This window comes from Bufo gargarizans, chromosome 7, assembly GCF_014858855.1.
Source record: "Bufo gargarizans isolate SCDJY-AF-19 chromosome 7, ASM1485885v1, whole genome shotgun sequence".
Taxonomy (NCBI): domain Eukaryota; kingdom Metazoa; phylum Chordata; class Amphibia; order Anura; family Bufonidae; genus Bufo; species Bufo gargarizans.
In genome coordinates this window covers 148,571,701-148,643,789 of record NC_058086.1, presented here as the reverse complement: position 1 = coordinate 148,643,789, position 72,089 = coordinate 148,571,701, and the positions used below count along the sequence as shown (strand labels likewise).

General features: G+C 44.0%; 1 protein-coding gene across 1 annotated transcript; it reads left to right on the top strand.

The window, feature by feature from the left end:
* The first annotated feature begins 31,561 nt into the window (after positions 1-31,561).
* RGS4 (regulator of G protein signaling 4) lies at positions 31,562-42,765 on the top strand. The gene is made up of 5 exons (XM_044301301.1): positions 31,562-31,734; positions 37,181-37,279; positions 38,783-38,844; positions 40,369-40,535; positions 40,846-42,765. The coding sequence occupies exons 1-5, from the start codon at positions 31,568-31,570 to the stop codon at positions 41,080-41,082; spliced, it is 732 nt and encodes a 243-aa protein (XP_044157236.1). The 5' UTR covers positions 31,562-31,567; the 3' UTR covers positions 41,083-42,765.
* The last annotated feature ends 29,324 nt before the right edge of the window (positions 42,766-72,089 follow it).

The following is a 72,089-nucleotide window of genomic DNA, read 5'->3' as shown; positions in this document are numbered from 1 at the left end:
TGCCTTTTCCTTATCTTTAGTGACTAACCCCCTTTACCATTATTTAGAGGACCTACCTGCTCAGACCTTGGTTTTTTAGCATTTATATATTTAAAGAATTTTTGGGGATTTGTTTTGCTCTCTTTTGCCACTAGCTGTTCGTTTTGTATTTTTGCTAATTTTATCTCCTTTTTACAGATTTTATTAAGCCCTTTGTAAACTTCAAATTCTACAGCTGACCCCTCAGATTTGTATTTTTGAAATGCCTTTTTTTGTCTTGTATTGCCATTTTTACAGTAGCTATAAGCCATGGGGGGCGGGGGGGGGGGGGTATTTTTAGCCATTTATATTTGTTACCTAAAGGAATTAAAAAAAATGGTGCAATTACTCAATGTGGATTTAAAGCTCTCCCATGTATCCTCAGTATTATTATGTGACAGTAGCTGCTCCCAGTCTATGCCATAAAATGCTGCCCTCAGCCAAGGGAAATTAGCCTTTTTAAAATTCAGTGTCTTTGCTCCGCCTGACAGAGTTTGCTTCTTATAGTTTAGGGGGAATATAATGTTGGCATCAATGTTGCCCTGGAAAGAAAAGAAATCTTCTAGACGATATACATATATTCACACATACTAGTTTGGAAATTGTATTCATTAATTTTACTCACTTATATAATGCTTTTCCCTACAATTTGTTCAAAATCAGGCAAAAAAAAAAAAAACACCATGGAGGTGGGAGCCTATTCCCTATGAAGTTGTGCAATAGTCAAATCCTCAAATACCAATGTTTAAGATGAAGCCTAAAGGCACTTAAGGACCAGTATGGACTGTGCACTGAAATATTCTGAGACCATGCACGATTGCAAGTAGGCCTCCAGATTCAACAACAGTCTGCCCTGCTACAGCTGAGGTGGCACCTTTGGCTAAAGAATGGTTGGAACAAACAGGGGCCAAAACCAGAGCTACTAGAAGTCCTTTATCTGGTATGTATCCCTCATCAGACATCTATTACTTAAGTGAGGCTGAGCTGCGTCCAGGCCATGTAATAGATGAACGTGTCATCACATGGCCCAGGCACAGCTGTCAGAAGGCCATGGCGCTCTTGCTAACGCTGATGCCTTCTCAAACCGCTGATTGGTGGGGGTCCTGTGTGTCAGACTCCCACTGATCAGATACTGATCACCTGTTCAGAGGATAGACCCCTTTAAAGGGCTTCTGTCACTCCACTAAACTCATTTTTTTTTTTTGGTCTCCCTACAATCCTTATGCCGCGATTTCTTAATATATATAGCTATTACACAGTTTGGTTCAGTAGTTCTATCAAAAAAATGACTTTTATATTATGCAAATTACCTCTCTAGCAGCAGGTAGGGCGGCTACCTGCTGCTAGCAGCCGCATCCTCCATTCATAATGACGCCCCCTCCTCATGTTGATTGACAGGGCCAGCGGACGCGCTCGTCCTCTGACTGGCCCTGTCTTCGTTTTAAATCTCGCGCCGATCTTCAGTTGGCGCAGGCGCACTCAGAGGAGGACGCTCGCTCAGCCGCTCCATCCTCAGCGCGCCTGTGCCGATGACGTCACATGTACACCCGGCGCAGGCGCACTGAGGATGGAGCGGCCGAGCGAGCGGCCCTTTAAGAGAAAAATCTAGCATATATGTTACATTTACATGAAGACGAATAAATCATTTCCTGTGCCGCTCTTAGCTCATCTCTCACCCTTGGGGATAGATGACTTTCTTTTTTACCTAATCATATGACCAAAGATCATTGGTATATAGTGGAACTTCCTAAGTGAAATTTTGCCAGAAAGAGATTAGACAGTGACGACTATGAGCAGGGACAAGTGTCACCAGCGTGTGTGTCCAAAATTTACAGTATGAAGAGAGTTGGGATTTTTTTTTCCATGCTCTGATCTTCAGGGTTATGGGATGAATCTTGTTTATTTCATGTCACGTAACTGGAATGGTCCCAAGAACGTGCGCAGCAAGAGCTTGTTTAAGTGAGCTCTAGGAGACAGAACTCTATTCTACATGATATTCAGCATGAAAAAATATGAACAATGGAAAGTTCATTAATCATGGTGACACTTAACATCATTGTGTGAATGAGATTAGGCAGAAAGAGGCCAAGCAAGTTATAAGAACTTCTAAAGCTCAGGCAGAAGAAAAACTAGCTCATTCTATGAAAAAAGGGGATAAGACATTCTTCAGATATATAAATGAAAAAAGGAAATTAAAACAAGGAATAACTAAATTAAAAATAAAGGACGGAAGGTATGTAGAAGAGAATAAAGGGCTAGCCGACTGCCTTAATGAATACTTCTGTTCAGTTTTTACAAAAGAAAAAGAAGGAGAAGGACCTCCACTAGAAAGGATGACTAATAAATTGTTTGATGCATGTGTCTTTACAGAGGAAGATGTTCTAAGTTTGCTGTCTAAAGTGAAGACAAATAAGTCACAGGGGCCTGATTAGATACACCCAAAATTATTAAAAGAGCTTAGTGGTGAGCTGGCAAAACCGTTAACAGATTTATTTAACCAATCATTAGTAACAGGAGTCGTCCCAGAAGATTGGAAATTGGCAAATGTCGTGCCCATTCACAAGAAAGGTAGTAGGGAGGAATCGAGCAACTATAGACCAGTGAGTCTGACATCAATAGTAGGCAAATTAATGGAAACCCTATTAAAGGATAGGATTGTGGAACATCTAAAATCCCATGGATTGCAAGATGAAAAACAGCATGGGTTTACTTCAGGGAGATCATGTCAAACAAATCTTATAGATTTTTTTGACTGGGTGACTAAAATAATAGACGGTGGAGGTGCAGTAGACATCGCATATCTAGATTTTAGTAAGGCTTTTGACACTGTCCCACATAGAAGACTTATCAATAAACTGCAGTCATTGAGCATGGACTCCCATATTGTTGAGTGGATTAGGCAGTGGCTGAGTGACAGACAACAGAGGGTTGTAGTCAATGGAGAACATTCAAAACAAGGTCATGTTACCAGTGGGATTCCACACGGATCTGTACTGGGACCAATTTTGTTTAATATCTTCATAAGTGATATTGCAAAAGGCCTCGATGGTAAGGTTTGTCTTTTTGCTGATGACACAAAGATATGTAACAGGGTTGATGTTCCTGGAGGGAAACGCCAAATGGAAAAGGATTTAGGAAAACTAGAAGAATGGTCAGAACTCTGGCAACTGAAATTTAATGTGGATAAGTGCAAGATAATGCACCTGGGGCGTAAAAACCCAAGGGCAGAATATAGAATATTTGACACAGTCCTGACCTCAGTATCTGAGGAAAGGGATTTAGGAGTAATTATTTCAGAAGACTTAAAGGTGGGAAGACAATGTAATAAAGCAGCACGAAATGCCAGCAGAATGCTTGGATGTATAGGGAGAGGTATAAGCAGTAGAAAGAGTGAAGTGCTTATGCCGCTGTACAGATCACTGGTGAGACCTCACTTGGAGTATTGTGCGCAGTACTGGAGGCCATATCTCCAGAAGGATATAGATACTCTAGAGAGAGTTCAGAGAAGAGCTACTAAACTAGTACATGGATTGCAGGATAAAACTTACCAGGAAAGGTTAAAAGACCTTAATATGTATAGCTTGGAAGAAAGAAGAGACCGAGGGGATATGATAGAAACTTTTAAATACATAAAGGGAATCAACTCGGTAAAGGAGGAGAGCATATTTAAAAGAAGAAAAACTACCACAAGAGGACACAGTTTTAAATTAGAGGGGCAAAGGTTTAAAAGTAATATAAGGAAGTATTACTTTACTGAGAGAGTAGTGGATGCATGGAATAGCCTTCCTGCAGAAGTGGTAGCTGCAAATACAGTGAAGGAGTTTAAGCATGCATGGGATAGGCATAAGGCTATCCTTCATGTAAGATAGGGCCAGGGACTATTCATAGGATTCAGATATATTGGGCAGACTAGATGGGCCAAATGGTTCTTATCTGCCGACACATTCTATGTTTCTAACAGTTTTTCTCCGTATTTTTTGTATGGCCCATTTATATATTTGTTTAGGTTAATCATGCGCCCCTTAGACGTCTCTTCTCAAGACTAAATAAATTCAATTATTTTAATCTTTCTTCATAACTAAGACCCTCATGCCCCTTATCAGTTTAGTCGCTCTCCTATGTACTTTTTCCAGCTGCAGTGCATCCTTTCTATGGACTGGTGCCCAGAACTAAAGTGCATATTCCAGATCAGGCCACATAAACACTTTGTAACAACTTGTAGTTTATGGACATCTTCTATAGACTGTATAGTACTACATTGTTTAGTGTCATCTGCAAAAATAGAAATGGTGCTATTAATCTCGTCCTCAATATCATTAATAAATAAATTAAATAATAGAGGACCCAGCACTGAACCTTGGGGTACACCACTTATAACCAGGGACCATTCAGAATAGGAATCATTGACCACAATTCTCTGGACACGGTCCTTCAGCCAGTTTGCAATCCAATTACAGACTATACTTTCCAAACCTATAGACCTTACTTTACCTATTAAACGTCTATGAGGGACAGTATCAAAAGCCTTTGCAAAATTCAGAAACACTACATCCACAGCAGCCCCTCTGTCCAGGCTACTACTCATCGCCTCATAAAAACAAATCAGGTTAGTCTGACAACTTCTGTCCTTGGTAAACCCATGCTGGTTATCACTTATAACAGTGTTTCCCAACCAGTGTGCCTCCAGCTGTTGCAAAACTACAACTCCCAGCATGCCTAGACAGCCAAAGGCTGTCCAGGCATGCTGGGAGTTGTAGTTTTGCAACAGCTGGAGGCACACTGGTTGGGAAACACTGACTTATAATATTATTTATAGTCACATACTCCTGTATATAGTCCCTTAAGAGTCCTTCAAACATTTTTCCCACAACAGAAGTTAAACTAACTGGTCTATAATTACCTGTGAAGGACCTAGATCCTTTTTTGAATATGGGCACCACATTTGCCTTGCGCCAATCACTTGGCACTGTACAAGTACCTAGAGAATCTTTAAAATTTATAAACAGGGGCACAGCAATGACTGAACTGAGCTCTTTAAGAACTCTTGGGTGTAATCCATCTGGACCCGGAGCCTTGTTCACATTTACCTTATTTAACTTATCTTGGTCCATAACTACAGATAGCCAATTGAGTATACTACTGTATGTACTAACAGCCCCAGCATCACAGATATCAGCACCTTTCTCTTCTTTTGTTTATGGAGAGCTAAAAAAAAAATAATAATAAAAAAAAAAAAAAACATTTAGTAACTCTGCCTTTTCCTTATCTTTAGTGACTAACCCTCTTTACCATTATTTAGAGGACCTACCTGCTCAGACCTTGGTTTTTTAGCATTTATATATTTAAAGAATTTTTGGGGATTTGTTTTGCTCTCTTTTGCCACTAGCTGTTCGTTTTGTATTTTTGCTAATTTTATCTCCTTTTTACAGATTTTATTAAGCCCTTTGTAAACTTCAAATTCTACAGCTGACCCCTCAGATTTGTATTTTTGAAATGCCTTTTTTTGTCTTGTATTGCCATTTTTACAGTAGCTATAAGCCATGGGGGGCAGGGGGGGGGGGTATTTTTAGCCATTTATATTTGTTACCTAAAGGAATTAAAAAAAATGGTGCAATTACTCAATGTGGATTTAAAGCTCTCCCATGTATCCTCAGTATTATTATGTGACAGTAGCTGCTCCCAGTCTATGCCATAAAATGCTGCCCTCAGCCAAGGGAAATTAGCCTTTTTAAAATTCAGTGTCTTTGCTCCGCCTGACAGAGTTTGCTTCTTATAGTTTAGGGGGAATATAATGTTGGCATCAATGTTGCCCTGGAAAGAAAAGAAATCTTCCAGACGATATACATATATTCACACATACTAGTTTGGAAATTGTATTCATTAATTTTACTCACTTATATAATGCTTTTCCCTACAATTTGTTCAAAATCAGGCAAAAAAAAAAAAAAACACCATGGAGGTGGGAGCCTATTCCCTATGAAGTTGTGCAATAGTCAAATCCTCAAATACCAATGTTTAAGATGAAGCCTAAAGGCACTTAAGGACCAGTATGGACTGTGCACTGAAATATTCTGAGACCATGCACGATTGCAAGTAGGCCTCCAGATTCAACAACAGTCTGCCCTGCTACAGCTGAGGTGGCACCTTTGGCTAAAGAATGGTTGGAACAAACAGGGGCCAAAACCAGAGCTACTAGAAGTCCTTTATCTGGTATGTATCCCTCATCAGACATCTATTACTTAAGTGAGGCTGAGCTGCGTCCAGGCCATGTAATAGATGAACGTGTCATCACATGGCCCAGGCACAGCTGTCAGAAGGCCATGGCGCTCTTGCTAACGCTGATGCCTTCTCAAACCGCTGATTGGTGGGGGTCCTGTGTGTCAGACTCCCACTGATCAGATACTGATCACCTGTTCAGAGGATAGACCCCTTTAAAGGGCTTCTGTCACTCCACTAAACTCATTTTTTTTTTTTGGTCTCCCTACAATCCTTATGCCGCGATTTCTTAATATATATAGCTATTACACTGTTTGGTTCAGTAGTTCTATCAAAAAACTGACTTTTATATTATGCAAATTACCTCTCTAGCAGCAGGTAGGGCGGCTACCTGCTGCTAGCAGCCGCATCCTCCATTCATAATGACGCCCCCTCCTCATGTTGATTGACAGGGCCAGCGGACGCGCTCGTCCTCTGACTGGCCCTGTCTTCGTTTTAAATCTCGCGCCGGTCTTCAGTTGGCGCAGGCGCACTCAGAGGAGGACGCTCGCTCAGCCGCTCCATCCTCAGCGCGCCTGTGCCGATGACGTCACATGTACACCCGGCGCAGGCGCACTGAGGATGGAGCGGCCGAGCGAGCGTCCTCCTCTGAGTGCGCCTGCGCCAACTGAAGACCGGCGCGAGATTTAAAACGAAGACAGGGCCAGTCAGAGGACGAGCGCGTCCGCTGGCCCTGTCAATCAACATGAGGAGGGGGCGTCATTTTGAATGGAGGATGCGGCTGCTAGCAGCAGGTAGCCACCCTACCTGCTGCTAGAGAGGTAATTTGCATAATATAAAAGTCCGTTTTTTTATAGAACTACTGAACCAAACAGTGTAATAGCTATATATATTAAGAAATCGCAGCATAAGGATTGTAGGGAGACCAAAAAAAAAAATATAGTTTAGTGGAGTGACAGAAGCCCTTTAAGAGAAAAATCTAGCATATATGTTACATTTACATGAAGACGAATAAATCATTTCCTGTGCCGCTCTTAGCTCATCTCTCACCCTTGGGGATAGATGACTTTCTTTTTTACCTAATCATATGACCAAAGATCATTGGTATATAGTGGAACTTCCTAAGTGAAATTTTGCCAGAAAGAGATTAGACAGTGACGACTATGAGCAGGGACAAGTGTCACCAGCGTGTGTGTCCAAAATTTACAGTATGAAGAGAGTTGGGATTTTTTTTTCCATGCTCTGATCTTCAGGGTTATGGGATGAATCTTGTTTATTTCATGTCACGTAACTGGAATGGTCCCAAGAACGTGCGCAGCAAGAGCTTGTTTAAGTGAGCTCTAGGAGACAGAACTCTATTCTACATGATATTCAGCATGAAAAAATATGAACAATGGAAAGTTCATTAATCATGGTGACACTTAACATCATTGTGTGATGTAGGAAAACGTAGGCTTTATCTTCTTCAAGATTAAAAAGCAGAACTGGATCCATCGCCAGTGCTTTAAAGCCATTGTTTATTAAAGAAACATTTATAGGAACTGTGCGTAGGAGTTGATCCAGGTCCAAAAGTTAGTAAAGTGGGTCTACAAAGAGTATATAGAACGCAAAGCATCCTTGTAGTACATATATATGAGTGGACACTGTCTAATATTAAATGTGCAATGGAATGGAACATTTGTTAGGGTGTGGTGGTCAAGTTTTTGCATGGAGTTTTGTAAGCTAAAATCAGAAGTGGATCATAAAAGGCGAGAATGCATAAAGGGCAGGTATAACTTCACTTTTTTGAATTCACTCCTGGTTTTGGCTTCAAAAACATCATGCAGAAACCTGACCGTGTGGCCGTACCTTTAGAGCTCATTAGGAAGACCCAGCAGCAGGACATTCTTTGATCAGCATATCATCAGTTTTTTTTAAATTTTTTTAAAGGGCCTTTCTCAATATGAATTTGCCTACCACAATATTTATTGCTAATAGGCTTTATCTAAATTTTTGAAAAAAGGCATTGTGAAATAAATGCTAAAGCAACATTTAATGGGAAAAAAATGAAATTTTTCATTTTCATAGTCTGGCGTTTCTAAATTCCATGAAACATCCGTGAGGTCAAAGAACTTACAACACCTCTCAATAAATTTCATGAGGAGTGTAATTTCCAAAATGTGGCCACTTTTTTTGGTTTCTACTGTAGAGGTCACTCAATGGAAACCCGAAAACCTTTCCAGCAAAATCTGCCCGGCAAAACCCATATGGCTTTCCTTCCCTTCTGAACCTGCAGTGTGCCCACACAGCAGTTTACGATCACATATGTGGTGTTTCTGAAAACTGAAGAACCAGGTTAAGGCCTCATGCACACGACCGTTGTGTGCATCCGTGGCCGTTGTGCCGTTTTCCTTTTTTTTTCGCGGACCCATTGACTTTCAATGGGTCCGTGGAAAAATCGGAAAATGCACAGTGTGCGCCCACCATCGCCCCCCCTCCCTCCCTCTATTGTAATAAATCGTTGGTGGCACAGTGTGCGCCCACCATCGTCCCCCCCTCCCTCCCTCTATTGTAATAAATCGTTGGTGGCACAGTGTGCGCCCACCATCGGCCCCCCTCCCTCTAGCGCAGTAACAACATTGGTGGCAGTGTGCGGCCTCCCATCTCCACCCCCCCATCATTGGTGGCAGCGTAGTTCCGATCGGAGTCCCAGTTTAATCGCTGGGGCTCCGATCGGTAACCATGGCAACCAGGAAGCTACTGCAGCCCTGGTTGACATGGTTACTTAGCAATAGTACAATAGTAGAAGATTCATACTTACCTGCTTGCTGCTGCGATGTCTGTGACCGGCCGGGAGCTCCTCCTACTGGTAAGTGACAGTTCTTTAGCAATGCGCCGCACAGACCTGTCACTTACCAGTAGGTGGAGCTCCCGGCCGGACACGAACATCGCAGCAGCAAGCAGGTAACTATGAATCTTCTACTATTGTACTATTGCTAAGTAACCATGGCAACCAGGACTGCAGTAGCGTCCTGGTTGCCATGGTTACCGATCGGAGCCCCAGCGATTAAACTGGGACTCCGATCGGAACTCCGCTGCCACCAATGATCGGGGGAGGGGGGGGAGATGGGAGGCCGCACACTGCCACCAATGTTGTTACTGCTATAGAGGGAGGGGGGCCGATGGTGGGCGCACACTGTGCCACCGACAATTTATAACAATAGAGGGAGGGAGGGGGGGCGATGGTGGGCGCACACTGTACCACCAACGATTTATTACAATAGAGGGAGGGGGGGGGGACGATGGTGGGCGCACACTGTGCCACCAACGATTTATTACAATAGAGGGAGGGAGGGGGGGCGATGACACACTGTGGCTCAATTTTCAAACGGATCCGTCCCCCATTGACTTTCAATGTAAAGTCTGGACGGATCCGTCTGAGGCTACTTTCACACTTAGAAATGTTTTAACAATATAATGCAGACGGATCCGCTCTGAACGGAGCCACCGTCTGCATTATATGAACGCAAGTGTGAAAGTAAAGGGACTCCTGACTTTACATTGAAAGTCAATGGGGACGGATCCGTTTGCAATTGCACCATATTGTGTCAATGTCAAACGGATCCGTCCCCATTGACTTGCATTATAATTCAGGACGGATCCGTTTGGCTCCGCACGGCTAGGCGGACACCAAAACGACTTTTTTTTCATGTCCGTGGATTCTCCAAAAATCAAGGAAGACCCACGGACGAAAAAACGGTCACGGATCACGGACCTACAGACCCCGTTTTTGCGGACCGTGAAAATAAACTGTCGTGTGCATGAGGCCTAATATTAAAGGGAGTCTGTCACCTCCATGTGGCCATATACAGTGCTTCCATGGTTCTGTAGCACACCTACACAGGATTGTAACGGTACCTTTGTTATTTTCTTTAGACTTGCACCAGCAGGAAAAACTTTACTCCTCCCCAGCCTCTGCCTTTGCCCGCCCTCTAAGTCCGGACCTATCGATGAGGCAAGAGACTTGGAGGGCGGGCAAAGGCAGAGACTGGGGAGGAGTAAAGTGAAAAGAAGGCAGAGCAGCCTGGGCACCTACACACTGAACGCCGCCCCTGGGCACTTGCGAGTGATCATTTGCATATGAATTAAACTTCGTTTTTCCTGCTGGTGCAAGTCTAAAGACAAAGGTACCGTTGCAATCCTGTATAGGTGTGCTACAGGACAATGTAAGCACTGTATATGGCCATATGGAGGTGACAGACTCCCTTTAAGGTTTGTTTGGCTGTTAACTCTTGCTCTGTTACTGGAAAATGTATTAAAATTGAAAATCTGCCAAAAAATTTGAACTGTCACCTCCATTTTCCTTTTATTTCTTGTGGAACATCTAAAAGGTAACAAGGTTCATAAAATATTTTTTTAGGAGTTTCGTTTCTAAAATGAGGTCATTTATGGGTGATTTCTATTAAGTAAGCACCTTGAAGAAACTGAATTGGCTCTTAAAAAAGTGGGTTTTGGAAATTTTCTAGAACATAAAATTCTAAGCCTTCCAACATCCTAAAAAATTAAAATATAAGCAAAATGATGCCAACATAAAGTAGACATGTCATGAATATTAATTAAAGGGGTTATCTGACCCCTGAAAAATGCTCCCCCCCCCCATATGCACAATGTACTTACCTCGCTCCCAGGCACCTGCAGCTGCATCGCCAGATGTTTTCATCCTCGCTATGGAGAGATGCCACAGCGGCCATGCAGGCTTCAGAAGTGACACAGGTGCAGGGGAGTAAGAAAATTACAATGTGTGTGAGGGGCCCAAGCATATGGGGGGGGGGGGGCTTTTCAGGGGTCGGATAACCACTTTAATAACTATTTTATGAGGTATCACTATCCATATTAACAGCAGAGAATTTAAAATTTAGAAAATTAAAAATAAATCAAAGTTAAAATATTGACTCAATTTCAGTAATAACATAAAGTGCAAAGTGTCAATGGAAAAAATTCTCAGAATGGCTAATTCCACAGTTATTACTGCATAAAGTGACACACGTCAGATTTGCAAGCTCGGCTTTAAAGGTGAAAACTGTCTGAGTCCTGAAGGAGTTAACCCTGTGCTGTAATGCATAATTCAGTAAATTGATAAGCAGATAAGCGGATTATGATGACGTTTAAACAGCGAAGTAAGTTCTAATGAATGAAGTCAATGTGAGGAAGTGAAGGGACCTTTAGACCAAGGTGGAGCAGTGGAAAGGGGGAACTAACTGCACAGGGCAGAATCTTGTAATCTGTGAAGATACAGGTTTACTCTTCGTTTTATGGCAATAGTCATTTTGCAGATAATAATAACAAAAATCAGAATCACTGACATCATAATTACACCGCAATATATTGTGACACAGTGAGAGGTTTGGTCTGGGGAAACAGGTATTTTCTTCCCAGCATGTGCTGCTGGGCTGATTTACAGCCAGATGAGGTCAAATAACGGACCGGATTTTCAGTGCTGGTCCAGGTTTTGGCAGTCCCTGGCTGTCCTTAAAGGGATTCTGTCAGCTCATTTTAGCCTATAGAGCTGCGGACATGAACAGTTAGATCGCCGCTAGCATGTCCGCAATATACGTGTTCCATATCGCTGTGTGCTTTTATTGTGTTTAAAAAATGATTGTATAGCTATGTAAATGAGCCTGGTAAGAAAGCCCAAGGGGTTGTACTAACCTTCTTGGAGCCCAGTTACGCCCCATGTGAAGGAGCCCAGCACCGCCTGAGTCTTCTGAATCTCCTCATTGCTCACAAAGTTAGATCGCCGTAATCTCGTGATGCGCGAGCTCGCGCATGTGCAGTTCCTTCCCTGAGGCGGATGACAGCACAGGGAAGGAACACTATGCCGGCACTGCGCATGTGCGAGCTTGCGCATCGCGAGATTACGGAGATCTAACTGTGAGCAAGGAGGACATTGGGAGGACTCAGGCGACGTTGGGCTTTTTCACAGGGGGCGTGGCTGGTTTCCAAGAAGATTAGTACAGCCCCTTGGGCTCCTTACAAGGCTCATTTACATATCCATAAAATAATTTTTTAAACACAATAAAAGCACACAGCGCTATGGGACAGGTATATTACGGACATGCTGGCGGCAGCTCTATAATCGAAAACGAGGTGACAGAATCCCTTTAACTAGGCAGCTGGGCTCAGAAGCCATGTCTGTGTGCTAGGATCTGAGGCCTGTGCTGGGCTGGAGAGCTGAGACCCGTGTGTCAGGGTAATAGGCCGCCTAAAGCCTGTATTTGGACTTTCTGAGGCAGAACTGCCACCAAGGTGACTTTTTGTTATATTAAATTGCCATTGTGTGTGAAGTAACACCAACACTGCAAAAGTGAGATTTAGCTTTTGGCACCATGTGTGATTAAACACTGATGTCACGATCAGTGTGTGTGTGTGGGGGGGGGGGGGGGGACTCCACACTGAACACAGGAGGGAAGGGGAACAGTAACTGGGCCTGGAAACTAGGGAAGAAAAAGGTCAAACTAATTTAATCAGTTTCTATGAGGAGGTAAGTTCTAGACTTGACAGCGGCGAATCAATCGCTATTGTATATCTGGATGCATAAAAAGGTTAGTATATAAAATGAGAATGCTCGGACTAGGAGAAAATGTCTGTATGTGGGTAGTAACTGGCTCAGTGATAGAAAACAGAGGGTGGTTATTAATGGTACACACTCAGATTGGGTCACTGTCACTAGTGGAGTACCTCAGGGGTCAGTATTGGGCCCGATCAACTACCACCAGGATCAAGTTTTTTCCCAAAGTATTCAGTAAATCCGTGATAAAGTCCATGGACAAAGGCGTCCAAGGTCTGGACGGGATGGGTAATGGAAGAAGAGATCCAGAAGGCTGAGTATGTGTCACCTTAGCACGAGCACAGGCTGACACATAGTCCTCAACACACTTACGCAGCCCCGGCCACCAAAATCTGCTCAAGATGAGATCGACAGTGGAACTACTCCCAGGGTGTCCAGCCAAGACAGTACAGTGATGTTCCTCAAAGGGATGTTTTTTGACTGCCATATTTGGGGAAAAGGAATTTTGCCCTATTATGAGTCAATTAGAATTCACCTCATAGGGTTCTTTGCCTTCTTCTTGATCAACACTGTAGGATTAAAGGTTGGACTTGATGAGGAAGACATAACAAAGCTACATCATATGATAATCAGTAGTACACACGTAGGTAATTAAATATCTAAATTTAACGTGCTAAATTAAAAATACCTTTAATTTCGTAAATGGGTAATAGGCCGAAACAGCCCTAGGGTGAATCACTTTTACAGACGAATACCATAGAAACATAAAAACATACCGTGCCAGATACTCCCACAGAAGAACAAAAAATAAGTTTTTTTCTAACCAAGGATCGAAATGCAAGGGGAGATGAACAAGCAATGCTGGTAGGGGTACATGGGCTATTGATGTAAAAGGGTTTAAGAATCTGTCCCTAGTTATGACCCTATGGCTTACTCAGCCCAGGGACTCCTCCTAATGGTGTCAGGGGCCTGGTAACTGCCAGGCCCCTGACACTGATCGAGTGAGCACAGCTTCTGTCGCTCAATCACTGCCCTCTAATAGTACGGTGCTGGTACTTAACTCCCTTCATGTACAGTGATGGCCAGTTCGCAGTGTTCGCCGACGAACACTTGCGATCTGCCATCTTTATTCCCAAGTCCAATGATGCAGAGGCAAGACACTGTAGATATATATATATATATATATATATATATATATCCATTGTTAGCCTATGTTTAGAATATTTTTTATATAAGGTTTATTTACATTGTCTATACCACTATGTTTACCATGTATCAATTGTGTTCACCGTATACACTTGTCCGAATTTTAAAAGGACTTGTGCCTGTGCTGTGAGCCGCTCTGAAACACATGCGGTCACCGGGAGCAGGCCGTTCCGAGAACAGCCCGATGAAGGCAGGACCTACCTCTGCATTGTTGGACTTGGGAATAAAAATGGCAGATCGCATGTGTTCGTCGGCGAACACTGCGAACTAACCATCACTGTTCATGTACAATGCAGGTCCTCTTAAAATTCGGACAAGTGTACGGTGAACACAATTGATACATGGTAAACATAGTGGTATAGAGAATGTAAATAAACTGTATATATAAAATATTCTAAACATAGGCTAACAATGGATATATATATCTACAGTGCCTTGCAAAAGTATTCACCCCCCTTGACTTTTTTCATGTTTTGGTGTCTCACAACCTGGAATTAACATGGATTGTTTGAGGATTTGCATCATTTAATTTACAGAACATGCCCACAACTTTGAATATGTTATTTTTTTTTATTATTGTGAAGCAAATAACAAATAGGACAAAATTGCAGAAAAAAAATCAATGTGTATAACTATTCACCCCCCTCAAGACATAGCATTTTCTTTGATGGCCGAAAAGTTACATTTTAGTCTCATCAGACCAGAGCACCTTCCTCCATACATTTTGGGAGTCTCCCACATGCATTTTCGCAAACTCACAAAGTGCCTTTTGTTTTTAGCTGTAAGTAATGGCTTTCTTCTGGCCACTCTGCCATAAAAACCCAACTCTATGGAGTGTATGGCTTATTGTCATCCAATGTACAGATACTCCAGTCTCTGCTGTTGAACTGTGCAGCTCCTCCAGGGTTACCTTAGGTCTCTGTGCTGCCTTTTATAATAATGCCATCCTTGCCCGATCCATGAGCATTTATTTGCAGATAAGGCAGGTACAAGTCCTTCCAGACTGGCGACAATGGGTCCAAGTATCAAAAAGTATAGAAACCTAGTTTTAAATGCTGCCTCCTTGAGATATATATATATATATATATATATATATATATATATGTATATATATATACACAATAAAACAAAAACCAGGAGGCAGCAACGCTCTGAGGGCTAAAGCTTACCCAATAATCATATGTAAAAAAGAGAGCAGCACTCCAGCATAGGATAAAACAAAATCCGAAAGATTTATTCACCCATAGTGTGGTGACGTTTCGGCTCTACAATTGAGCCTTTCTCAAGCTTGAGAAAGGCAGTGGCGTAGAGTGGTAACACTGCAAATAACACAGTGATAATGCTCTGAGTATAGATAATGAAGTAGATGTCACCTGAATTTTCCCTCTCTTCTTCAAGCAAGACACAACAGCAGCGCTGTAAAAGGAAGGAGGCAGAACCAGCTTTTAGACCCCCACACAGAACACCCTGATGCTGGCTAGACTCAGCATGTTAAGACAAGGGAATTGTGCACACCATGGCTTATACCTGTTATGAGTTCTGGGGCCACATTGTTGTGGTTAGAGGCCCTAGAATTCAGAACAGACATACTGTGACCTGGGGCCAGCTGTGGCGGTGTGGGCCTATAGAGGCCCTCAGTGGCTTAAAGGGAAGGGCTGATTCTAGCCTTTCTGCTGTCCCGGCTGAGTAACATTCTCAGTCCAGCAACTCTCCAAGCCCTAGTGCTATAGAGATATTTGGATTGACATTACACACAACTCTACAAAACATGCAAGATAATACAGCGCCTCATACCTCTTACCTCCAGTGACGTCTCCTCTGATGTAGATGTTCTCTTTCCTCATCTTCTCCTTTCGAAGATCAGACCTCCATGATTATTTCTTCCAGGCATATCTCATTTCTGCAGAGTTTAACACACAGACATCTTAGTTTCCTCACTTTTCTATAATCTTTTTTGTGCCCCAACATTGTCATGCTGCTACCCACAATGCCAAGAGTGTGCAAAGCAGTAATCAAAGCAAAAGGTGGCTACTTTGAAGAACCTAGAATATGACATATTTTCAGTTGTTTCACACTTTTTTGTTATGTATATAATTCCACATGGGTTAATTCATAGTTTGGATGCCTTCAGTGTGAATCTACAATTTTCATAGTCATGAAGATAAAGAAAACTCTTTGAATGAGAAGGTGTGTCCAAACTTTTGGTCTGTACTGTATATACCTGGAGATCTGACTTGTTTGTACAGGGGCGGACTGGGAACTAAAAATGGCCCTGGAAAGAAAAAACTAAAAGTAGCCCCATGTTGTAAGCGGGTCCATGTTGAAAGAAAGGGGGCAATAAAAGTAAGCAGAGACAGCAGAAGTAGGTGGGGCCAGAATTACTGTAGTGCAGCACAAAATACTGCCACAACAGAAAAAATTCACAGGGCAGCACAAAAAAATACCACGCCCATTGCAATATTCAACTGTATCATGATCCTGAGGATTTGAATTCAGGAGGACACCTGCGGCCACCGGCCAGGTGCATAAATACCTGATGCTCCTAGCATTAATTAATGCTGAGAGCATCAGGTTATTTACCTGCCGGCGGCTGTGAGGAGGGCTTGGGGGCCCCCTGGGCATTGGCCCACTGGGAAATTTCCCTGTAGGGTCTATGCCCAATACACCCCTGGACTTATAGAGTGCAAAAATATACACACTGTACACAATAATTTAGTGTTTCTAGTATTTGTAGATGATCCTTTTTGGGTGATGGAAGGTATAAATAATGCCTAGTTGCATATAATGGATACCATATGAATTCACTAGCTCTATCATGGCATGCATTGCATTAAAAGTAGTGTGATCATGACCTTGGTCTCCCTCATTAACATGCAACCGAAGCACCATAGGCCAGGTTCCCATCACCGTTTAGTTTACCGTTCTTCAGATCCATTAGATTAAATACAAAAAATGGATCCTTTAGTTGGAGGGCCCCTTGTGCTTTTTTTTTTGCATCTGTTTCCATCTGAAATCTGTTATTTTTGGGGAGAAGTCATACGAGCGGAAAAACTTTGATTTACTTTTTTTACTTTCAGTTATCCTATGGCTTCTTTAGTTCAGCTCTTGAGATACTACATGTTCCCTTATTGATCCGGCTTGTGTACAGACTAGAGAGTAATGGGAGTGAGAACAGTAAATGAACCCAGTAAAACCCCCTCACTGTCCAGTGGGAAAGTTTTTCAGCAACCTTGGAAGAATATGTCAAACAGGCTCAGACTTGTGTTTGCTACGAATTTCCAATGACATGTCCTTATATGAAAATCCTCCAGCTAAAAATATCCCTTGTCTCCGAGACAATACGAGCAATATCTCTGTGTTGTAAATCAGCGGCATGTGACAAGGCCTCCGCTCTGCTCATTTCCAGAAACAGCCATACTGTATATACATACTTTCATCACTATAAGATGTTTATTATGTGACGGGGGAGAAATTACGGCTAATATGTTTCTTAATTTCCAGTTTGAACTCTTTTGCAATGGTGTCTGTGGATAAGCAGTTCAATGTGTGACTTCCAGTTATAGGGGATACAAGTGCCAGATATCTGAATAATAAGACAACACAGATGTCTAAACTGTTAAAAAGGTTATCCCATCTTAGACAATGGGGGCATATGCCCCCATTGTCTGATAGGTGTGGGTACAACCTCTGGGACCTGCACTTACAAAGTGAATGGAGTGGAGAAAGTTGAGGAGGGCGCACTGCGCATGCGCAGCTGCCCTCCATTCATTTCTATGGAGCTGCCAAAAAGAGCCGAGCGCTGGCTTGGCTATTTCTGTCGGCCCCATAGAAATAAATGGGAGCGGTGGCCTCGCATGCGCGGTGCACCGCCATTCACTTCAATGGGAGAGACGGGTAGCTGCGCCTGGTGGTGGATGGACCCCAGGAAACCCAGGGTCCTCTAGCCACAACCCCGGCTCCGTTCTCCTTGTAGGTGCGGGTCCCAGAGGTGGGACCTGCACCTATCAGACAATGGGGGCATATCCTAGCCATATGCCCCCATTGTCTATCATTCATCCCCATTCAGTTCTTGTTTACACTGGGTGATGTGTTGCCACAAACAAGGATTTTTGGTGCCACATGAAGGATTACCCATGAAAAGGAATGCTTAATTGTCGGGATTGGAGGCAACTTTACACGTGGCAATTATTAGGAATGATATTTCGTATGATAATCACTCTGATCCTCCACTGATACAAACAGGGCCCAAAGTTAAAGCTCATGTTAGGTTTTGTGTATTTCACAGCGGGTTAGTAGGCGGGCCAGGTCAATTCCAAGCTAAGTATCAAATAATAGGTGTGTCCTCCCCCCAACTTAAATAAAAGGGTACTTCCTCTGACCTCTGCTTTTAACAATTTGATAATGCCACAGTCCAAACCAAGGAATGTTCAAAAAGGACTCTACTCTGCAATCGGGTCACCAGATTTCCTAGTCACCAGATGCAGGCTGGGTGAGCGATCCGCAGTCAGCCCTGAGGTCCTATTAAGGACCCCAAGGGCTATCATTGTAGCAGCTGGTGTTATACTGACACAGAGTATAATGTATTAGCAGACAGGACTGTACTAATATATTATAAGTGTGAACTAAAGTCATAAAATGGTAATCTCAAAATGGGAAAATAATTAAAAGATCAATAATGTAAAATAATGTAAAATAAAATAAATCCTTCTCCCCCCCCCAAAAAAAATAGTTACATTTACCGTACAATACATTTTATTGTGCACAAGGGCATAACTATCATAGCGGCAGACTGTGTGACTGCCATGGGACCCATGTCGTAGCTGGGATTATCTCCTCTTCTACTGGAGGTGAAAACTTGGTCAGGACGCTACCCTCTAAAGGAACAACGTTTAGCAAATAAAGCAGTGGAAAAAATGTCCAAGGGTCATTGAAAAGGGTTAAGGCAGAAACCGAAACCCTTCTGTCCTGTGTGGGGGGGCTGTTTTTGATAGATCAAGCACATACAAGGTCATGTATGCGGCTGCCGCCTGGTATGCAAGCGGGTGTGGACCCACTACGTCACTGACTGGGGCGTAACTAAGCATCTACCTGGTCTTCACTAGAACTTAAATTTTAATAAAAAGCGACTAGAAAGCCAAATCTACCCCAAAATGGTGCCAATAAAAACTACGGCTTGCCCCGCCAAAAGAAAGCCCTCACGCAGCTCAGTCAACAATTTTTTTTAAAGTTATTGCTCCTAAAATACATGACAGAAAATTCCATGTTAGAAAATCCAGATGCTGCTCCTTCCCTTCTGAGCCCTGGCGTATCCCCAAATAATAGTTTACAACCACAATTGTGGTGTTACTGTATTCAGGAGAAAATGGGTAGCAAATTGTGGGGGATATTCTCTGGTTATCTGTTGTGAAAAAGTACAATTTTCTTGTAAAAGAAATAATAATAATTTTTCATTTTCACAGCCAAGTATTATAAATTCTATGAAACGTCTGTTGTCTTAAAGTGCTCACTAAACCCCTTAAAAGTTCCTTGGGTGGTGTATTTTAGAAAATGTGCTCATTTTTTGGTTTTATTTTACTGTGGGGATACCTCAGGGTCTCTTCAAATCAACATAGTGCCCTAAGACCATTCAAGCAAAACCTGCTCACCAAAAACTATATGGTTCCTTGCCTTCTGGCCCTGCCGTGTGCCTATATAATATTGAGGTTTGTTTTGTTGTTAACCCTTGATGTGTTGCAATTTATTGAAATAGAAAATCTGCAAAAAAAAGTAACATTTTGAAATTTCACATCTATTTTGATTTAATTCATGTGGAATACTTAAAGGGTTAACAACATTTCTACAACCAGTTTTGAATAGTTTGAGGGGTGTAGTTTCTGAAATTGGGTCATTTATGGGTGGTTTCTATTATGTGAGCTCCTCAAAGTGACTTCAGAACTGAACTTGTTCTTTAAAAAGCTGATTTTGAAAAAAAAATTCAAAAATGAAAAAAATTGCTTCTAAAATTTTAAAACTTCTAACGCCCGAAAAAAAAAATTACATTACTAAAATGATGTCAACATAAAGTAGACATATGGGGAAATTAGTATTTTATGAGGTGTCACTATGTGTCTTAAAAGTGATTAAAATTTTCGTTAACTTCTGGATTTTTTTTATATAAATAAAGGTAAAACATATTGACTCAAATTTACCATTAACATGATGTATAATGTGTCTCGAGAAAAGAATCTCAGAATGGCTTGGATGAGTAAAAGACACGTCAGATTTTCAAAATTAGTCCTGGTCAAATGGCCCGGTCTGGAAGTGGTTAAGCATCGGGTAACTGCATAAGAATGTGTCTTCTGCATGTACAGGGAAAACTCAATTTTTCAACCCCAATGTGTATAAAATGTCACATTCGGTAGGTTTGTAAAACGAAGGCCTCTTGCACATGTCCGTATGCCCTCCGAGATATACGGTCCGTGAGCGGGCCATATTTCCCGGAGCGTCATTGATCGTGCACACTGGAGCACACAGCATCATTTATTACAATGATGCTGTTCACGTCGGGCTGCCCGTATTCATAAAATCATATGAGTGCGGAACGATAGTCCCCAGGGCAGCCCGACGTGCACTGCATCATTGTAACCTATGAGGCTGTGTGCTCCCGTGCGCACAATCATAGACCGTATGTCTCGGAGGACATACGGTTGTGTGCGAGAGGCCTAAGGCCTCGTTCACACTTCAGTGTTTGGTCAGTGATTTCCATCAGTGATTTGTGAGCCAAAACCAGAAGTGGAGCCTCCACAGACATGAGGTAGAAGGGAAAGATCTGCTCCTGTTCTGTGTTTAGAGTTGCACCTAGTTTTGGCTCACAAATCACTGATGGAAATCACTGACCAAACACTGAAGTGTGAACGAGGCCTAAGGGTCAGATGTAGATACAAAAGTGGAAAGGTAGCTATAAAAATGTAGCCGAAAATATTTATTTTTCATTAATAAGGTGACATGCTGTTTAATTTTTTTTTTACAGCCAAGCAAATAACAGAAACAGATTCATTGAAAGTCAGTGGGCTGGAGGTAGCAATAATAATAATTATGCTAAAAATAATGATAAAAATGATTAAAAAAAGTGTTTTTTTTTCTATTCAGAGAGACTGTGCCCAGCCTGCTGTACCTTATGAATGTTTGGCATTTGAAATGGATGGCAGCCCTCAAACTATTCTGCATTGATCATCACAGGTGACATTCCTGAGATGCAGGAGGCTTGCGAGCAGGATTGTACCAGCTAGTACAAGCATGGCTGGCTTTATGGGCAGAATAGGAACAAAACATCCTATGCAAGCTGCATTCTTTTTTTCTTTTTTATCTAATTAACCCTATCCTGAGTATTCCTGTTACCTCTCTTGACATTTGCTTGCCCCAAGAAATGCCAATTTTAGGGCATTCTTGTTTCCCTCCATTATTCCGCCTTGAAATCTATGAATAATGGCTGTTACCATTCCCTTTAGCAAAGGGTCTGTTTCTACACACAGGCAATGTCTAATCAGTGCGGATGGTGTCCAACTGTGTAGCACCCTATTGACAAGGGGAATAGTTAGGCCAAGTTTTCAGTAGAAATAATAGAGAAACAGCCCAACAGAGAGTTTTAAAAGGGAATGCTGCTTCAGAATTATTTAATGTGGAAATGAGCTGACAGGTTCTCTTTGAAAGAATACTGTACACAAAAGAAAATCCACCAGAAGAAATATGTGATAGGAAGCATAAAGAGTGTGAAAGCTTTACTGCTAGATTCCTCATGACAACACTTCTGATGTCTAGGTCAGTGTTACCACAAGGAGATTATTGGATCCAAATCATCATTACATCAAAGTGCATGTGCAGTACGCCTAACCTGGGGGTATTGCTATGTTTATTTATGTTATGGCACCTTATGTATTTTAATATTACAGTATGTTAGTAAACCAGGATGCAGAAGTATGGTTGGCAGGAACAGCATTAACCAGAAGTACAAGAAAGAGTTATCAGCAAGGTGCGACGTCCCACTAAAGGGCCACACCTGGGGTATCCCTCGCCCCTTAGGAGGTTTCTACGAAATATGTCCCTCTTATAGAGCAAGTAAATAACGTGACTCCAGCTGCGGTTAAGCAGCGGAAGCACAAGGCTCCCTTTGTAGATGGAAATGTTGGTACCCAGAGGTAGGATTGCCAGAGTGGTGCAAGGTGGCCTACAGTCTCTGTAGATGTTATGTACACGTGTCACATGCTCCTACCCAGATATCCGTGGATCCTAGACATGATGTGGTCCGAAGCAGTGCAAAAGGGGTAGTTGAACTTGGATGGTGGACGAGTAGAATAAATGGAGTCTAGACATTGTAGTAACATTAAACAGTTGCTTTTACTTAGCATAAATTGGTAATCTAAACAGCTTCCAAATGGTATCTTGGTCATCAGCAGGTATTGGCTTAACTTTGGCAGGCAAATACTCCTCTGCAACAATCTCAGCTCAGCTATGCGGTAGCTCTCTCAACTCTGCTATGCTTGGCTGGATAAATAGGAAACTCTTCCTCTTCGCCTCCAACTTTAGTTACCTGTAGTCTGTCTCTTACTTATAATCCTAGGAACTTCTTGTCCTGGCTTTAGAGTACCTCAAGCTTCGGCTCAGCTTGGAAGGAGGAAATGCGAGCTTAGGCGGGGACAAGCAACCATGTAGACTTTAGAGGCAGGGACTCTGGGCCTAGCAGAGCAGGGGGGGGGGGGTAGGCTAGACTGACCCTAACTAACTAAAACTCCTCCCTATATTTACAGAGGGCTGGGAGTAACCAGAAGTTTCCTCTCCAGGGAAGCTAATACTGCCAATGTTGTTGCCGTCCTCTGCTGGTGGACCAGGTTATTACACTTGAACATATCAGTTTTAGGAATAGATATGCACATTATAGGAAACACATTAGATGATATGAATTAGCACGTTGAAATGGTAGCAGGGCGCCAAAGTAAGTAGTAATGGCACTCCGGGTCATTACAAAGGTAGCATACCTGAGATTCATAAATTGCCACTTATCCTGCCACCATACCTCATCATCTAGGGCAGGCATCCTCTAACTGCGGCCCTCCATCTGTTGCAAAACTACAACTCCCAGCATGCCCGAACAGCCTACATGTATCAGCCTACAGCAGGGCATTGTGGGAGCTGTAGCTTACAACAGTTGGAGGTCCGCAGTTTGAGGATGCCTGATCTAGAGACAGAGACTACACAGATATGTGCCCCCTCACAGTCGTTATGAACTAATGTACACCACTTTTGTGGCTTATACCAGTAGCAGATTTTGTTGCACGCAATTTTGCTGCAAAATCTGCAACTTTTTCCCTCTTACGCCACTTTTCTGACAGATTGAGAAAAGTTTGCCGTGGTGTGGGCGGGGAGGAGGGCGCCCATCTCATTCATCATTTTCTACGCCAATTTTTGGCGTTCAAAATCGCTTAAATGTATATCAGCAAGGGAGCAGGTGTGGATTTAAGTTTGTTGCATGGCCTGCTGGAAGAAGCGCTAACCTTATGTAGAGGACGATGCCTCTACATAATGCCTCATGCACATGACCGTTGTGTGTTTTGCGGTCCGCAAATTGCGGATTCGCAAAACACGGATGGCGTCCGTGTGCGTTCCGCCATTTGCGGAACGGCACGGACAGCCATTGATATAACTGCCTATTCTTGTCCGCAAAACGGACAAGAATAGGACAGATTATATTTTTTTTGTGGACCACGGAATGGAGCAACGGATGCAGACAGCACACAGAGTCGCGTGCATGAGGTCTAACTTGCATGAGGTCTAACGTGCATGAGGTAACTGCTTACTCCAGCAGCGCAGACAGGCTTAAGATTGGCACGGAAAACGCTGGTCTTAATAAAAGAGCCCCTTCATGTTACTAGGAACACGTAGCTGGCTGCCTCTGACGTTTTTATCTTTCCCAGTGGTGACAGAAAATGATCAAAACTCTCTAAAAAAGCAATCTACCACCGTATGTCATAAAAACTTAAAAGACGTAGTTTATGTTCTAGAATTTCCTGCTATTGCTGTCATGAGCGAGATCTACAGGAGAAATAAAAGGGCAGATTATCAAAATTAGTGTAAAGTAGAACTAGTTTAGTTGCCCATAGCAACCAATCAGATTCTACCTTTCATTGTTCAGAGCTCCTTTGGAAAATGAAAGTGGAATCTGATTGGTTACTATGGGCAACTAAGCTAGTTCTACTTTGCAGCAGTTTGATAAATCACCCCCCAAACGCCTACACAATTAATCCTATTGTAAAGGGGGTTTCATGGACATAACTATTGATGACTTATCCTTAGGATATATCAGATTGGTGAGAGCCCGAGTCTAAGACCCCCATGATCATCTGATAGAAGGAGCCGCCAGAACTAGCATGGTGCTGTACACTGTTTAGCGGCTGCACGTTCAAGTGAATGGGACTGAATGGTCATTTGTACACATACCTTTTACCAAGGCTATATTCACATGGGGCAGATTTGTTTGCAGAAATTTCTGAATTACGGAAAATTAGTTCTATACTTCTGATGAGTGGTACAGTGGGTTCATGACGCATATGAATATACCCTGAATGTATTAGGCTTGGCGTTATCCTGGTATCGAAGAATCTTAGTGGAACTTGTCAAAAAACACACTTAGGGTACGACCGCATGGAGTGGTAGTGGCGGAACTGCGTTAAAGTACCGCGCAGACAAAAGGACCACAGCACGCTCTAATAAAACTAGTGAACAGCACATTGTTCAGTGGTTTCATATTGTTAACGGCCATGCGACACCCCTACAATATCGCGCGGCCATTAACAATACAGACCCACTGAACAGTGCGTTGCATTAAATTAGAGCCCACACCAGTCCTTTCAGTCACCCGGTACCCGAACTCAGCACAGCAAACATCACAACCATGACATGACCACATGGACGTACCCTAACGTTAACTACATTTTGAGTTTTTGCACCACTAGACAGAGCATATACTCCAGAGTGGCGCTGTTTCTCCTGCTATTTTAAATGATATTTACTAAAGTGTAGAGACACACACCAATTGCTAGAACAAAGGGTCCGAAGATGCTCAGCCATGTATGTACCTTGCACAGGTAATGCTAGTTTCACATTTGTGGCACAGCTCTCCGGCAACCTATTCCGTCAGAGAACAGCTTGTCGGACTCACCTGACTCCAGCATTACCGGATGTTATCAGAATCCCCGCCGGCCCCATTGACTATAATGGGGTCTGTTGGAGATTCGGCCGGTACCCAGCAAATATGCTGGGATTCTGTTGCATGTTGTGGTTTTTGTCTGGCCAATTCCCAGAATTCTATGCCAGAGAGCTGCACCACATAAACTAGCCTTATACATATGGATGTAGGTTTAGTGGTTAGCGCTGTGGTACTGGGATCCACTGTAACCAAGGGCAACCTTTGTCCATAACTTATATGTTCTCCCAATGTTTGTGTAAGCTTCTTTCTCAGTAGTTTTCATAAACCCATAGATGGGTCAATGGCGTGTTTGGTCCACAGTCCGAGGTTGTGTGAATAAACGTATAAAAATCTATGGATATGTGCGCTCTCCGTGATTCACTGACATGTGAGTGAGGTCTAATAGGTTATTTCAAAATTCTGAGTATGCGATTCACTGCTGTATTGATATTTGCAGCTTATGAAAAGTATGTCTAATATGTATATACATGTATATATATACTGTATATCTATATATCTATAGATATATATATATATATATATATATATATATATGCAGAAGGACCTAGCTTTGCATGGGTATATTTTATAAAAAGATATCGACAGTTTCCCCCATAATAGTGACCTCTACAGTACCCGCCCCTTTAACAATGACCTCTACAGTGCACGCCCCCTTAACATTGACTTCCACAGTGGCCACCCTTTTAACATTGACCTCCACAGTGCCTGCCCCTTTAACAATGACCTTCACAGTGCCTGCCCCTTTAACAGTGCCTGTCCCTTTAACAGTGACTTCCACAGTGCCCGCACCTTTAACAGAGACCTCCACAATGCCCGCCCCTTTAAAAATTACTTTCACAGTGACTGCCCCTTTAACAGTGACTTTCACAGTGATCGCCCCTTTAACAGTGACTTTTACAGTGCCTGCCCCTTTAACAGTGACCGCCCCTTTAACAGTGACTTTCACAGTGACCGCCCCTTTAAAAGTGACTTTCACAGTGATCGCCCCTTTAACAGTGCCTGCCCCTTTAACAGTGACATTCACAGTGCCTGTCCCTTTAACAGTGACTTCCACAGTGCCCACCCCTTTAACAGAGACCTCCACAGTGCCCGCCCCTTTAAAAATTACTTTCACAGTGACCGCCCCTTTAACAGTGACTTTCACAGTGATCGCCCCTTTAACAGTGACTTTTACAGTCCTGCCCCTTTAACAGTGACCGCCCCTTTAACAGTGACTTTCACAGTGACAGCCCCTTTAACAGTGACTTTTACAGTGACCGCCCCTTTAACAGTGACCGTCCCTTTAACAGTGACTTTCACAGAGACCTTCATAGAGCTCGCCCCTTTAATAACAGTGACCTCCACAGTGCCCACCCATTAAATAACAGTGACCTCCACTGTGCCTGCCCCTTTAAAAACGGTGACCTCCACTGTGCCCGGCCTTTAAAAACAGTGACATTCACTGTGCCCGCCCCTTTAAAAACAGTGACCTTCACAGTACCCGCCCCTTTAAGCAGTAAATAAATATGGCTGGGTTGTTATGGAAACCTGGAGTAAAACTGTGTTTATGGCAGTTGGGATTTGAAGAAAAAGACTTCCAGGCTTGTATTGGGTGGGGGGCTCATTTTTGGGGAATATCTCAGGAACAGTATGTCCTAGAGAGCTGAGACCCGGTCTAAAACCTTGCCGGAAACCTGATATACCTGTGTGCCAAATTTGGTGAAGATCAGTCCAGTCGTTTGGTCGCGCATAAAGAACGAGCAGACAGAATGATGTCTAGACAGACAGCAATTCACTTTTATATATATATAAGAGAATATAAGAGATAAGATATATATACAGTATATATATATATATATATATATATATATATCTTATATATATATATAAAAATGAGTTTCTGTCTGTCTAGACGTCTGTCTGTCTGGACGTTCTTTATGCGCGACCAAACGACTGGACTGATCTTCACCAAATTTGGCACACAGGTATATCAGGTGTCCGAGAAGGTTTTAAACCGGGTCTCAGCTCTCTAGGACTTGCCATTCCTGAGATATTCCCAAAAAATCACCAGCATTAGCCAATAGAAGCCTGCCAGCCTTTCACTTGAATCCGAACTGCCATTTACACGGTCACATATCCCTTATTAGCCAATAGAAGCTCGCAGGTCCTACTCCAGGTTGCCATAACAACTGATCACAGGTTTTAGCAGTTCGCAGGTCCTTAAATATTCAGACATAGATATGACGTATGATGGCACAATTACACTGCTACATGCATGGGGGGCAGGGGCCACTATTAAACGGAAAGGCGCTGTGAAGTTCACTGTTAAATGGGCGGGTACTGTGGAGGTCACTGTTAAAGGGGGAGTCACTAAGGAGGTCACTGTTAAAGGGGCGGGCACTGTGAAAGTCACTGTTAAAGGGGCGGGTACTGTGGAGTTTAATGTTAAAAGGGCGGCCACTATGAAGGTCACTGTTAAAGGGGTGGTCAATGTAACAGGGGCGGGCACTGTGGAGGTCAGTATTAAAGGGGCAGGCACTGTGGATGTCACTGTTAAAGGGGTGGTCACTGTTAAAAGGTAAGTCAATATGAAGGTCACTGTTAAAGAGGTGGTCAATGTTACAAGGACGGGTACTGTGGAAGTCACTGTTAAAGGAGCGAGCACTGTGAAAGTCACTGTTAAAGAGGCAGCCACTATGAAGGTGATTGTTAAAGGGGTGATTACTGTTAAAGGGGCAGGCACTGTGGAGGTCACTATTAAAGGGGCGGTCACTGTTGAAGGGGAGGGCACTATGGAGGTCTCTGTTATAGGGGCGGGCATTGTGGAAATCACTATTAAAGGGGCGTGCACTGCGAAGGTCACTGTTAAAGGGGCAGCCACTATGAAGGTCACTGTTAAAAGGGTGGTCACTGTTAAAGGGGCAGGCACTGTGAAAGTCATTGTTAAAGGGGTGGGAACTCTGGAGGTCACTCTTAAAAGAGTGGGCACTGTGGAGGTCACTGTTAAAGGGGCAGACACTGTGGAGGTCAATGTTAAAGGGGCAAGCACTGTGGAAGTCGCTGTTAAAAGGCAGGTCACTATTAAAGAGATGGGGAATGTGGATGTCACTGTTAAAGGGGCAGGCACTGTGGATGTCACTGTTAAAGGGGCAGGCAGTGCGGAGGTCACTGTTAAAGGGGCGAGCACTGTGGAAGTCACAATTAAAGCGGCAGGTACTGTGGAGGTCACTGTTAAAGGGTTAGTCAATGTTAAAGGGGCGGACACAATAGATGTCACTGTTAAAGCGGCGGGCACTGTGGAATTCACTGTTAAAGGGGCGGGCTCTGTGAAGATCACTGCTAAAGGTGTGGTCAATGTTAAAGAGGCGGGCACTGTGGATGTCATTGTTAAAGGGGTGGGCACTGTGGAGGTCCATTTTAAAGGGGCAGATACTGTGGAGGTCACTGTTAAAGGGGAGGGCACTGTGGAGATCACTGTTAAAGGGGCGGGCACTATGGAAGTCACTTTTAAAGGGGCAGGCACTTTAAAGGTCACTGTTAAAGGGGTGGTCAATGTTAAAGGGGTGAGCAATGTGGAGGTCACTGTTAAAGAGGTGGGCAGTGTGGAGGTCATTGTTAAAGGGGTGAGCACTGTGGAAGTCACTGTTAAAAGAGCAGGCACTGTGAAGGTCACTGTTAAAGGGGTGGTCAGTGTTAAAGGGGTGAGCAATGTGGAGGTCACGGTTAAAGAGGCGGGCAGTGTGGAGGTCACTGTTAAAGGGGCGAGCACTGTGGAAGTCACTGTTAAAAGGGCGGGCACTGTGAAGGTCACTGTTAAAGAGTTGGTCAATGTTAAAGGGGTGGGCACTGTGGAGGTCATTGTTAATTAGGCAGTCACTGTGGAAGTCACTGTTAAAGGGGCAGGCACTGTGGAAGTCACTGTTAAAGGGGCGGGCACTGTGAAGGTCACTGTTAAAGGGGCGGCCACTGTTAAAGGGGCGGGCAGTGTGAAGGTCTCTGTTAAAGGGACAGGCACTGTGGATGTTACTGTTAAAGGGGCGGACACTGTGGAGGTCAATGTTAAAGGGGCAAGCACTGTGGAAGTCACTGTTAAAAGGGTGGGAACTCTGGAGGCCACTGTTAAAAGGGTGGGCACTGTGGAGGTCACTGTTAAAGGGGCAGACACTGTGGAGGTCAATGTTAAAGGGGCAAGCACTGTGGAAGTCACTGTTAAAAGGCATGTCACTATTAAAGAGATGGGGAATGTGGATGTCACTGTTAAAGGGGCAGGCACTGTGGATGTCACTGTTAAAGGGGCAGGCAGTGCGGAGGTCACTGTTAAAGGGGTGAGCACTGTGTAAGTCACTATTAAAGCGGCGGGTACTGTGGAGGTCACTGTTAAAGAGGTGGTCAATGTTAAAGGGGCGGACACAATAGATGTCACTGTTAAAGGGGCGAGCACTGTGGAAGTCACTGTTAAAGGGGCTGGCACTGTGAAGGTCACTGTTAAAAAGTTCATCAATGTTAAAGGGGTGGGCACTGTGGAGGTCATTGTTAATTAGGCAGGCACTGTGGAAGTCACTGTTAAAGGGGCAGGCACTGTGGAAGTCACTGTTAAAGGGGCGGGCACTGTGAAGGTCACTGTTAAAAGGGCGGCCACTGTTAAAGGGGCGGGCAGTGTGGAGGTCTCTGTTAAAGGGACAGGCACTGTGGATGTTACTGTTAAAGGGGCGGACATTGTGGAGGTCACTGTTAAAGGGGCAGGCACTGTGCAGGTCACTGTTAAAGATGCGGTCACTGTTAAAGGGGCGGGCACTGTTGATATCTTTTTATGACACACAGAAACAAAAATGAAATAGATGAAATATACCCGTGCAAAGCCGGGTCCTTCTGCTAGTATATATATATATATAGTAGGAAAGCGCAAGGTGCCTTCATTGACTGAAGATATGTGTTTCCGAGGTTCCTGGCCTCGGTGAGGTAAGAGGCGGTAATTGTAAGTGTCAGCGGCAGCTAGGGCTGACTGACACTATTGATTATTTAGTGTGTCAGTAAAGCTGATCCGGGACGGCTCTTACTGGGAGCAGCCAAAGTGCAGGGTGGGTGACTGTCCCCCATGTTCCAGGCCGGGTTTTGGTTTGGGATAAAAACCCAGCCAGCAGTCTCAGTGGAGCCTTGTCAGTCTGGGTGTTGGAGCCTGAGAGTTTGGGCCAGGACTAAGGCCTGCTATATTGTTTGGGAAAAAGCACGTAGACAAATTATGTTCTGCAGCCTGGTATGAACAAACACCAGACTCAAGGTGACTTGTTTTTCCCTGAAACTGCCTTTTTTGTTGTCACTTTACGTATGTGTGAATAAAACACTGTACTGCTTAAGTTAAAGACGTTGTCATTGCCTCTGTACTGCGTCCGCAAGCCTGTCTCCTAAAGATATGGTGGAAAAACAAGTGTTCTTTATTTGCACATGTCACAGCGACGTTTCTGTCCCCTCTTGGAACAAGCCTTTTAGGAGAGTGCTGCCGGGATATGAATTTATATATATATACTGTATATAGATATATTAGATAATATGATATTCCCATGCACATATGGATGGAGTAGAGTTAACACTCCTGTTTTCTGAGATTTCTGAGTTGTATCTAATCTAAGCAAACACCTTCAATCGCTTTTCAATGGCTTTTGTCAAGATAACGCGATGAGTTAAGAAATTAGAGTTAAGAGCTGGAGTGCTAACCCTGCTCCTGCTGTATTCCCGGAGGTTGTGGTGATACGTGACACTAAGTAGTCATTAAAAGGGCTGACATGGCAGATAACAGAGAGCAATTGATTTTTTTTAACTACATGGAGTGAATAAACTTCCGGTTTATTAGGACCGCGCTGAGATGAGCGGACTATCCTCTTATTTTTCTGTCAGGATATCCCCCATTGTTCTGGACACAACTTCAGCATCCCACCTGGTTAGAAACTTCATGAAGTCTGAATCACAGGCAGGTAGGTACCCACCCGCAGGGCCATGAGTCAGGCATGAAGAAGTGGCAGCACTTTTTCGCCTTCTCCCTGTGTAAATATTCCTCTTATTACTCCCATAACTCTCTGCGTAGGAGAAACATTTCCAGACTTTGCTCCTCATCGGGCTCAGCGTTAGAAAGTCTTCCCTGATCACCTCAGTGGCGTCTGCTTCTCCTCCTCCTCCTCACCACACGTCATGTGTGAGGCTTACCAAATCAAGAGGAGGAGAGAGAGAGAATGGGGAATAAAAAAAAAAAAGAGAAAGGAAGGGATGCAGAAGGGAGGAGGGATGCAGGGAGCAGAGGAGGGCGAGCGTGTGATTGGATGCCGCCGCCATCTGAGTCCTGCTGTTTGAGGCTATAAAAAGATGAGAGGATGGGAATCAGCAGCAGCAAAGCAGTGACAAGCTGGACAGACAGATCCAGTGAGACAGGCAGCAAACAGAGAACCAGCACTACCCAGGTCTGGGAACCTGATCTATCAGCCAAGATGTGCAAAGGACTTGCTGGGGTGACCTCCTTCCCCGCCACCTGCCTGAAAAGGTGAGGATGCAATCCGCGATGCAACGCACTATGGCCATTTCATTGTAAAGGGGGGGCGTATACGGGACCTTCTGTATCATTGCACTCCTGTGGCGGGGTTTGCTAGGCTTCTATGCATCCCTGCAGAGCATTTCATCCCAGTTTAGGGAGCTTCAAGCAGCTGCTTCCAAGCTGCGAACATCATTGGCTCCTGATTTCCGAGGTGTTAACCCATTGTGCGAGGCTTGGTTATTGATTGCGCTGCATGGCGGTTCTTTAGGATCAGTTTTTAATTTGGTTTCGGGTTTGGATGCGCATTTTTCAGGCTCTGTTTGACAGGTATATATAAGGTGGCACCAAGTTTGGGCTGTGATTCCAGAATATTGGAATATTAGGAGATTCGCTTGTGCAAATTTTGCAACTATCAGAAGTATTCAACATTTTTATCTCAGGCAAAATTCCGATTGAATGCGGTTTGCTATATTGATGGGGGCGTGCAATCACTTTTCATGATTTCCATTGGTCGGATGAGATCATTTTATCACCTTTTCGGGTTGACCGATGTAGTAGAAAGTGGAAAGTTTGCTTGCACCCCCCTTAGGTAAGCAGCTAGTATACCGCAAGTGACTGGTGTGTGTCCTGCATTCATGGAAGGCTTTGGCAAGCAGCCTTTGGCCGTAACGTGTAACACTAATGCCAGTGTTTAGTGTCGTAACCCTAGCCTGAAGCGATTCAGTCCCAGACCCTGTTATATAATGGCGCAGTTATTACCTAACCAGTTCCACGGTAACTTACAGTACAATGTGTCTCATTGAAAGCTGTGTGAATCTATGGGAAGGAAGATATTAGTAGTGCATGCACTGGTGATACTAAATAACACTTAGAAATCTATCAATATTGAATAGGCTTCGAATATCCGGAGTAATATTGAGGAGAGCAATGATCGAATTGCTGTAGAAAGTGTCGACGGATGTGGCAATGCATGGACGACGAGCGGAAAAATGATAAATTAATCCAATTGTTTGCAGATCTGTGGCCGTTTGTGTATTTTTATTTTATTATTATTTTTTGCCTAGGAATTTAAAAAAATTGGTGTCTCCAGTTTTTTTCTCTGTCCCTTCCATAGTAAGATGTACGGTAATATCTCATTTGGATTTAAGGCTTTTGCATAAAACTAAGTTTTATCTCATTCCGTTTAGTTTTATTGCTATAATCACCATAATCGCTCAGAATCTAATTCCCTACGTCACGTACACGCACATTATCAGTAAGCCTTTAGGCTAGGTCTACACGACGACATGTGTCGCGGAACACATAGGGCACAACTACACTGCAACATGTGTCGCGCGACATTGATGTCGCACTAATGTCGCGCGACAATTTTTATAATGATAGTCTATGGTGTCGCACTTCGAATTTATTTTTTGCGACTGTCGCATCGCAGTCGCAGCATGTCGCAGATAGACTATCATTATAAAAATTGTCGCGCGACATTGGTGCGACAAATGTCGTCGTTTAGATCTAGCCTTAGAGCGCAGGAGGAAAGCAGAGGATGCCATACCCAGGAGAACTTTCAGACTTTTCTTGGTTCATTACAAAGCCCTGACCCTGTGCTGTAAAGCAACGTTGCTACTAGCTCTAAATGCAGATGTAGCAGTGCTGAACTTGCCATTGAACTGCTTCTTTTGTGCATATTCATAGCTCCGAGATAAGAAAATGCAATTGCTTTACCTGCAGCTCCATACAGCATAGTATTAAGGTCTGAGTCGAGTGACAATCTCAGCTCTGCTACATATGAATACACATTTCCACAATCTTTACTAAATACAAGTACGTGCATAATACAGGCAAATAACATACAATAGTAACAGTCCAGCTCAAGCTCAAGAACCATCTGGTTCGAAACGCGTAGACCGTATTGGGGCTTGCACCTTGAGGATTTTTCACCGCTGTATATTTGGTTTTGTGGAATAAAACATCGTTAAGCACGAAAAATCGAGGTGCTGGATTTTTTCCTTTCAAGTATATGAGACAAATAACATACTCTACATACATAAATACTCTGGCTGTCGTCATTGAATGTTTTCATGGTAATTTAGGAGGCCAGGCTAATACTGTATATTGTGGAAGAAATGCACTTTAGATAGAACATTCAGATAGAGCAGAGCTGAAAGTGCTCAGTGCTACATTATCTTCTCATTAACTTAAGCTACTGTCCAGTAAAAACACATTATGATTTTAACCATGTAGTGAATTGTAACAAAGGGCAAGCTCGGCTCTGCTACATCTGTACTGTAGTATAAAGAAAATGCTCCACAGTACTACAGAGATTGAATACAGTCTTGTCCTTGACAGACACTGGAAGCAATGGTTCATCGTTGCTGTTGTTACAGAATACCACCCTTTGAAGACAAATATGGCTCCCACCTCTGCTAGAGCACTGCGTATGAGCCCTAGCGTGGGAGTACAGGTTCAGAGATACGGCTTATAATGTATACAGATGGCAGGTGATAAAGATGATGGAGGAATTCAGCATCTAAAACCTGAGGACTTTGGTGGAGATCACTTGAATTACAAAGCAGGATACACGCAGAGTTGACGCATTTCGATCAACTACGTGGTCTTGGTCATAACATAAAACATGTAAGAAAAAAAAAAGGAGGCGAGACAATCAGGAGAATTCTTTTAACAACCCACCAAGTGTTTAAATATAAAGACAGGGGAATAGCCGGTTAATATTGCAGGACTAAATCCATTTTTCATATTGAACCCAAAGAGGGCGCAAGTTTTCATAAGAAATAACCAAAAAGTTTCCTTTGATAATCAATCTGTCTCAGGGAGCTTACAATTAGAGACAATTGTACACAGATCAGATGCAACCCAAATTTTATAATACTTCAAGCTGTATCAGATCCGCTTTTTTGTTGGTTTGATTCAGGCGAATTTGGGGAGAGGAGACAGAAATAATTAAGAAAAAGTAAAAGACAAGGGAGAAAAAAAAACGAGTCCTAGGAGATCTCAGAGTGTCATATAGGAATTTTCAGTCCAATTGCAGCACTTTTGGCAGAAGCAATTCAGACCCTGATCGAAATGATTGACCGATTCGGCCAAATTGAATTTTGAGTAATTCCTTCATCTCTACTTACAATCAATATGTCATCACGGCATTCTAATCTTGTTCATGTGCATGCAGGATAATGTTATTGGAGATGAGAAAATCAGTTCTGCATGAATCACATTAGTTACATAGCTCGCAAAAATAAAAATCCGAAACTCTTGTGATCTGTCCCACGCGAATCGCTCAAAATGGCGGCCACCATTTTACAAATCAGAAGGCAGAGAAGAAGGTGTCTGCTACCAAAAAGGGACAATTTTTTTGACCATTTTTATTTATTTAAAAGAAAAATCTGACAGCGCAGTGTGTTATCAAACAGGTTGTTTGTTACCACCGGTTGCCATTCACTTACCCATAGCCATTTCTATTCCCGTCACTTTGACTTTACTAATGCTGTCTTGATGTTAATGAGTTTGGAAAGGGTTTGATAAAGTCCTAGGAGACCTCTTAGCGTCATACACAAGTTGCATTGCAATTAGAGCATTTTCGATTTGGGTCGAATTTATCTGGACTGAATAAATTTTGATGGCTCACTCGACTGAATAGGACCCGAAACGGATTTAGGGGCATTTTCTCATCTCTAGCTGTTATAGATCTGGTGTCACAGGGAACTAAGACTGTATTGTGTAGGATGAGTTATACCGCTACTGGTCTATGTCACTATATGACAGGGCATTAACCATATTTTATGGCGGTGAGATATAAGAACACAGGCACAGTCTGATATACATGGATTTAGTGGTTTTATGCTGCCACCTCCCGTCACCATCCCTGATATCAGTGACTTCACATGACGCTGAATGAATTATTGTCGGGATAGTCCAGTCTTACATCACTCTATGTGCCATGGGAAATTTATATTTAATTTCACGGAGATTACCATTTATTGAGCAATTTCTTTTTGACACTGTAAAGAGTAATAGGTGTTACCTCGTGCTGCGATGTTAGATTACGGAAATTCCTGCTGTCTTCTAATATTAAATGATAGGGCATCAGCTCTTATTGAAGTGGGAATTCGAGCTTCCACTGGATTTTCCCCTGATTTTTCTTTAAAATTTCTTGGGCGGTTTACTGTAGCACAGAGTCCAAGGCCTGTTTCTATCTTGGATGAATCAGTAAGCTTTCTCCACTTGCAGAACAGATTCAGATGGACATTGCTGCCTCACTACAGTTTACAAGCAGCCACTACATTCTTGTGTGGTCACTAAAGAGTTAAATATTAAGGAAGTAATGCTATCCTGACTTAATTTAAGGTATAGTGCATTGCAGCCTGCAGGTGGAGTAGAGTTTTTTAAGCTTAAAGGGAATGCCACGCAGAGTTTGCTTTCCAATCAGTAGGTTATAGAGCAGGAGGATTGGATGAAAATGTGGGAAAATACCAAGTACAGCTTTATTTATTTAAAGGGGATTTTCAGGACTGTTATTAATAGGATAGGACCAATATAAGAAGGATGGGGGGGGGGGGGGGGTATGAAGCCAGAACACTGCAGTGCTGTGCATTGCATAGTGGCCATTCTTAGGTACTGCAGCTCAGCTCACATTCAAGTTAAAGCGGTATTCTAGTAGGTAAAATGTTACCCCCAATCTACAGGATATGGCATACCTATCAGATCGGTGAGGGTCTTACCGATGGGACCCCCACTGATCATGAGAACAGGGGCTCCATCCCCATTCTTTTAGACTGTATACCGTAAGTGACTGAACCAATGAAATTCATGGCTACAAATGTTGGTGGATTGTTAGGCTACTTTCACACTTACGTTGTTAATTCGGGTATTGAGATCCGGCAGAAGATCTCAATACCGGAACTAAACGGATCCGTTTTGATTCCTTTAAGTTGTGGTTGTGTGAAATCAAAAAGGAAAAAAAACGGATGCTTCACTAAATGCATTGAAAGTCAATGGGTGATGAATCATTTTTTTAGGCTCCTAAAAAACAGATCTGTCACCATTGACTTACATTGTTTGCAGTGCTGGATACGTTTTTTATGACCGGACACAAAACTGCAGCTTGCATCGGTTTTGTGTCTGGTCACAAAACGGAGCGCTGCCGGATCTAAAAAAAAACATTTTTTTTCCGGTATTGAGTTTCTCTGCCAGATCTCAATACCGGAAAACAACGCAAGTGTGAAAGTAGCCTTAGAGAGACATAAAGGGGAAGGTCTATTAGTGAGCAAAGGGCCCATATACCATTCTTACACGGGGGCCCTCGACTGCCTGTTTCTTTCTTTGACTATCCTATTGAAAAGGTCCTAAATCTTCTGTGTAATGTATAATGTCTGCCTGGGTTGCATCGTATATAATCTCAGTCAGCGATCACTAGCATTCACACAATCATCTTGTCCTTTTACAGCGCCAAAGATATGAAGCATCGACTTGGATTTCTTCTACAGAAAACTGACAGTTGTGACAACAGCGCATGCGTGAAGAAAGACAAACCTGGTTGTCAGAGGTGAGCCGTCCTGTCCCCTGTGTGCGTTCATGCTTCACACTAACTACATGATAATTGGCAATTACCCGTAGATTAGTTAATGGGTAGCTCTGTGTATTTCTAGGGAAGGGAAATCCATCTCAGGAAAGTATAATGAGCAGAGCTGTTCACTAATCACATCTGTGGTCTGCTGGTGAGATAGTCATCTGGTGCAGAGTATTATGTGAGACTGCATCAGTGCACGCTCAGCCAGGACCGCCATTACCTGGATCCTGAAGTGAAATCAGCACGTAAGATCGGGATTAGAATAATGGATCTGGGTTATGTAAGTTCATGTGCCTGACTGCGTACAACATATAATGAATACAAAGCGTGCACGAAACCTTGTATACATATACTTCCCATAGGTTAGCGTTAGATATGTAATATGCAATATTACACTGCGACGTGCAGCTGTTGTAAAGCACAATAAGCACTGCAAGTAAAATGAACATCCAGTCCTGCCCTAGAGGGGTTGTCTAGGATTAAGAATAACTTCCACAGCCCCTGAAAATGTTCAAAAATAACAAAAATAAATAAATCAGCGGTCACCCATTTTATGCCATGAGCTCTGGTCCTCCTGGCTGCAGCAGTGATGTCCCATGCACTGCTGAGGCCAGATAGTGTATGCAGCGTGACCTGTGTGCATGCAACATCTCGCTACAGCCTGGAAGATGACATCAGCGGAGGACCAGAGCATTGCGCAGGAAGGAAAGGTGTAGAAAAGAAGACAATATTGATTTGTTTGCAATTTTAGTGCATTTATAGTTTTTTAACTCTGAGATCTCTGTCCCAGAGTGACAGCTTATCATCTATTCAGAGGTCTGACTGGTGAGGGTTCGATCCCCACCGATCTCAAGAACATCAGTCCCATAAAGTTTAATAGTTGTCATTATGGGAAAACTCCTCGAGGTTATTTCTTACATATTGTTTTTGGTGTTTTTTGCTTGTAAAAAGGCAAGTTTTTTTTTTTTTTTTTGCATTTTAGCTTTTTTTTTGCGGAGCATTTAATGGTATTTTCTTGGAACAAGAAATATTCCACTTTTCTCCTGGCTTTTATCAAGCCTATAGAATTGTCTATGGGAAAACACCAGTAAAAATGCCATACCTAGAGCAACAGCCCTTGAAAAGCACTAAAACAGGCATAAATGCCCCAAAACTCTGTGAGAAATCCCCCTGAAAGAGATGAGGCTTTAACAGGTAGAACCTGTATTATAGTGTCAGACCACACAAAGTACCTCAACTAAAATGACGCGAAGCTCACTGATACAGTTATGGGACCACAAAGAATAGTATACCCTCCAAGAATCCAGCACAGTCATCTGAACACGTTCAAGAGATTAAAAATAGGACGTGTTGATTAGAATACACGACACTTATCGTAGGTCAATGGTAGAAGCTTTCGGTTGCTGCTGACTTGTACACTAGGCTAGTCTACATACCAATTGTAAAACTCATAGAATATATGTTTCTTGTTTTTTCCAGGCTAACTCAGGAAGAGATTAAAAAATGGGCAGAAAGCTTGGAAAACCTAATCAACAATGAATGTAAGTAATCAATACCATAAAATCAAGTTACCATAAATATATATGCTTCTCAAAGGGAATCTGTCACCAGCAACCTCTGTATCCAACTGTTTGCATAGACACATATCTGGGGTTTACCTGCTGTTTTTCTTTTCTTGATCCGAGGCTCTGTTCCCGAGTTATGATACTTTTTCTTAATACACAATCTAGGCCTTTGGTGCAGTGAAGGAGTGACCTTTGCTCTTGTTACACTAAATCTCCGCCCCTTTCTGTGGCCAGCCTCTTCCTAGCTGCTTTGCCATTGCCTGGCCCTGTCAACCAAAGCCAGCAGCCAGGATGGGGCTGGCTATATGATGGAGTGGAGATTGGATGCAACAATAGAAATGGTGATGCCCTCACTGCAATAAAGGCTTAATTTGCATATTCGGAAAACGTATAATGTAACTCGTGAGCAAAGGCTTAGCAAAACCTGCCACATTTTCAATAACCTACACCAAAAACAAGCGTAAGTTTTAGTTTGTCTACGCCAGCCCCTGGCTGGTGTAGAATCGAGTTTCTGGAGCACAGCAGGGCAGATATCTCTGCCACTAATAAACTAGGTGCCTCTTACTCCAGCGCACGGAGATCAAGAATGGCGCAATCACTGAGTTCATGTAGCTCCCCACAGTCTTTCTCCAATGCCCACTGGAAACCGAAAGAGTAGCTTAGTGCATTTCTTCTAGCACTAATTGGTTGTTTGACAAGGTGGATCTTAAAGGGGTTGGCCAGTTTCTGGTTACTATTGATCAATGTGTTTGTAAGGCTTATATTCTGTGCCATGTTCTACACATTGGTTTATCAGTGAATATAATTTTGAACTGGAAGGCTTTGTAGACAAGTTGGTATAGAGATCCTTCCATAGTCTGTAATTATGCATACGTGACTTGAGTCAGCTAAGGAAACCCAAAGAGCTGGGACGTGAGAAATGCAACTGTCCTAGAGGTCTTGCTCTCAGTGTATTTGGAATTTTAGGACTTCACGGCAGATTTCAATGACATCAGGATAAGGTCACCTCTTCTCTCAAATGGCCTTAGTTTGGCTGTGGTACAAGACACTGAGTGTTGCTGCTATTCCCCAGAGATCGGAAGAACTTAATAGCTTTTACTTGAACTGTGCCATGGTTTCAAGATTTAAGGATCGTTGTCTCTTCCTGACCACGTTATGTGAGTCAGATGTTGAGATGTTAGACATATGGTGAGAGCTGTTTGTTGGTCCCTTATTATTCATTCTAGCCTTCACTGTTAATTTTGTACTGTACGATGGAGGTCAAGAAACTGAATGATGCAATAAAATACTATCATCACATAAGACACATCTTCACTTGGGTAATTTGTTTAAGATTTCCTGTACTTCAGGATGTGTAAAGTAGCACTTGTACTTCTTCTACTACTCATAACACTATGTGAAGGACACTGCTATACAATTAAACTAAAGTATTTAAATTAAATTAAGAAAGTGTAAATTGTCTTATTCACCTTCTAATAAATGGAACCAATGTTTTTTTAGGTGGTATAGTGGCTTTTCGATCCTTTCTTCAATCGGAGTACAGTGAAGAAAACCTTGATTTTTGGCTTGCATGTGAAAATTACAAGAAGACAAAATCAACAACAAAGCTTTCAAGCAAAGGCCAAAAAATCTATGAGGACTTCATTTCTGTGGAGGCTCCTAGAGAAGTAAGTGGCCTATATTTTCCTTACCCATGAAACTTGATATTAAGGGAGCAACACCCCTAACTCAACAAGAGTTGCAATGGTAATCTTATACCAGAATGGAATCATGTAGTTACATTCATTTTGAAAACCAATTGTGTTGGTTGCTTCTTTTTTACTTTTTTTGAGGAGACCTAAATATAGTGCATCAGACCTCCCAGCTGGATGTTTTTGAACTGCAGTTCATCTATAAATATACATGTATGAAAACCAATGTCCTAGGCTTCCCAGGTAATAGCGTCTTATGTATTTTTCTTTCTTCAACTTTCCTTAGGTCAACCTAGATTCAATTACTCGAGAAGAGACAATCAAGAGTATTCTTCACCCTACCTATTCTACTTTTGAGCAGGCCCAGCACAAAATATTTATCTTAATGGAGAAGGATTCATACCGACGCTTTCTCAAGTCACATTTCTACCTGGACATTGTCCACTTGACCACCAATGGAGGTACTAAGAAGATTAAAGGTCTTAGCACTGACAGCAACCCCTTCATTCCTCAGTGCGCCTAAGACGCAGACTGTGCATGGCCGCAGCCAAGAACTGATTGTCTATGTGCTCTTATCTATACCCTATGATGGCTCAGATCCGGTCCTGAGCTAGCTCCTCTTATTTATTAGATGTGTGTGTCTTGCATGCATTTCTGTCCTATTGGGGCGAGCTGGAAGAGTAATTCAGACCCGTGCAATGTTGTACAGACTCCGGACTCAATGACAAATGGGACAGGCATGTCTAATACAATATTCTCAGGTGAAAGATTAAAGGTGCCTTCATTTTGAAGGACTTAGCAGCTAATCTATCTTGTAGAAGATATGATATGAAGCTATAGAGGTCCACATGATACTAGCTGGCAGAGAATGAAGCTTTTTTAATTGTACATGTTCAAGGGCATATAAGAAACAGCTTCCCTTTGATGAAGAGGTCATGGTCAGGAGATGTTTAACTTTCTACAGCCCAGGGAAGCCAGTAGAAGGCAATATTTTATTGCTGTATTGACAGTGTCATATATTTATAGACGGAAGCTAGAACTACTGACGGAAGCAGGCAACACTGCATTTATTTTATTACAGATATTTATTTTGACAATGCTGTTTTTAAGTTACAGTCGTTCGCCTTTTTCTAAGCATATTTGGAGTTTCTTTTGCATTGGTTTGCAAAGCTTTTATAATTTATATTGTCGAGATGAAAAGAGTCGTTCTAACGGGCCTCTCATTGATCAAACACCGTGTCAATGAACAAGTGAGAGGGATAAAAGCAGAACAAGTGTAGCGATGACTGCTGGCAACTATTGCTGGTAATGGCAGGGAACAATCCTTTAAGTCAATGGTGTTACGAGCATGTATCTGCCTGGGTAGTGTGTGCATGTTTGTGATTTCCAAAAAGATATGTGATGCCAAATAAACTGTGTCCTGTAAATAGTGTTATATTGTTGAGATGGCACCCTGGGATATGTTGTCCTAGTGCACACACCCTGGACTTGTGTGATGAGTATACTCTTAAACACTAACTAAATCTACGGAAAAGGAATGAAGAACCTTAAGGAAAAATCTTATGGAAATGTTTCTTTCAGTTAGACTAGCTATACAGTACTACCAGGAAGCCATTCTGGTGCTTGAAAATAAGTTTAAAATAAAAAAAACTCTACTGTAACATAGACATAGGGAGACAGTGCCCATATGTTTGCATCACTCCATTAAATGAGAAGGCCTTGGTTCCTTTCATCTAGTGTAAAATAAAGGGCACATGATGTTGGAGACGTTCCTACTTGGGAGAACGCTGGCAATAACCCTGCAATTTATTGGCACTCACAGGATGCCCACAGCCTTGTGTTACTGTGAAATAGACTCACCTGTGCCTAATTGTGCCAGGAAAGTGGATAGACTGTGGGTTATTGCCTATAAATGATACATCACAGAGACGCCTGGCACTAGCAGCATGCCATAAACTGAAGCCGTGGTTCACAGCAGGACCTTGCTTCGCTGGTTAACATGGTATTTCTCTGCTAATCCCCGACTGTACATATGTTCTCTATTACATTCGTGATTAGCTCTTCTGTAATGTCAGTGTGCAGTACATGAATGTTAACAGTGAATTTTCTATATTCTGTGCCCGGGTAATGCCATATGTCGCTGGATTTCAGACTGTGTATCGTATTACTTGAAATAAAGATGTTTCCTATGGACAAACCATGAACATTGACGCTGTGATGACTTTTTGTATAGTTGCTGTGGGATTCTCTTACGCCAATCACAAATGTCCAAATAGGAAATCACTTAAAGGAGTCGTTCACGTGTTTAATATTGATTCATTTCTCCTGTGGGGGCACTAATAGATTAGAGCTATTCACTAGGGATTACAATAGTGTTATACCGTATAAACTGTCTATTGTCAGGAACCCTTTTAGCATAATGGACAAACTATTTAGTGTTTAATGGGACTCTACTAACAAATGAATAACAAAAACTACACTAGTACCAATTACATACAATACTATTTCAATGTGTCTTATTTCTGCAATGGTATTATAAAACAATTAGGAAGCATGGGTGTGCCTTTGTACATCTATCTATCTAATTCTGTCTATCTACAGTAGATAGATAGAATATGTTCTCAGTGTTCCTTAGCTCTGCGGGTTTAACCACCTCCGGACCACCTAACGCAGATGTGCGGTCCGGAGGTGGCAGCGCTGCGCAGAGTGACAAATATACGCGTCATCTCGCGAGACGCGAGATGACGCGCGTTGCTGGCCCGCGCAAGCGCAGTTCGGGCCGGCATTTCGTACAGGAGTATTTCGTCAGCAACCTGCCAGCCAATGATCGCGGCTGGCAGGTTGCTGATTTTTAAAAAATCCAATCAGAGAGCCAGATAACAGATCATATTTGTAAATATGATCTGTTATATGGCTGCCTGCTCCTCTGCTGGTTCTTTTCGTCGGTTGGATCCAGCAGAGGAGCAGGCTTCACAGTGAGTACACCAAACAGCACACTTTAGCCCCAGATCACCCCCCTGAACCCCAATTAACCCTTTGATCACCCCTTTGATCGCCCCTGTCAATCACAAGTGAAAAGAAAAAAGTGATCAGTGCAAACTGTCACTTTTTTTTTCACTGTTATTGACTGTTAGGTTTCAGTATAGTTTAGGCCCCTTGGTTAGGTAGTTTAGGGATCGGTTAGCGCCCAGCCCACCGCACCGCAGTCCGTTATTCGCTGATTAGCGTATCGCTAATCAGCATTTGTACTTTTATAGTATCTGGAAGTGATCAAAACTGATCACGGTCAGATCTATAATTGTATTAGTGTCACTTTAGTTCTCCCCTCCACCCAAAACGCAGTGTTTGCCCGATCAGGCCTGATCGCTCGCCCACACGTGCGTTCGCCCACACCCGCCCCACCGCAGTGACAAAAATTTTATTTTTTTTTGATCGCTGCACATTCACTTTACACGCACTGCGGCGATAAAAAAATCAGTTTTGATATTTTTTATCAACCGCAGCGGCCTCCGGTACTTCGCTAGCCTCCCCTTTGTAAGACAGGCTTGCTTTTTTTTCTTGGGTAGTCTCAGGGAATACCCCTAAATTTAGTTGCCCACATGTCAAACAGGGGGTATTCCTCTGAAGAGGCCTACAGGCTTCTGACCCAGTCGGATGAGGAGTGGGAACCCTCATCTGATGAATCCAGCGGGTCAGAATACGAACCTGTAGAAAGCAGTGGCTCTCTGACCCAAAGTTCGGACGAGGAGGCTGAGGTCCCTGATACCACCAGGCGTACCCGGCCCCGTGTCGCTAGACCAGCAGGTTGCGCAGGATCCGCTTCAAGAGCAGCAGAGTGGGGCTGGTGCTGTCGGATTACGTGGTGAGGCATACACCAGCAGCCCAGCCCTTCCTGGACCTAGTACCAGCACTGCCGTACAACCTGGTGAAGTAGCGAGCACCAGAAGGGCAGTTGAAGCTGGTACGGTGGCACGTGCAGTAGTGACCCCGTCGCAGCCACCGCAAAGACGTGCCCGTAGAGCCCCTAGAGTCCCTGAGGTGCTGGCAAACCCTGATTGGCAGTCCCCAACTTCAGCCGCACCTGTAGTTTTCCCTTTCACCGCCCAGTCTGGAGTTCGGGTTGAGACAGCTCAGATCGGTTCGGCCCTGGGATTTTTTGAGCTGTTCTTGACTGCGGAGCTCTTAGACTTAGTTGTGGCAGAAACAAATCGGTATGCCACACAATTTATAACCGCTAACCCGGGAAGCTATTATGCCCAGCCTTTCCGGTGGAAACCAGTCCAAGTTTCCGAAATTAAAACTTTTCTGGGCCTCCTCCTCAACATGGGCCTGACAAAAAAGCATGAATTGCGGTCATATTGGTCCACGAACCCGATTCATCACATGCCCATGTTCTCTGCTGCTATGTCCAGGACACGATTTGAGACCATCCTGCGTTTCCTGCACTTTAGTGACAACACCGCCTCCCGTCCCAGAGGCCACCCTGCTTTTGACCGGCTCCACAAAATTCGGCCCCTCATAGACCATTTCAACCTGAAATTTGCAGATTTGTATACCCCAGAGCAAAACATCTGCATAGACGAGTCCCTGATACATTTTACCGGGCGCCTTGGCTTCAAACAATACATCCCAAGCAAGCGCGCCCGGTATGGGGTCAAATTGTATAAGCTCTGTGAAAGGGCCACAGGCTATACCCACAAATTTCGGATCTATGAGGGAAAAGATCAGACCCTGGAGCCGGTCGGTTGCCCTGACTACCTGGGGAGCAGTGGGAAGACAGTTTGGGACTTGGTGTCACCCTTATTCGGCAAGGGGTACCATCTTTATGTGGACAATTTTTACACAAGTGTGGCCCTCTTTAGGCATTTGTTTCTAGAACGGATTGGCGCCTGTGGTACCGCGCGAACTAGTCGCGCGGGCTTCCCCCAACGGCTCGTTACCACCCGTCTTGCAAGGGGGCAGAGGGCCGCACTGTGTAACGAAGAACTGCTCGCGGTGAAATGGAGAGACAAGCGTGACGTTTACATGCTCTCCTCCATTCACGCAGACACGACAATACAAATTGAGCGAGCAACCCGTGTCATTGAAAAGCCCCTCTCAGTCCACGACTATAACCTTCACATGGGAGGGGTGGACTTCAATGACCAGATGTTGTCTCCGTATTTAGTTTCCCGCAGAACCAGACGCTGGTATAAGAAGGTGTCTGTATATTTAATTCAATTGGCTCTGTATAATAGTTTTGTTCTCTACAGTAAGGCTGGGAGAACTGGATCCTTCCTCAAATTTCAGGAAGAGATCATCGAGAACCTCCTGTACCCAGGAGGTTCCGTGGCCCCATCCACCAGTGTAGTTAGCCGTCTACACGAGCGACATTTCCCCAATGTCGTTCCTGGTACCTCAACCCAACCGTCACCCCGAAAAAGATGTCGTGTCTGTAGCAGGAGTGGAATAAGGCGTGACACCCGCTATTTCTGTCCTGACTGTCCTGACCACCCTGCCCTATGCTTTGGAGAGTGTTTCCGGAAGTACCACTCACAGGTACACTATTAGCATAGGGATCATCTCACCAGGACAGGCACACAGGGCTATTAGGGCCCATTCACTCACACAGCTGCTGCAAACGTCTCCTTTCACCTGGGACAAAGTGCATAACGCACTTCGCCACATCTTTGGGCGATTTGCGCTTTGCACATTGACCCATGGGGAAGGAGAGGTTTGTTCTATAAAGGTAAAAAAAAACAAAAAAAAAACACCAGTAAGCAAAAAGTTAATGTTCAGTTAAAAAAGTTAAAGTTTATATGTTCTGTTGCAAAGTTAATAAAATTATTGCGTTGCGGCCTGGTTTTTTCTTTTTTTTTGTTTTTTTACCTTCCAGGTGGACCAACCGATCGATTAGCTGCAGCACTGATGTGCATTCTGACAGAAGCATTGCGCTGCTGTCAGATTACACGCAAGTCAGTGTATGCGGCGCTGCAAGACGAGATTTCTACTCTGCAGTGACAGATACGTTTGCCGATGCATACGAGCTGAGGAGGAGGCGGCGTTCCTATGCTTTGGCAAACACTTTGTATATATATATATAAAAAAAATACCGGCAATGATTTATTCATCCACATCGATTGATGTGAATGGAGAAATCTGGTTTGCCAGGGCATACGAGCTAAGTGGGTATGGATGTAGGGCGGAGCTCCTATGTCCTGGCAGACGCCTTTCCCCTCCTTTTTTTTTTTTTGGGCAGAGATTTTTTCATCCACATTGATCGATGCGAATGAAGAAATCTGTGCCGTTCATTTTTTTCTTTCAGCCCAGAGGCTGAACGGAAAAAAAAATCTCATTACCTGTATGCTCAATATAAGGAGAATAGCAGAAACTCCTAATGCTGGCCATACATGTAATGATTGCGGAGACCCTCAAATGCCAGGGCAGTACAAACACCCCACAACTGACCCCATTTTGGAAAGAAGACACCCCAAGGTATTTGCTGAGGGGCATATTGAGTCCATGAAAGATTTAAATTTTTGTCCTAAGATAGCGGAAAGTGAGACTTTGTGAGAAAAAAAAAAATATATATCAATTTCCGCTAACTTATGCGAAAAAAAAAAAATTCTATGAACTTGCCAGGCCCCTCATTGGATACCTTGGGGTGTCTTCTTTCCAAAGTGGGGTCACATGTGGGGTATTTATACTGCCCTGGCTTTTTAGGGGCCCTAAAGCGTGAGAAGAAGTCTGGGATCCAAATGTCTAAAAATGCCCTCCTTTAAGGAATTTGGGCACTTTTGCAGCCTAGATGCGCAAAAGTGTCACACATCTGGTATCGCCGTACTCAGGAGAAGTTGGGCAATGTGTTTTGGGGTGTCATTTTACATATACCCATGCTGGGTGAGAGAAATATCTTGGTCAAATGCCAACTTTGTATAACAAAATGGGCAAAGTTGTCTTTTGCCAAGATATTTCTCTCACCCAGCATGGGTATATGTAAAATGACACCCCAAAACACATTCCCCAACTGAGTACGGCGATACCAGATGTGTGACACTTTTTTGCTGCCAAGGTGGGCAAAGGGGCACATATTCCAAAGTGCACCTTTCGGATTTCACCAGTCATTTTTTACACATTTTGATTGCAAAGTTCTTCTCACACATTTGGGCCCCTAAATTGCCAGGGCAGTATAACTACGCCACAAGTGACCCCATTTTGCAAAGAAGACACCCCAAGGTATTCTGTGAGGGGCATGGTGAGTTCCTAGAATTTTTATTTTTTGTCGCAAGTTAGTGGAATATGAGACTTTGTAAGAAAAAGAAAAAAAATCATCATCATTTTCCGCTAACTTGTGACAAAAAATAAAAAGTTCTATGAACTCACTATGCCCATCAGCGAATACCTTAGGGTGTCTACTTTCCGAAATGGGGTCATTTGTGGGGTTTTTCTACTGTTTGGGCATTGTAGAACCTCAGGAATCATGACATGTGCTCAGAAAATCAGAGCCGTTTCAAAAAGCGGAAATTCACATTTTTGTACCATAGTGTGTAAACGCTCTAACTTTTACCCAAACCATTTTTTTTTGCCCAAACATTTTTTTTATCAAAGACATGTAGAACAATAAATTTGGCGAAAAATTGATATATGGATGTCATTTTTTTTGCAAAATTTTACAGCTGAAAGTGAAAAATGTCATTTTTTTGCAAAAAAATCGTTACATTTTGATTAATAACAAAAAAAGTAAAAAAATGTCAGCAGCAATAAAATACCACCAAATAAAAAGCTCTATTAGTGAGAAGAAAAGGAGGTAAAATTCATTTGGGTGGTAAGTTGCATGACCGAGCGATAAACGGTGAAAGTAGTGTAGTGCCGAAGTGTAAAAAGTGCTCTGGTCATGAAGGGGTTTCACCTAGCGGGGCTGAAGTGGTTAAATAAGTGTTTCAGAGACAGCACACCAATGTAGCTTTATATTCAACCTTTATTTACCAGTGGTATAATCTCAATATATTCTTAAGACATTTATTGCTATTTGCAACATTTCGGGCCCATTTGGTGCCCTTTGTCAAGCTATAAATGCAAAGATAAACACAGAACAGTACAATTAAAAAGAGGGAAATTCATATACACATCAGTGGAATTTCATATACATATCAATTCACATGAAATATTTCATATTATCACCCCTTAACAGGTGAGAGCTCATCCGTGATTCACCTGTTATTTCAATAACTAATTAATTCATGTCATCCAAGGGAGCCATAGCTAACATGTAAGTACTGGTTCTATATCAATTAAATACATGATTCATGATTTGATGGTAGACACCGCTGTGGACATTAGTTCCTCTATGGACCAATATACGCATGAGGCCCTGGCGTCAGTCAATTCTTTCATTTGAAAAAGAGAGCGGTTGTGTACTAGCATCAAAAGTAGCATGATTGGGGTATCATTGGGGAGACATGTTAAAAGCATATCATTTAGACACATGATTCTACATCGATTTAGACACATGATTTGATGGTGGGCACCGGCGTGGACATCAGTTTCTCTATGGTTAAACATACACATGAGGCACTGGCGTCAGTCAATTATTTCATTGGGAGGGGGAGTGGTTGTGCACCAGCAGGATTGGGGTATCATTGAGGAGACATGTTCAAAGTACAGTTCAGGAGAAATATTGGTTAAGACATGATTTAGAGAAAACATGATTAGAACAGAGAGCCGAGGAGCCAGAGCCTGATTAGGGTAGAGAACTCAACATAAAAACTGCAATGGCAGGTTCAATACATAATTGTGGTACAACATAAGTTGTAGGAAGCGACCTGAGGGTCCAAGTTATATTGTCACACGATGCACCCTTGTGTTCACCCTGGGGAGGGAGGTGGCGTTCAAAATGTCATGTCATTGGTGACCACTATTAGAGATAAGCAGAGTTTTGAAAAATTTGATTTGGTCGAATCACCGAACTTTGACAAGAAATGCTATTAGTTACGAGCATTACAAATTCATTTGTCACAAATCGTGATAAATAAAGTATTCGCTCTTCCTAATCATATTCATCCCCCTTCGTGGCCCAATCTCAGTGTGAAGGTTTGGAACTGAGCCAACCCAAAAACAAAACCAATAACCTCAAAGAAAAGTGGGAGACACACATATAAAATATATGTAATTTATTGAGACATGATCACATAACAAACAATATGTGAAACATAAGGCACAAACGTACAGGAGGGGGGGAGACCTCATGTAAGGAGGTCAGATACAACCTCTCTCCCAAACACCCAACTGGCAGGGAAAAAAATGTCACAGCCCTAGGTATACATCAGCATGAAAATTGTGAGAACTGTAGGTTCACTCAAAGTAACATGTACTGGTATGTATGTTGCATGCACAGAAAGATAAATGAAAAAATGTACAAATAGCACAAGGCAAACTAGCTCACCCAAAAACCTGGGATGGCCGCATAAGATATGCACATAGCCATTGAACTGTACATTACAGACAGAGGCAAGTGTGCCAAGTGCAGGTGGTAATAGAGATATAAAAAGAAATGTAACAACTAACTGGGCAAAACAACAAAACATGTACTACCCATGATATGCTGGACCCAGAGCGTGTGACCAAAGGCTGCACCTCGACGTACGTTTCACCTGGAGAGGCTTCCCCAGGAGGTAAAGTAACAAACTGAGTTCGTCCTTAAATGGTGTGGTCCACAGCTGCAGCTGATTAGCGCATCCGCCCAGTGTTGCAGGGATGACCTCATAAAGATGCGCCACCCAGCTTATAGAGCAAGGCACGCCCACCGTGTCACATGACCAGACCAGGAGGCGGGAGGGAGCCGCATCTTACATCACGCAGCCACACCTCCCCACCCCTGGTCCGATCACATGACACGCACGTCGGCCGGCCCTGAGACAGCCAGGTATAGGAGCATCACTACAATGGGTAATACATGTTTTGTTGTTTTTCTCAGTTAGTTGTTACATTTCTTTTTATATCTCTATTACCACCTGCACTTGGCACACTTGCCTCTGTCTGTAATGTACAGTTCAATGGCTATGTGCATATCTTATGCGGCCATCCCAGGTCTTTGGGTGGGCTAGTTTGCCTTGTGCTATTTGTAGTTCCCTTCCAGTTGGGTGTTTGGGAGAGAGGTTGTATCTGACACCCTTACATGAGGTCTCCCCCCTCCTGTACACTTGTGCCTTATGTTTCATATATTGTTTGTTATGTGATCATGTCTCCCACTTTTCTTTGGGGTTATTGGTTTTGTTTTTGGGTTGGCTCAGTATATTATACTAGACCCCAGTGTTATCTACACATTATATGTGAGTTTTTTCTTATAGGTTGGTCTGAAGGTTTGGAACTTACTGTAAACTGCAGGAAGATTGCAGGGAGAGTGTATCGCTGTGTGCATTATGTTCTAGTGCACCCACATTTATAGTTAGGGCTCGTTCACATGAAAGTTTTTAGCGTTCCTCATACAGGCTGTTTTTTGTGTTCCGTATATGGAACCATTCATTTCTGCAAAAAAAAAAAAAAAAACAGAATGTACTCCGTATGCATTCCATTTCCATTTTTCCATTCCATTGAAAGGAAGAACATGTCCTATTATTGCTCGCAAATCACGTTCCGTGGCTTCATTCAAGTCAATGGGCCTGCAAAAAAATAAACGGAATGTACTCCGTATGTCTTCCGTATCCATTCTGCGGAACCATCTATTGAAAATGTCATGCCCAGCCCAATTTTTTCTATGCAATTACTGTATATGACATACGGAAAAAAGGAACGGAAAAACGGAACGGAACCAGAAACACTACTGAAAAAAAATAACTGAAAAACTGATCCAGGAAAAATGGCCCGCAAAACACTGAAAAAGACATACGGTCGTGTGAACATTCTGTAGGTGCTATGCTGTCAGTATTACAGGTCTAATTTATTACAGTCTTAATCACTCTGTAGTGCACAAAGATTCATAGCTAATCCCTTCTCTTAAACAAAAAGAAAAGCATACAGCACCCTTCAGTAAAGCAAAAAAAAAAAAACATGCACACCTCTGTAGGAGCTGTGTCCAAATAGCTTCTTAGTGTAACAAAATAAAGAAATGGAGGCAGCACCAATAAAGTAGTGGAGAAAAAAAATGTTCTTTTAATACATGTTGTGGCAATCTAAACACATGCCTTTTAATCCCTTCTGTTAGCTGTCGAATCACTGTGCATCAGTACTACAAGTCACTGTTAGCATCAGGTCTAATTTATCGCCGTGGACTTAACCGTGCAGTGCCCCAAGATTCAAGTAGTGGCCCCAAGACAGAGTGGGCAGGGTGGCAACAGCAGCAGTGACAGTGACAATAGTGGCCCCATGATAGAGTGGGGAGGGGGTAGCAGTGGCAGTAGCAGTGATAGCAGTAAAAAACCACGTGACAATGCCTAGCTTTGCATAGTTTATATGCTGCAGGACCGCTATGAACTGTGCCTAGAGGGGAGGGTGAGGACAAGTTGGAGGATAAGGAGGCAGTGGAGGACAGTGGTGCTGAAATTGCAGCATTACATTGCAGAGGCGGCATTGCCATCACCTGGCCAAATTGCTGGTGTGCCTGGTCTGGAACGACATTTACCCAGTGGGTTGTGAACAACCTATATTGTTCCTGACCATAGTTACAACTCTATACGTCAGCGCTGGCGTGAACTCTACCAGACACCGAGAGGCCCAACGACTGGCCCACCTTCTGCTCAAGGTACGTGTGCAGGACTGGTACAGCTTTTTGGGAAAAGTAATGTCAGCTTGGGACTCTCTTGGGTGGGCACAAGCCATCAGTTATCTGAAATGTGAGTCAACTAAATGGAAAGGGAGAGACTGTAGTACCACCAACTTGGCCACGTGCACGTTCAGCTTCTGTGATGTTGGATGGATGCACGTAAACTGTTGTCTTTTTGTAATTGCCTCGTTGCTCGATGTCAAAACAAGGGATGAGGAGGAGGGAGTATCAGGAGCAATATACTACATTGAAGTCGAGGGAAAGGAACGACGTTGATGAGCCCGGACTACTGCAGAGCGGATGCGGGCCGGTGGGAGATGCAGCGGTTGCTGCATGAGGGTGTAAGACTAAATGAGTGCAGTTCACTGTGACACTTGTTGCCATGCAGGTTGGCGGCAGGCGCTCTTGCATACTGGCTGTAGGCTGTTTCCTGTGTATGCTGGTTGCTTGGGGTTGCGTTCTGGCTACTATCTAGTGTGTAAACTGTGGTCTGTGAATGTGCACTTCCTGTGTGCATGACAGTGTAGTTCCAAACACTGCTTGCCATGCAGGCTAGGTCTATGTGCTCTGCGTACTGGCTGTGCGCTTCTACTCGTGTATGCTGGTTGCTTTGGTGCTGTGTGCTGGCTATGGACTTCTGTGTCTGAATGTGGGCCTGTGTATGTGGATACTCCCTGTGTTTATATCACAGGATAGTTCTCTGTTTTCCATGTATGCTGGTTGCTTGTTGTGCTTGCTGACTATGGTGTTCTATGCCTAGAGTGACTGGTCTCCTGTTACCTGTATCCTCTGTGTTCGTAGGGTTAATGTTTTCTTGGTCTGTGCGTGTTTGATTAGCACGTGGTCAGGTGCTCTGGTTAACCATCTATTTAGACCTGTGAACTGTGTGCCTGTGGGAGTATGTCTCCATCTTGGCTGTGTGCAGGGTGTATGCTCCTGACCTGGGTGTTTTCCATTTTACCCTGATCTGTGTGGTTTCCTGGTAATTCATCAAGTCACCATGTATCTATGTATTTGGCCTTGTCTGACTGGTAACGTCATGCATCTGTTCCGCATAGGATCCGGTGTCATGTCTGAGCAACTCTGTCTTTGACCGCCATGCATCTGTTCTGCATGGGGTCCAGGCATCTGCCTGTCTCATGTTTTAGCAGGTCTGTCTGTGACCGCCATACATTCATTATTTTTATTTTTTTATAAATTCTTTATTATTTTTCTAAACCAAAAATGTGAATTCCATTACAAATAATTTAAAAAATAAATACAAATACTCATACACCAATTCACATATTTGACCCCATTATACCCACCCCCCACTCCTTGATTCCCCGCTGCGGGATCCAGCCATCACCGGTTGCTGCTCGTGGTCATTCCCCGATGCCACTAACAGCCAAACTCTTCGGAACGAAGAGAAAAAAACCATCGAAGACCCGCCCCTTCCAAGACTACTCTGCTTTTCTTACACTTCTTTTATATGCATCAATGGTATCTATCTGAACCCTCCACTCGGAATAGGTAGGACTGTTTGTTTGTACCCCAATATTTAAGAATCAAGACCTTTGCAACCATGAAACTCTCCAAAGAGATTCTGATCTGATAGGGCGTTAAATCCGTATGGGTAAAAAGGCCTAATATTGCCTGCGTAAAACAGCGATTCAATTTAATCTTATATCTGCTGTACAGTTCTTCATACATTCATTCCACATGGGGTCCAGGCATATGCCTGTCTCATGTCTTAGCAGGTCTGTCTGTGACTGCCATGCATCCAGTTCCACATGGGGTCCAGGCATCTGTCTTTGTCTGCCTGTATTTGCTTTTTGTCCTATAGTCAGTTCAGTATGTGGTTTATGTCTGGACTGCATTCTATGTTCTGGTTGTTTGAGTTCCTGCTTCTGTTTTGTTTTTGTTCTTGAACCACTGACTGGGACCATCCCAGGAGGTAGCGACCTGGTGAACCCTCGAGAAAGTCTGCCCCCACCATCAGGGGTACTGTTAAGATTGAGGGTTCACTTAAATAATGCCCTTAGGGATTGGTCTCAAGTCAAACTGGTGCTCTTGGCCCACTGGTTATCCATCTGCCACTGTTTACCTTGCCTGTTTGTACAGGATTAAGCCTTTCGTGTTTGGCCTTGTTTAATAAAGTTTCGTTTTGTCTTCTCTGATCCCTTTGCCTGGTTTTTGTATGCTGGTGATATGTTCAGGGGTTCTGCTGACCCCTGAACATGACAGACTGGCACGTTTGTATGAACCTGAGTACTGCTAGTGTGTTCCTCACAGAGTACTCATCCAAGTAGCAGGCGATGTACCCTTCCAGCGTTTGGCTGCAGATCTCCCACTGCTTCAACCCTGCTGTCTCATGGGCACACTTCCACCCTGCTATCTCACAGGCATGCTGCCACCCTCGCCCCCTGATCATGCCCCCTCTTCACCCGGCTCCCACATGCCATTGGCTACATTATTATCTACATATATTTGGTCGTCACTTGTGTCACCTTCAACTGTCTCTTGAGTATGTCCCTGACCTCTCGCAACATGTGCTCTCACCCAACTGTCATCATCGATAATTGCACACCTTTCCTCCAAGTCTGTGCTGGCCTATAACTGCTAACTGTCCTCACAAAGCTCATCCTCTCTGAAAAGTGGAGCAGAGCCGACAGCTATCATTACTTGGCTAGCAGAAGGAGCAGCAAAAGCAAGAGGCAGGTTCAGGACAGGTGAAGTCACAAAGGCAGTTCCTGGGCCATGCCAACTAAATGTAGTGTCAGAGGAACCCATTGATTCCTTGCTGTGTGTATCTGTTATCACTTGAGATGATGTTGAAGAGCGAGTCAACCATTCTAGTACAGCTGGATTGTTGATGAAAACACAACAGCTGGATAGCAGTGGCAGCTGTGGCCTGCTGCTGCTGCTCCCACCACCCCTTCTTCTGCTGCTACTTGTGCCAGCTACAGCAACTTCCCGTTCCTTTGGAGGCCCAGGCAACTGTCTGTTGGCCATAGTGTAAATTAAATGTATCAGTAATGTAACAAATTAACTAAGAATGTGGCAGCAGTTGAATAAGATAAACGTGACAATATATTAGAACACCTTTTAATACTGAGGCACAGTGATTCTATTTCTAAACTAACAGATTACCGGAGATTATGGCAGAAGTTGAGCAAGATAAACGTGGCTATATATTAGAGCTAAACATTAATAAGGAAGGTGCACTACTGTGGATGCAAACGAATAAGTCTGACTTAACCCTCAAACTGGGGTTAAAATTGTGAATTAAAGGGGTTGTCCAGGTTCAGAGCTGAACCTGGACAGCCCTCCATTTTCACCCCGGCAGCCCCCCTGACATGAGCATCGGAGCAGTTCATGCTCCGATGCTCTCCTTTGCCCTGCGCTAAATCGCACAGGGCAAAGGCATTTTTCAGAGTTCCGGTGACGTACCGGGCTCTCCATGGGGCTGACAGGAACCCCGGTGATGTCACCGGCACTGATGGGCGGGATTTGGCTCTGCCCTAGCCAGTAAAACGGCTAGGGCAGAGCTAAAGCCCGCCCCTCAGAGCCGGTGACGTCACCGAACACACTGCTGGGCGGAAGTTACCGCCCGGCAGTGTGTTATTAAAAACAAAAGAGCCCGTGCCCTGCGCGATCTAGCGCAGGGCACTGGAGCGCATCGGAGCATGAGATGCTCCGATGCTAGGCTCAGGGGGGCTGCCGGGGTGAAAATATGGGTATGTCCGGGTTCAGCTCTGAACCCGGACAACCCCTTTAAGGGTAATTTCACACTTGCGTTGTTTGATTCCGGCAGGCAGTTCCGTTGCCTGAACTGACTGCCTGATCAGGCAAACTGTATGCAAACGGATGTCATTTTTCTGACTGATCAGGCATTTTTCAGACTGATCAGGATCCTGATCAGTCAGAAAAATGCATTGCAATACCGGATCCGTTTTTCCGGTGTCATCAGGCAAAACTGATCCGTTATTTTTTTTTCATTTTTAAAGGTCTGCGCATGCGCAGACCGGAAGGACGGATCCGGCATTCCGGTATTTTGAATGCCGGATCCGGCACTAATACATTCCCATGGAAAAAAATGCCGGATCCGGCATTCAGGCAAGTCTTCAGTTTTTTTCGCCGGAGATAAAACCGTAGCATACTACGGTTTTCTCTTTTGCCTGATCAGTCAAAACGACTGAACTGAAGACATCCTGATGCATCCTGAACGGATTACTCTCCATTCAGAATGCATGGGGATATGCCTGATCAGTTATTTTCCGATATAGAGCCCCTGTGACGGAACTCTATGCCGGAAAAGAAAAACGCAAGTGTGAAAGTACCCTTAGACAATACATCCTTATATAAAGGACATATCTGAGCCCGAGCACTGCACCAAGGTATCTCAAGTAGCTCGGGACCTAACGCTAACCTACCTTTGTCGTATGGGCAATACCAGGAGCCAGTGGGCAAATAACAGGTGCGTAAGGTCCGACTCACAGAAAACTCCCAGTTACCTCCAGAATGCATCCATGCTTGCAATTGGAGGAGGGAGGAGGCTGTGAGTCCCACCCAAGACAGACTGATAAGGCCCAGGCCTCACAGGTGCACCTAAATGTTGCCTGTGGATGCCTATATGCAAAGTACAAAAAATGGTGTGGTTTTAAAAGGCAGGAAGTGCTCAACCCCATATGCAGTTGTGCATCTATACCCAGGGGAGCAGATCCTGCACTTGTGGCCCGTTGCTAATTGCGATCCCCAGCAAAAATGCACAGTGGAGGATGCCCCCAGCGGACCACAAGTACCACAAAAGACATTCTACGCAAGATAGAAAAATGTGTGGATATGAATAGCTAAATCAGACACATTTAAATATGGAGCAAGTGCAGGATCTGCTCCCCTGGGTATAGATGCACAACTACATATAGGGTTGAGCACTTCTTGCCTTTTGACAGCACGCCATTTTTTGTACTTTGCATATAGATATGCTTGGAGGTATATAAACTCCATATTTAAATGTGCCTGATTTTCATCCACAGGCAACATTTAGGTGCACCTGTGAGGCCTGGGCCTTATCAGTCAGTCTTGAGTGGGACTCGCAGACTCCTCCCTCCTCCCATTTTAGTTTTTTTTTACCACGAAATGCAAGAAAATTCATGGCGAATCAAATTTTTCCCAAACTTCAAATCGAATTCCATTTCAGATACTTTGATTCGCTCAACACTAACCACCATGACTAATGACAATCTAATGACCATGACTATGATAATCTAATGGCAACTTTGGATGACCTTGCAATACAAATCCCCATGTCTCAGCTTCCTAGAATCCAATCAGTGTGACATGGGGTGAGGTGACTTAGTTTTCAGCATTTATTTCTTGTAGGGACAGTTTCAGATAGGTGATAGGAAACTTGTCTGTGTTGCAGACAGTGAGAAAATATGCGGTTTTAAACAGTTTGCATCAATGTGGAGTCCATTTTTCATGCAGACCCAATAATTTAAACTAATGAATCAGTCTTTTAGGGAAAAAAGAACAAAGTACATACTGTGATTTTTTTTCCTATGGTCCTTGTAGGAAGACGATCATATGAAAATTCCCATTCAATTGATAGGGTCAGTGTTCAGTCCAGGTGCTGTCAGTTCTAAACTTGGACAGCACCTGTAAGAAAATATTGTCCATGTGATCCTGCTTACGGCGAGTAACAAATATGGCATAAACCATACGGGTAAGGTGACTGAAATATCCACTAGACCAAGTGAACTGAAAAACACATAACGGAGGTATTGGTTACCGGTACTTCCGTTCGCCCCCGTAATACTTACCTGCCCCCTTGAATACCATCCCGACCAATACAACCCCCAGACTCCCTACTCCGCCAAACCCTAACCCAATAAAACACGGACACTGGGTTGGGTTAAATCGGTAACAGCAGTCACTTTTATTACCAAAATGTATTAACTTTTATTATCGTAACAATTAGCATAACTGACAATCCCCCCCCCCCCCATATGCAACAGCATATGAAAATTCCTAATTCCCCATATGTATAACATATAATACTTAATACAAAGGGAGGTCCTTGAAGCCCCAAATAAATGATTGACTGATGACCCCCCCAACTTCTGCCACAACCGACTGCCAACCATGGGAGTCCAGCTCCAACCGTGGAGCCCTCCCATCCTCACCACCTGCGAATATCTCCAACTTCAAGGACCTCCCACCACCACCAACGCGCAGGCTTGACCTCTTAAGTCTACACATCCCTCTATACTCTTAAACTCATTTTGAAGCCTTCCTGTAGAGCCAGGCACCACATATCCAACCCGACTGCATTCAAGTGAATACCATCAGCCCACCAGAAACCCCCTACGCCTTTTTCCAGCTCAACATGTCTCACCACCACAGCCCCATTCCATGCCATAAAGCTCCCAATTGCTCGATTACCTTCACCCTAACCCTATTTAGACCCTCTACCAATCGAGCGCCCCGCCATACTTTCCTCAGAACTATGTCCGACCAAACTGTTACCATCCCCGGGAACAACGCCCACAACTGAAGTAAATTGAACTTCACGTTGCGCAGTTGCGCACTAATTCCTAAAAAGGCAGTGCTCCTAAGTCATTCCCCCCTACGTGTAGCCAAGACATCCGGAGCCCAAACCTATGTACATCAGGCAACACTCCTCCCCAAACCATCCCCCTACGACCCAACCATCTTACCACCGCCACCGACTGCCCAAATCCGAGCTGCTGCCCATCCGTCCGAACCGCTGCCTGGATGGCTCCTCAGAAGACAAACGAATGCCCCAAAATCCAAACCAAAGCTGGTTCCGAACCTGAAATGAGAGAAAAAGCAAAAACACCAAGAAGCAACACAGCATAAAATTAACCTACCCCTTTTATTCTACAACCCAAACTCAATTTCACACTCTCTCTGGATGAACATACGACCTAAAACGAATGGATTTCCAACACCCGATTTGCTTTATCATCTAATCCCCAACCCCCACCTAGCCGCATCCGTCGCTGCCCCAATCCTGAAAGAGTGGCTCGAATAACCCGCTCTCCCTACCCCTAACTGATCTAAACATGTCACGGCTGGGAGTGGGGGAAACCCCTCACCGTGCAGTGTCAAAGGGTAAAGGGGATCAGCCTGGCCAAAAGGAGTAATAAGGGAGCAGGTCACCTCCTACCACGTCCCTAATCTTCTCCCTGACTCATCACCGTATGAGCAGACCCCGATGGTAGGACGACTCATACTCAGGATACCTAAAGACCCTAAGTCGCCCTGGTAATCCCTCACTTAGGAGCAGGGGAGAACAAGGGGAGAGCGTGGAGGAACAGGAGTCTCTATCTGAGGCCAGGCTGCAAGGAGAGGGGAACACATACAGCTATAGAGATGGCAGGTAAGCGAAACCAGTAACACACTTACCTGCCACAGACACACTTACTGAAACCCGTGCACAAGTGCTGGTGTCCACACTAACATTAAAAGGACACAGAACACACCACAACCACACAGGAACCCAGGACACCCATAGCTGCAATAAACGTGAGACACCATAAGAACATCAATGATCACAAGGGTGGCCCTCACTGGACAGATGAAATATGAAGACCAGGAGGATAGCTCCAGCATACACCATGGCTGGAGTACCCCCCAGCTTCAGGCATCCAGCAGAGGCTAAATAGCCCAAGCAGCCACACCGACATAAACCCAGTGTTAACAAAACACTAGAAAGGGAGTTAACCTTCCAACACCAGGCAAGGGAAGGAAGCCACTTAAAGGGGAAGTGCACACACAAGCATAGAAAGCTACACGTTGCCACAAGCAAAAACATGCGTGGCAACCATGTCACGGCAATCACCCAGAAGGCCGAGACACTGCCACTGCATGCACACACAGCAACACGTTGCCGCGGGCAACCGCAAGTGCAGCAACAGTGTCACAGCACACACCATAGGCCGTGACAAAACATCTCCTAAAGATGACTGTAAACTGAAAACAGGACAGGCAAGAACCATCTGCATGCACCAATAAAGGCAAAATCTCCCCCTTCACCTCTGCCCCATATTCCCTCATACAACATACCGGACACATCAAACACCCCGAAATAGCAAACGACACCACTCTATCCCCTCTTCCTTCCACATTTGTTTTAGACATCTGAATGATGAATTCCACCCTATCCTGGAACAGCTCCATATCCTCCCTAAGCAACCCACCCATGCGACTAACCATCGGACAACCAACCTCAGCGCTCCGCAAATAAAATGCGGTTGAAATAACTGCAGTTCCCCCACTGAGTTACACACCTTCTGTAACTGCTCGCTTAATCTCAGCAGCAAGAGAAAAGACACCGGCCGTCTGCCATTCTCCGCTACCCGCAACCTCTGCCAGCCTTTCAACCCCCGCGCGACTAATAGAGACTTCGTAAAATCAGCCATTTTTCTCAACTTAAAACCAAAAGCCAACCCCGCAACACAACTATAAAATTTTTTATCGACCAGCCCTCCTCCCTACAATGTCCTACAAATAACAACAACGGCACCTCGAAATCTTCTGCCCTAACATAACATGCAGCCTAGCACACCACTCCTCCCAGCACTGCCAAGCTTTTAAATATGTTTTCCCCAGGTACCGGGCGATAAAGATGACCGAATGAGCCCTGCTACGGTTCCTCCAATATGTCCTATAGGCAGCTTGGGCATTCCAGCCCCACCTCCTCCGCCTCCGGGGCCGGCTGCCAAAAACGCTCCCACTTTGAACGAGAGAGAGCATCAGCAATACAGTTGTCGATCCCGGACACATGCACCACCACCACCCATGCATTTAGCAACAAACACTCTAGTACCAGTTGCTGCAACAACCTCACCACCAAAGGTGACAAGGCCGACAACCCGTTAATAGCCTGAACCACTCCCAAATTGTCTCAATGGAAGCTGACCTTTTTATTCCTAAAAAATACCCCCCACAGCATAACCCCCACCCCACAGCATAACCCCCACCACTATAGAGAAAAGTTCTAGCAAGGCCAAATTCTTCACCCAACCCTTTTCCACCCAACTATCGGGCACACCATTGATCGCCATATCCGCCCCCCCCCCCTGCCGCATCAGAAAAAAGCTCAACATCAAATGAATCCACCACTTCCCCCATAAATGGCGAACGACCGTTATAACTATCCAAAATGCACTCCAAACTTGCAAATCTGCCTTCAGTTCACGACCGAACCAAATATAATGGTGCTGTGCCACGATACCTGCCATCGCCCTTGCTAATCTCCTGCGAAAAACCCTCCCCATGAGTAAAATCCTGCATGCAAAATTAAGTTTACCCAGGAGTGACTGAACCTCAACCTTAAGATCGTCTAGTTTATCTAAGGGCAACCTACATTACATTTGTACTGTATCGATCACTATGCCCCAAAAACTTAACTCTGTAACTGGCCCCGTTGTCTTCTCCATGGCCAAGGGAACTCCAAAATACCCAAACAATGTACTCAACGGGTGCAGCAACAACGAACAAACACATGAATCCGGGGGACCAATACACAGGAAATCATCCAAAAAGTGAATGACCAATTCACATCCAGACGAATCCAACACAGCCCATTCCAGAAATGAGCTGAACATCTCGAAATACGCACATGACAGGGAACAGCCCATCGGTAAACTATGGTCTACAAAAAATCCCCCCTCCCAAAAACACCCCAATAGATGCAAACTATTCAGATGTACTGGCAACAACCTAAACGCCACCTCAATATCTGTCTTCGCTAGTAACAACCCTTTACCAAACTTCCGAACCCAAGACACCGCCGCGTCAAATGAGGTATAGACCACCGAACATAAAGCTGGATCAATACCATCATTGACCGACGACCCCTTAGGAAAAGACAGATGATGAATAAGGCAAAACTTATTCAACTCCTTATTTGGCATCACCCCCAACGGTGACAGAAGCAAATCCTTCAGTGGCGGCTCCAAAAACGGGCCAGCCATCCTACCCAACTTTCTTAATTTTTCTGTAATTTTAATCTTTCTTTTTAATTAATTAATCAATGAGAACCCTTCCCGCAACAAATTCGCAGCCTCCTTGTCGGGGTATCTACTTAGGAACGGTTCCATCCTTTCCAAACGAACCGGCGTCACCCCCTTTTCTATTGCCATCTCCCCCTTTTTGTCTGTTTCCCCTGAAGCAACGTGCAGCTCCGTGGGACCCACCACATGTAGAACACTCGTGCTTGAACTTGCACTAAACTCAAAATTTGCACCCCCCCCCCCATTGAATAGGAAGCACAATCCCTTTGTGGACCCTGCCGCAAACCCGGATTGCCCTCTGTCCACGGATTTACCTTGAAAGGACTGACCTGGCCCAACTGGCGCTGTTACTTTTAAACACAAGGCAATGTCCTTGTGGTTCCATCTATAGTTCGGATGCACCACCTTCCGCTGACGGAACTGTTCGTCATACCTGGCGTGCCCAGGGACACATACATCTATCATTATCTATCTACTTGAGCACTTATATAGGTTTTCTTGCACCCTTCATTATTAGTGGTAGAACCTACCCTGTGTCTGGTGTTGGTTGTCTCTCTCGGCTATATACACATACACGGACCAGACGGTGATACAGCACCGTGGTTCTGGTCAGTGGAATACAGCAGTTTCCCCGTTTTTGGGGGAGGAGAACAACCTGAAGGTGTGCAATATTTGAAGCAAGTCACCACCTGTGTAGACTATCTGGTAAGAAGCGTCTCATCTCCATGTTAGTTTACCCTCTTTTTTCTCCCTCCATCTTTAAGGAATAAACCTTGATTAGTGGTAGGGACCACTGGTGATACTTGCCCAATGGTAGTGGTGTCTATGAACAGAACTGTGGGCTTTAAATTTTAGATATTAGATTAAAAGTTATATTTTACTACTGCCCGTTTTATACAATTTGCACTGAAAGTTCCCAAGAGCACAGTTGGCTCCATAATTCTTAAATGGAAGAACTTTGGAATATCCAAGACTCTTCATAGAGCTGGCTTCCCTACCGAACTAGGTAATCAGGGAGAAGGCAAGATATCCAAGGACCCAATGGTCATTCTGGCTGAGCTTCAGTTCAGAGATCCTATGTGCAGATGGGAGAAAATCCCAGAAGGTTAACCATCACTACAGCACTCCCCCAATCTGGGCTTTATAGTAGAGTGGCCTGAAAGAACCCTCTCCTCTGTAAAAGACTTGTGAAGTCCTGTATGAAGTTTGCAAACAAGCATCTAAAAGACTCTCAGAAAGTGAGAAGCAAGATTCTCTGGTCCGATGAAACCAAGATTGAACTTTCTGCATCTAAGCGTCATGTCTGGAGGAAACCAGGCACTGTCATCACCTGCCCAATACCATCCCTACGATGAAGCATGATGGTGGCAACATCATGCTGTAAACATGTTTTTCAGTCGCTGGGGCAAGCAGACTGGTCAGGTTTGAGGGTAAGCTGAATTGAGCAAAGTACAGAGATATTCTTAAAGGGGTTGATCAGTTTCCTATATTTATGATCTATCCTCAGGATAGGTTATCAATATAAAATTAATGGGGTATGACCTCTGGCACCCACAAAGATTAGCTGTTTGAAGAGAATGCAGTACTTGTCAGCTGGGTAAGTGGGTAGAGCCAGGACTCATCAGCATATACTGGAGCTGTTCAATACAATATTTCAATAGGTAGGGCAATAAATTCTTACATGCACCATAACGCTACTGCACATCATTGGTGCAGTGTAAGTGTATGGAGATGGCTCACTGACTGAAGTTAAAACCGATCCTGGTCATTTAACCTTTAAGACGCTGCTATCAGTAGCGACAGCAGCATCTGAGAGGTTAGCCAGATGGAGGGTTGCTATGACAACCTGGGCCTTGTGAAGGCTTCCAGTGCTGTCATAGTGAGCTGCCTGAAAAGCCATGCCCAAGGACCAGCCTGACAAGCAGACTAAAAATTACAATACAATGGTTAAAAAACTACCCTTTTCAGATTTTTTAAAATAAATAAACAAAAATAAACAAAATAGGTATCACCGTGTCTGAAAATTTCTAAACTATTAAAATATAAAAAAAATACTATGCTGTAATGGGAAATAAATGGCTAATTTGCAGTTATTTTTGTCACCTCCCCCCCAAAAAAAAGTGATAAAAAAATCATAGGTATGTCCAAAAAAGTACCAATAAAAACTACAGCTTGCCCTGCAAAAATAAAAAGGTATGTGTGTCAGAATATGGTGATGCAGAGAGGAAAATGTGTCTTTATTTTAATTTTTTTCATAAAAACTAAATACGTTTGGCATCGTATTAATCATACTGACCTGCAGAATAAGGCTGTCATGTCATTTTTTGTGCACAGTGAAAACCATAAAACGAAACCCCACAAGCCTTGACAGAATTGTCACTTTCTTGTCCAATTTCACCCCACAAAAATGTATTTTCCTATTTTTCAGTGCAAGCTTAGGTAAATGAAATGGCGCAGTAAAAAACACAACTTGTCCTGCTCTTGGAAGGCGAGGAAGAAAAACCAAAAATGAAAAAAAAAAAAAAAAGGCTATGTCATAAAAGGATTTAAAAAAAATGACCCAGCATTGGGGATATGCCACTAGTCTTTACTGCCTATTGTGAGGACACCATGAAATTTTTAAAGAAATGTTACTTTACATGCATATTAGGCTACTTTCACACTTGCGTTCAGAACGGATCCGTCTGCATGATATTGTAAAAAAAAAGTGTGAAAGTAGCCTCAGGCGGATCCGTCTGCATTATATTGTAAAAATAATTCTAAGTGTGAAAGTAGCCGCAGACGGATCCGTCCAGACTTTACATTGAAAGTCAATGGGGGACAGATCCGTTTGAAAATTGAGCCATAGTGTGTCATATTCAAACGGATCCGTCCCCATTGACTTACATTGTAAGTCTGGACGGATCCGCCTGCCTCCGCACGGCCAGGCGGACACCCGAACGCTGCAAGCAGTGTTCAGGTGTCCGCCTGCTGAGCGGAGCGGAGGCTGAACGCCGCCAGACTGATGCATTCTGAGCGGATCCGCGTCCACTCAGAATGCATTAGGGCTGGACGGATGCGTTTGGGGCCGCTTGTGAGCCCCTTCAAACGGAGCTCACAAGCGGACACCCGAACGCTAGTGTGAAAGTAGCCTTAGCCGTGATAAAAAAATAAACACAAAAACTTCTAACATAGAATTCTCAACATTATTGTGTTTTTCTGTTTTAAGTTTTTAACAAACCCAATATAATATCTGTAATGACCGGTGTCACGCACAGGGAGGAAAACAGGGAAAGCCCTGCCTAAGGGAGAGGGAAAGGTGGTGACCCCTAACTCACCTTGCGGCTGGCACCTGACTGCCCTGACGTCCCTAGACGGGTTCCTCACCCGTGCGGCGATCACGTGCCTAAACTCTGGCTTTCCCTGAAATGAGCCCTAGATAGTGAACGGGCGGGTGGGATCGCTAGTCCTCACCACTGCACTAAGAGGGAAACACCAGGGAGAGGACAGACAAACACAAACACCCAGGTGGACGACAACAACTGTCCACAAAGGTCCAACAGGGATCCGGAGGGTAGCGTTCTGAATCAACAGTCAGAGAACGCAGCAACACAGCTCCAGTGGGTCAGGATAGATGTCCAGGCAGGAAGCTCTATCTCTGGCAACCAGAGAAGTGTGAGAGAGGAATATAAGGAGGTTTGGGAGTGCTGGACAAGGAACAGCTGAGGAGAAGGAGCTACGGATCCCTGAGTGAGCCAAAAGGGTTTGCAAAGCAAACCCAGAAAGCTACCATAAGGAAAACAGCCCTATCTTAAATAGAGCGTGCAGCCAACCGCTGCGACTTCCTGACCCCGGGTATAACGGAGTCAGGCGTGGTTCTCGATACCCTCGTGACAGTACCCCCCTCTCTACGAGGGGCCTCCGGACACTCAGGACCAGGTCTCTCAGGATGAGAGGCATGAAAAACCCGAACTAACCTGTCGGCGTTTACCTCAGACGCAGGAACCCACATTCTTTCCTCGGGACCGTAACCTCTCCAATGCACCAGATATTGAAGAGAGCGGCGGACCCGACGAGAATTAACAATTTTGGATATCTGAAATTCTAGATTACCATCCACGACAACAGGAGGGGGTGGCAGCGGTGATGGTTCTAGAGGTGGAACATATTTTTTGAGTAACGACTTATGAAAAACATTATGAATTTTAAAAGTCTGAGGTAACTCCAGGCGAAAAGCCACGGGGTTGATGATGGCTACAATTTTGTAAGGGCCAATAAACCTAGGACCCAGTTTCCAAGAGGGAACCTTCAATTTAATATTCCTAGTAGACAACCACACATAGTCATTCACTCCTAGGTCCGGACCTGGCGACCGTCTCTTATCAGCCATGCATTTGTATTTACCTCCCATATTTTTCAAGTTAGCTTGCACCTTCTGCCATACCGATGAAAGAGATGACGAAAAACGTTCCTCTTCGGGAACCCCAGAAGACCCCCCCTCTTTGAAAGTACAGAATTGGGGATGAAAACCATATGCACCAAGAAATGGTGACTTGCCAGTGGATTCCTGACGACGATTATTTATGGCAAACTCAGCTAACGGTAAATATGATGACCACAACTCTTGGTTTTCAGACACAAAACATCTTAGATATGTCTCAAGGTTTTGGTTGGTTCGCTCAGTCTGTCCATTCGACTGAGGATGGAAAGCTGAGGAAAAGGACAAGTGTACCCCCAAACGGGAACAAAAAGCTTTCCAAAATTTAGAAATAAACTGGGTACCCCGATCCGAAACAACATCGGAGGGGACCCCGTGAAGCTTCACGATTTCACTGACGAATACCTGAGCAAGAGTCTTAGCATTAGGTAGTGCGGGTAACGCAATGAAGTGTACCATTTTGCTAAACCTGTCCACTACTACCAAAATCACTGTTTTACCCGCAGACAAAGGTAAGTCAGTGATAAAATCCATTGACAGATGTGTCCACGGTCTATTGGGAATGACGAGTGGTAATAGAGACCCTGCAGGACGTGTATGTGAAACTTTTGCGCGCGCACAGGTAGAACAAGAAGACACAAAATCCAATACATCCTGACGCAACCTTGGCCACCAAAAACTACAAGACAATAGCTCCAAGGTTGCTTTACTACCCGGGTGCCCAGCAAGTGCCGAATTATGATGTTCCTTTAATAATTCGAAACGTAGGTTCAACGGTACAAACAATTTCTCTGAGGGGCAAGAGACCGGGGCGTCCCCCTGGGCCTCTAACACCTTCCCCTCCAAAACAGAGTGTACCGCAGAGACAACCACTCCTCTTTGTAGAATGGGCACCGGATCACTCACATTACCCCCTCCAGGGAAACAACGAGATAGTGCATCAGCCTTGGTGTTCTTTGCCCCAGGACGATAGGTAATAACAAAGTTAAACCTGGTAAAAAATAGCGACCACCTAGCCTGTCTAGGGGTGAGACGCTTAGCTGATTCGAGGTACAGGAGATTTTTGTGGTCCGTAATCACAGTGACGGGGTGGACTGCCCCCTCTAAGAAGTGGCTGCCACTCCTCAAACGCAAGTTTAATAGCTAATAGTTCCCTATTGCCAATATCGTAGTTCTTTTCTGCTGCAGATAGTTTTTTTCGAAAAGAAAGCACAAGGACGCCATTTGCCAGGAGACGGACCCTGAGACAGCACCGCCCCCACTCCCACCTCTGACGCATCGACTTCAACAATAAAAGGCTGAGAGACATCAGGTTGGACTAGTACAGGTGCTGAGGTAAACCTCTCTTTTAGAGAGGAAAAAGCAACTTTAGCGGCGTCAGACCATTTAGAAAAATCAGTCCCCTTCCTAGTCATGTCAGTAAGCGGTTTTACAATAAGTGAATAATTTTTAATGAATTTCCTATAGAAATTCGCGAAGCCCAAGAACCGTTGTAGTGCTTTGAGGTTCTCAGGAAGATCCCAATCTAAAATTGCCTGGACCTTCCTAGGATCCATACGGAAACCTGAAGCAGATAAAAAATAACCCAGGAATTGTATTTCCTGAACGGCGAAGACACATTTTTCAATCTTAGCATATAATTCATTCGTCCGTAGGACCTGCAGTACTTGTCTGACATGCTCCTCATGTGTTCTCAGATCAGACGAATAAATTAAAATATCATCTAGGTATATTACCACAAACCTGCCGATTAGATGACTAAAAATGTCATTAACGAAATGTTGAAAGACGGCAGGAGCATTGGTCAGACCGAAAGGCATAACTAGATTTTCATAATGCCCCTCAGGTGTGTTAAACGCTGTCTTCCACTCATCCCCCTCCTTAATACGAATCAGATTGTAGGCCCCCCTAAGATCAAGTTTGGAGAACCACCTAGCACCCGCAATCTGATTAAACAGGTCAGGAATGAGAGGAAGAGGGTATGGGTCTCGGATGGTTATCCGATTTAATTCGCGAAAATCTAAGCAAGGACGCAGGCCCCCATCTTTCTTTTTAACGAAGAAAAACCCTGCAGCCACGGGTGAAGAAGAGGGCCTGATGTGTCCCTTAGCCAAGCTCTCGGAGATATAATCTTTCATGGCTTGTCTCTCTGGACCCGAAAGATTATATAACCTGGTCTTGGGTAATTTTGCGCCGGGAATAAGGTTAACCTGGCAATCATAAGGACGATGAGGTGGTAACTTCTGACAACCCTTTTCAGAAAAAACATCCTCAAAATCTGAAATAAATGTAGGTAGGGTAGTTATGGAGGCAACTAAGCAATTGCTATTTAAGCAATTTTCTCTGCACTGCTCACTCCACTCCAATATCTCCCTGGCCTGCCAATCCACTACTGGATTGTGCACTACCAACCAGGGAAGACCTAGCACCACCGGAGTGGGAAGCCCCTCCAGAACATAACCTGAAAGCATCTCGTTATGGTGGTCCCCTACCCGAAGGTGTATATTATGAACAATGTGGGTGAGGTTTCTCTGAGACAGGGGAGCAGAATCAATAGCGAATATGGGAATGGGTCTCTGTAACGTACAGAGAGACAAACCCAAAGTGCGGGCAAAATGGGCATCTATCAAATTTACCCCTGCTCCACTGTCTAAAAAGAAAGAAATAGTCTCCGTCTTATCACCAAAAACAATAACCGCTGGCAACACAAATTGCGATGTACGTATGGAGGAGACGTATACCCCCCGGCTGACATCCTCCACACAGCCTGGGGTTAGTAGTTTTTCCGACGGTCTTTTGTTTCTGAGGAAAGAAGGACAGACATTAATGAAATGACCCCTCTCCCCACAAAAAAAACAAACCCCACGCCTACGGCGAGCCTCAGGAGGACGGACCTGACGAGTAGTTCCTCCTAGCTGCATAGGCTCGTCTAAGTCCTGTACAGACTAACTGCTGCTTGAGAGGAGTTACCAATTTCTCTGGTTCTTTCAACCTGTCCCTAAGGCGTCTCTCTATACGGATAGAAAGGGACATAACCGCATCAAGGGAAAAGGGGGTCTCATATAATGCAAGCGCATCCTTAACCCTTTCGGATAACCCAGAGCAGAACTGACTCCTGAGAGCCGGGTCGTTCCATTGGGTATCCGTAGCCCACCTACGGAATTCAGAGCATTACTCCTCTACTGGCCGTTCTCCTTGTAAGAGTCTCCGTAATCTTGATTCAGCCAGTGCTACTCGGTCAGGGTCGTCATATATGAGACCCAAGGCCCCGAAAAACTCATCCACTGACCGAAGAGCCTGGGAATCAGTAGGTAAAGAGAACGCCCAAGACTGCGGATCCCCCTGCAGCAGGGAAATAACAACCCCCACCCGCTGATCTTCATTACCAGAGGAGTGAGGGCGCAGTTTAAAATATAACTTACAGGCCTCACGGAATGCCAAAAACTTGTCCCTTCCCCCAGAAAATCTGTCAGGGAGAGGGACCTTGGGTTCCGCAACAACCTGGTAACCAGTAGCAACCGCTGGGCTTGCGGTCAGTTGTAATTGCTGCTGTTGCTGGAGGACCGACGCCTTCAATCCTACCACCTCCAAAGACAGGCCATGAAATTGTTTGGACAGAGCAGCAATTTGATCCATACTGGAATTTAAGTAGGTAAAAAAAAAAATAATATAAATATATATATATATATTTTTTTATTTTTTTTTCCCCCCTACACAAAATAAGGGCCAGAGATAATGTAATGACCGGTGTCACACACAGGGAGGAAAACAGGGAAAGCCCTGCCTAAGGGAGAGGGAAAGGTGGTGACCCCTAACTCACCTTGCGGCTGGCACCTGACTGCCCTGACGTCCCTAGACGGGTTCCTCACCCGTGCAGCGATCACGTGCCTAAACCCTGGCTTTCCCTGAAATGAGCCCTAGATAGTGAACGGGCCGGTGGGATCGCTAGTCCTCACCACTGCACTAAGAGGGAAACACCAGGGAGAGGACAGACAAACACAAACACCCAGGTGGACGACAACAACTGTCCACAAAGGTCCAACAGGGATCCGGAGGGTAGCGTTCTGAATCAACAGTCAGAGAACGCAGCAACACAGCTCCAGTGGGTCAGGATAGATGTCCAGGCAGGAAGCTCTATCTCTGGCAACCAGAGAAGTGTGAGAGAGGAATATAAGGAGGTTTGGGAGTGCTGGCCAAGGAACAGCTGAGGAGAAGGAGCTACGGATCCCTGAGTGAGCCAAAAGGGTTTGCAAAGCAAACCCAGAAAGCTACCATAAGGAAAACAGCCCTATCTTAAATAGAGCGTGCAGCCAACCGCTGCGACTTCCTGACCCCGGGTATAACGGAGTCAGGCGTGGTTCTCGATACCCTCGTGACAATATCTATATCATCACTGTAATATTAGACGTGTTCATACAGGAGTACGTGCTCTTTCAGTACATTATTCCCTAATTATTTAGATTATGAAGCTGTGACATATTTAACTTCCAGACAACCATAAAGTAAATACTAGGAAATACATTATTAATTGAAAACAACAGCCGTGGTTTGGGAGCTATCTCCCAGGCAGATTCTGGGTCCCCGCCAAAGAAGGTTAAGACCCTTAACTCAACATAATAACTCCCTTGAAATGGTTTGACCCTGGGATTTTATTATACAGGAAGCTCAGGATAGGGAGGATGAGTGGTAGTTGTGGCCCAGGGATGGTTGTTGTGCTCACAGATCACAGTGGCTCTCCCTTTTGACTCTCCCTGGGGCTGTGCAATGATTGCAGATTGCACCCTTTCTTTCCTCAGGAGGGTCTTCTCTGAGAACATCCATTTATGGAGACTCTTCTGAGCTCAAGCTGTCCCTGTAGTACATGTACAACCATTCATCTGAGTTGTCGCAATGTAATACTAGAGTTCATCTGAACTGCACATTGCACTGGAAATGGTTTACCACTGCAACTTGCCCCATGAAATTCAGCAACTTCCAGTAGTGTTGTACCTGTTGTTATTTGCTTCTCTGTACAGTTTGTAACCATTAATGGTTTCTAATGACGTCTACTGTATCTGATGAGCCATAAAATGCTCAATTTGTAACAGTCTGCTGAAGAATTTGCATTTAAAATACATTTCACTTGTTTTAAGTCTAAAGGTTGCTGAACAGTAGTGAGTCGAGTAGATGTGCAGACCACCACAGCGACTACACTTGATCACCTGTGAGGATCAATAACCAGGCCTTCAGAGATTAGCTGATCACCATGATCACCATAATGAACAGCCCATATAGCATTATCAGGTGGGATAGATAAGTTAATAGTGACTTCTATATATGTGGTGTGTACATAAAATCTGGGCAAAGTACCT

Bases quoted from the DNA above. Each gene is read 5' to 3' on its own strand.
- RGS4 (XM_044301301.1), top strand. From the start codon at position 31,568: ATGGGAATCAGCAGCAGCAAAGCAGTGACAAGCTGGACAGACAGATCC. The intron at 31,735-37,180 runs GTGAGGATGCAA...GTCCTTTTACAG, and splicing joins CCCGCCACCTGCCTGAAAAG to CGCCAAAGATATGAAGCATC. The intron at 37,280-38,782 runs GTGAGCCGTCCT...TGTTTTTTCCAG, and splicing joins GACAAACCTGGTTGTCAGAG to GCTAACTCAGGAAGAGATTA.